The following is a 61,470-nucleotide window of genomic DNA, read 5'->3' as shown; positions in this document are numbered from 1 at the left end:
GTGCTTTTCAACCTGTGTGACGGTTCGCACTAGTGCGAATGAAAAAAATTTCAGTGCGAATGACCAAGGTGGTGCGAACAGTGCGAATGAAAATCCGGATCAAGTGCGAATGACGAAGGTGGTGCGAATGGTGCGAATGAAAATCCGGATCAAGTGCGAATGAAAATCGTGATTAATTGTTAACTTTTCTAACGTGGAATAATTCAAATAAACCTAATAGGAAATTTAAGATCAATGTAACATTTGTAGTTGCGACGCAATTGTAAAAACTTAATACGACGCATCACTAATCGTAGCTCTCATAAGCCGTATAGTGAAAAATTCATGCACTATATTTATTACGTAACCAAATGCCGGGTTCGGAAGCTGGTGTAGTGGCAGTATCGAGATCTCTACAATCTCTATAGTTGCAGACATACAGTAGGCCTATATCAGCCCGTCTGAGCCTGCGACAGGCTGGAAATATGACATCAAATTGACTTTCTGCTTTCTTTCGCTAGACAATCATCATATTTTCGTAATAACTGTTCGATTAGCGCGAGGCACGAGGATAGTAGTAAATACCATCGTTACAGACTCCCATTTGCAAGTTACTGTAACGCAAATTTTTACCCCTTCAAGGGTTATTGAAGTATGGACCGCAAAGGGTATAATTTTGGGTCGACACGGTGCCAGAGCTATCTGTTAATATGTATGTAATATTTATTGAATTTATTGCAAAAAATCCTGCAATCGTTTTTACATATCCAAGATCACTTTGTTGGGTACTGTAGCCAATAAGCGAGACACGCATTAAATATGGCTTTATCATGAGAATTCATGATCAGATTTTTCCGACTGTTTTTTCTTGAAAACATGGTCGAAGGCCATTGGGATGAACTAGTGCAGGAGTGTGCAACGAGCGAGTCCAGGTCTATGAGACTCATTCATTTCGAGGCCAACCCCTTCTGCGTCGGGGCACATGAAGACGTAAAGTTTTGGCGAACAAACCGCTGATAAAATGCGGCGTCAAAAACATAAGCGGTGACAAACCTCGGTTTAAAAATGACCGATGCTGGATGGTCAAACCTTTCGAGGTGAATTGGGTATGCTCCGTTGTCGGCACGGAATAGTCCCGTTCTTGCAATCTGAGTAGACCGTATAGTACAATAACTGCGATACGCAGAGGAATTTAATTCGCCCTATAATCTGGAATAGCGTGCGTCAGACATGTTTTGTAGAGCTGTGTTGGGTAGAACTGTGGTGTGCGCGTTCTGTATGTCATACATGCCCGTAAAATCGTAGCATACAACTGGAATAATAAAAATAAATTCCTTTTCATGGGTGAGGCTCGGGTCGCGAGATGCCACAAAAACTCAGATTTTGGTGGTAGTCCAAAAGCTGCTTTACCGTTATTAAACTGTCATGAATTCTCAAGTTAGATAGGGTAGACAGCGTAGATAGAGTAGATAAAGTAGAGTAGAACACAAAGTATCGTGAGTTATTTGCTCTTCTCATAAACTTGCGAGACAGAAGTTGGAGCAACGTATCATCAGGTAACGAGCTCTAATGTGCCTACACTCTCCTTGATCGTTTTACACCTTATGTTTCAAAGACATAACGAAAAAGCCTCAACACAAACAATGTGTGTTTTTCATTCTTTCGGCAAACTGGAGCCTCGCGGGACCTTTGTGTCAGCTCTCGAAAACGATTTCTGCCAGCAAACATTTTTCACTCGCGAAAAATACGCTATATTTTGGATAGCAGTGCAGAACAGATTTTAAGACCTGGCCATCCAAGTACTAGTAGACGTTCTTGTACAAATTCCCAACAACATAGTTTGGCCGAGAAGGGTTTTAGTGAAATAATTGAAAGCAAAACGAGCGAAAAAAATTGCCTTTTTAATGAGACACTTGATAGCTTAAGCTACATAGTAGCCAATTTGTTGCACATCTTAACAGCATATTGTTAAGTAGGCCTATCTTCATCTTCTTTTCGTATAACAATTTTCGATTAGTTTGTGCGAATGAAATTTACTTTACAAAAAAAGTGCGAACGGAGCTCAAAAAGGTTGAAAAGCACTGATACAGATCATAATACCACTTATAATGATAACAATTCAAAATGGTTGCTGACACGTTTGGATCACAGCCTTCATTACCCAATCGATGGTTAGAAATCATGAGTGACTTTAAATTAATATCCAATATAGGGTCACCATATTTGGGAAATCTAAAAAGAGGACACTTTTTCAAAATTTTCAGACTTGTAACATACCGGAGGTAAATCCTGAAAAAAATAGAACGCGCACACCACAATTCTACTCAACACAACTCTCCAAAAATGTCTGACGCACGCGATTTCAAATTAGGGTGAATTAGGTTCCTCTGCGTGTCGCAGTTTTACTAGCCTATACTGTCTACTCAGTTTGCAAGAAGGAGACTATTCCGTGACGACAACAGAGCATATCCATTATCCAATTATCCTTATCGAAAGGTTTGGCCAAGTTTTTTCCACGCTTATGTTTTGACACCGCATTTTATCAGCGTTTGTTTCCCAAAACTTCACGTCTTCACTCTTCATGTGCCCCGACGAAGAAGAGGCTGGCCTCGAAATGAATGAGTCTCATATGCCTGAGCTCGCTCGTTGCACACCCTTACACAAATTCATTCCAACGGTCTTCGACCATGTTTTTCAGAAAAACCAGTCGGACAAATCTTATCATGAATTCCCATGATAAAGCAATCTTTTCTGCGTGTCTCGCTTATATTGGCTACAGTACCCAGCACAATGACCTTAGATATAGGGGAGATGTGGTACCGATGGATCACTGGGACCGAAAATAGGCTACTTTGAAAATTCTCTATGATAATTCCATGATTACTTTCCGTGAACTTGTCTACAATTGCATGCTGGCAAAATCTTTCTTCCCATACAAAAAAAATTCGACGTGCGCGAGCTATGGTGTCTCTCACAGATGTTTTTTGTTTTGGGGGGTGTAAACTAAATTTAGATCGACATATACATTTTTCTTTGTAACCTTCAACACGAACGAACCAGCAATAATTTTTATTGTGAAGTGTAGGGCTTGTATCAGGCTATATATAATGACACATATTATTTTTTTCAGTTTCTTCCTTGAGTGGAATTTTTTTCGATTCATGTATAAAATTCGTAGGTTGGGGACCGATGATACAGTAGCCAAATCAAGCAAAATAATCAAGCATACTAACCATGAAACAAATGAAACATGCCTACGTACAGAACATCATTATGTAATAATTGCATATGATGTTTTATCGCTATAACGAGGTATTTGGAAGTCACACTGTCGTTTTTCGGGCAATATGTATGTAGGCCTACCCCCAAATTTATAAGTTCGAGCCTAAATCGAAACGTGATTTTATGACAACATTTGAGTGGATATTTATTATATTTTTGACGGTTGCGAGTTGCGACCAAACATTCTTCTTTGGCTTGCTGTAGCTTAGATTATAATACTGAGCAAGAAAAGTTGTCACATTGAGTTTTTAGGGTATATGTGTCATAGGTCCCCGGGTCGTGTGCCATTGGACCCACCGGGTGGGGACCGATGATATATTCGAGCAACAAAATTTGAACGTCCATAAATATTTTTTGAAAAGACGGATATTCATGTATATGTGCGCGATAGGTAGAGCTTGTATCAAAGTGCTGAGCCAGCAAAAGATCTGCTGTTTTCGGCTGAACATTTTGGGGCCAGCGATCATTTTCCAATTTTTGATCCATCGGTACCACATCTCCCCTATAGAAACTATCACAGGATTTCTTGCAATAATGTCAACAAATATTACATAGCAGCCTACATATTACCAGATAGCTCTGGCACCGCGTCGAGGTAAAATTATACCCTTGGCGGTCAATACTTTAATAACCCATGGAGGGGTAAAAATTTGCGTTACAGTACCTTGTAAGTGTGAGTCTCTAATTATGGTATTTATTATTATCCTCGTGCATCGCGCTAATCGAACAGTTATTACGAAAACATGATGATTGTTTAGCGAAAGAAAGCAGAAAGTCAACTTGACGTCATTTTTCCAGCCTGTCGCAGGGCCAGACATACTGTGTGTCTGCCATTACACCAGCTTCCAAACCAGACTTCCGTAATAATTATAGTGCAAAAATACTAATTCGCCACGGCTTGTAAGAGCTACGATTAGCGGTTCGTCGTAAGTTGAACAAGTTTTTACAATTGCGTCACAACCACAAAGGTTACACTGCCCTTTAATTTTCTATTAGGTTTATTTGAATTATTCCACGTCAGAAAAATTAACAATTATTCACGATTTACATTCGCGCAAGTGCGAACCGTCACACAGGTTGAAAAGCACTGGTTTATATATTAGTAAATCTCTCTCCAAAGGAGTCAGTGCCTCACCAACCATGAACCTTACTGTTTCTTACCAATTTTCACAGATATGAGCCCACGTTAGTCAGTGCTGCCCACTCTGCCTTGGACCTGGCCGCAAATCTGAGCTCACTTATTCACATTTTATCCCTACCAAATCGATTTGCGGATTTACCATCTTCTCCGGCAGGAAAACCTAACCCATCGAATTCACATCAGGACAAATGAGTCGATAGTATGGAAACATAAAAGCCATCAATTCACATACACACACACAGTAGTAAAAAGCCAGAAGATTGCAAGTGCTGTACGGAAATATAAGAAGCAATACTATAAAGGTTGAGACAGGAAAACAAGAAGGCCAAAACACAAAAGACTAAACCAGTCAGACAGAACATCCCATGCCTGTATCACCTACTAGCTAGATTCAAAGATGACAACAGTACAGAACAAGTCAATCGAGTATGGAACATGCGGATCAAGCACACCCGCAAGACACAGAGCATCTCAATAACCGTTTAATCACAGCAATGAAAGCCCAAGTTATGCTAAGCGGCTTATTTGGTGAAAGTCCACAAGACTGAAAATTGCCCTATTACAAATCAAGGATACCCGGCAACGCCTAAAGGAAAGTTTTGCTACTCAACGGAGTAGATGGGCAATGGTTGAAGACTAACCGTGTGTACTACACGGGACTGGTTTACCGTCAGGTATAAAACTGACAGGCGTCAGCTCTAAAATCGGAAAATATTACACCGGTAAATATGAAAGATAATACCACATTCAGTGCACTTGTTAAAGACCCGAACTTTCCGAAGTCAACATTAAAACCAAATTAGAATTCCAACTTCAACTATAGTTGAGAAGTCTGTGTGAATTTTGGAGTTTTCTCCAGAGATCTGAACTTGCCAATTTAATGCTTATGCTCATCTAATCTTGTTATTGAACTGTGGAGCTTGCCGCAAATTTCAGCACACAACGATAAGAGTATCTCGATGATTGACATGCGGGTGTGTATGGATTGTAACGCGACAATCAACGCCTTTCCGAGTTTGACAGGTCGAACATATTGATCGAGTCACAATCTCCGTCGTTACTCCTGGACGGGGTTAAGTTGCATAGTCTTTTCTGCGGGAACACTTTCTTGTTGGGCGGGGTTTGAGCGTCCCGGGACGGGGTTACAGAACATGTTGGTGGCGAATTGCTCGTATCATCGCATCTAATGTCGCTTAAGGTGCAATCGAGCAGGTCTTCGTCGGAACTGGTGCTACCTCGGGGCCGGGCGGGCACCGTGAAGGATTGGCCGTTTTCTGCTACAGAGTCGGTGTTGCTAGATGACGATTCTTAAAAGAGAAAAACGTGAGACAATGCGTGACATAATTAGAGGCAACTAGTAGAGAATCGGGATTGTTGATATACAATGTTCTTTCCAATTCTCTACTAGTTGCTGACGATTACCCCTGACGAGTGTCAGCCGAAAATATTCGGGTTCATTTCAATATGAATTTCTGTACCTCCAAGAAGCTCTACAATTAGAGGCGGTCACATCCACGATTATTGTTTAGTAGAGAAGAAAGACACTCATGCCCTATAAAATTTAAAAAATTGCGACTTCATCAGAGCCAGAGAGAGGAGAGGGCTGGGTCCTGGGTGAAATCAAGGTCCTACTTGAGCGATCCGATTATGCATTGAGTGGAACGTTCGGCCATCCCTCACTTCAAGTCTCAAGAGTAAGCAATACCTTTCACGAGACCATGATTTTTTCAAATTTGTTCACACAACTACGACACAGCGTTATGAGAAAACACTTGGGTCGGTCACTGTTCTGCAGGAATAATTTAGCGTATACCCGGGCTGGGCAACCTGCAGGCGTAGAATGAAAATTGTGCGGCCGCGGACACGTAATTCAATTAGCATGTGGTGGCAGCCACCGACATGAAAATTCAATTTACGAATTGACTCCCGAACTTTTGAGGGATTAATTAATCTTCGAGATATCTAATTGAACTTAAAATTTTCTTCGCACCGACTTCCTTTTTCTATTTTAATATAGTAGCGCCCATTGCAATTGGAGCCCCAGAGTACGGATGCGAACAGCGGAGGAATATGATGCACGCCAAATAGAAATTTCAACTTGGAATCGTTTGCTCCTCACGCAGAAATTTCTGGTACGTTTAGGAGATATCTTACCACTATACCGACAATCCTGATGGGAGGTCAAGAAATAACAGCATGCAAGTAAGTGACTGTTAGCAATTGGCCCACCCGAATACGCACCATCATTGATAACTTGCCTTAAATTCTAGAAAACACCGCCTCCATTACCTCTACCAGTGAATCTGGTCACATTGGCTGAGAAAGGATAAGTATTTGATAGTAATATGTGAAACTACTAATATTAATGACGAAATTAAATCTTGGATCTGAAAAAATGTAACACATCTAGTAATTATTCATTACATGACCGCTAGTGATTTCGATGCGTATAGTAAGACGATATGAAATAGTAGATTAGTACGGAGTTCATCAGAAATGGAAAGTTTAACATGGGTATTTGGTGACCAGTTACTTCATTACGACTATGCCCTGGAATGCAGCCATAGGCTACACAAGTAATGCAGCCGTGAATAGTAAAAAGGTTGCACACCCCTGGCTTATACGATCGCATTTATCTTCTGAATGATACAGCATGAGATGGAATTGTCGAAAGTCAAAGTGTTCATTAGGGATCAAATATATTTCAGTGGAAATGGGCTTAAAATTTTGGTACTCGGCTCTCACTAATCAACATGTAAGTTGTAACTTGCAAAGAAAAAATCAACGGTGAACACAGTAAGCACAGAACATACGTATCGCACCAATACCTTGCTGGCTGTTCCTTCTCGAATCGGTCGTCATCTGGAGGTACGGATTGCGACGAAACCTTCGCAGCGGCGAGCCCGCAAATCTCCGTAACGCCCGTGAAAACACGAAAGAAAAACCAGACTCTTTTTGCGTAGTCATATGTTCGTTGACTGCCGTATTTTCATCCCCGGCTGAAGACAGGTCTGTGCTTTCAGGCGAGGCTGATGCGTCCCCTGCTGAGTCGCCAACACTTTTAGATTGGCCCGGGCTGGTTTCGTCCTCTAACGACACAGACTGGGAGTAAGAGGGCGGCGTCGGGTAGACACAGGCAAGGACATCTTCTTCCACGATACCGTCTTGGTACGGGGCAGGTACCATGACGGGCAGGATTCGTTTTTTCTTCGGCAGCGGTTTGGCTTGTTTGTCTGACCGGGATGATCGGCTGCGACCTGAAATTTCCGGCAATGGAACGGTATTACGAACAAGTACAAGCTTCGAAAATATCCTCGCTATGGAATCGGAGAGCTTACGCTCATTTTTCAGATGAGGAGTTTTCATTTTCTTCCGGCTATATTTTGGCAATGGGTATGTTTGAAACAATATGACAAACATAACCATGGCCATTGATAAGGGGCCTCAACTTCAAAAAGGTTGAGAACAACCAAGTTGCAACGTCTGTTTCGCGCGGCTCCGGCTCCTACGATGGTGGCCAGTGAATTCGTCTTTACACAAAATTTAGCCGCTAGTGTGTGCCGGATATCTATGTCTGTTGTAGGCCCAAGGATTTGTGACTCCTTATCAATAGAGCATTTGCATAATTCTGTCGGACTTTTAGGTCTCAGTTCATTCCTACATATTGAAAGTATGGTCTGGTCTTTATTTTGTACTAGTGTTACTGTTTTTACTTTTGCTGCTGTGCGTTTCGTTTTGTTATTTATTCTTTTGTTGAAGTGTTACTGACTGACAGCTACATAGTGTAATAAACACTGACCTGGAAGATTACGCATTTGTGCCAACTCACATTGTACAAATAAAGAAATCTGTCTGTCTGTCTCGATGAGTTTTGCATTTGAATTGTAATAGCTATTACTATTATTATGAAAGCGATGCAACAATATTGTGTTGACAACTTTGAAAATGAATGTTTCGCTAAACATGAACCTGAATTTTCATTGACACTCAAAGCATGTTTTTTATCGGATAATGGGAGTGAGTTAGGTTAGGCTAGGATCAGGGACTGGAAAGTGCCGAATCCAATGGTAACCCATATGACAAATTTGATTGTATAAGTGATACAAACTTATCTGACTTACTACGTAGTACATAGCAACCGTGACGGCCATGAAACAAAAAATCTTACTTGAGCTTCTGGAACTTTGGCCCCGGACAGTAGTCCTCGTCGATCGAGCACCTTCTGTCCCGGCCTGTGTGTTGCCCGTGCTTGCGGGTCGCGAAGCAGCAGAAGTTCCGCGCTGAGTCGGCATTCCGGCCCGCATAGACTCGAACAAAAACGAGCCCCAGCTTTGCAAAGTGCTGCCCCGGCGTTCTGGGACACTGTCTCGCGAAGCGTTTGTCGACGGTGGATTTTGTTGCGGCGCTTCCGTCGTAGACGGCGTGTTGGACTCGGCAGGTGGGGCCGAGCCGGATTGAGGTCCCTCCTCCCTGTTGGTGTTGGCCTGTGAATTTCAAATACTGGATTGATAACTAAGGCGATTCATTTTTTTGACCTAAACAAGAAAGATTTTGACCTAAAGATCAAAATTTAGGTGTTTTCGCACATGATGTTAAAATTGTACTACTTATCTTCAGTTTTGGTTGTAACTGTCTGTCCTAACAAAGTAGTTTGGCCTGAAAAAACGTTTGTGGCTCAAAAACTGAAAAATTTTTACAAGAAAAAACTGGTATTTTAACGAAATCTGGCCCTATGAAGAATTCCAGTAGTTAGGCTATATCACATATAATAGTAGAAATGGTTGAAATTTGTTCTAGTATGACGAAAGATACTTTCCTACATTCTAGGGTAGACACAGCAGCAGTTGTTGGCTGACAACCCTAAAGTTGTGCGTACACTGCTGGTGACACATCGTGTCGCTTCATTCTGACAATATTGTCCACATCACAATTATTCTTCATGCGGTTCTTGATATAAGAACTATGCAATGCCTAAGCAGTCTTGCTTCAGTTAGGATTTTGCGGTACATTGACCATAACACCATGTCAACCTATTTGCTTCGTTTGACCGTTTATGATTCACAATGAGCAGACAATGGGCTGTTTACAACGGTAGGCCTATAATGTAGGCTAGAAGCTGTAAAATATCAAATTCATCCATAGCTTTTATATAGGCCTACGCCAAGGCCATGGTTCATCGGCAGTGCAAACATCTACGATACAACCGAAATGCAGAGGCCAAAAAAATTTTGACTTTGTAAACAATTTTGACAAATTTTGGCCTAACGCTACAATTTTGACAAAATTTTGACAAATTTTGACATGTCAAAAAAAATCGCCCTACTGATAACGAATCAAAAAGAATAAACGTCGTTAAGTCCTACTTGAGTATAAGGCCTTGTTTTGCCTGAAAACTGTTGAAAAGCACAACCTATCTAATATCATAACCACTTAAATAATTGAAATGATTTGAATTTGATCCAAGCATAGGCTTACCGGAAACTACTCTCTAACTTTACAAAATTAAAAGTGTATGAACTAAGTAGTTCTGTATTGAAACTGTTTACATGTGGTAGCAGTAGAACTAAAACACTACCACACAAGTACTGACCCCTATGGGAAAAATCAACACTCAGCGTAACATGAAATTTTACACAAATTCATCCTTCACACCTGCGTAGTCTCTCTCGCGGGAGCGCTTCTTTGAAACGGATATCGCCTGCTGCGGCGTCTGCGATTACGCTGCGGCCTCGATTCCGAGTCGACACCGCTAACGGTCATGTCGTAGGTGGGTGGCGCTTGCCTTGCGAAGATTTGCTAGAAAACGAAGCGAACGTAATAAATATCCATCCGAAAGTCAGAATCGGGCATGAAAATATGGATTCAAAGATTTCAGATTAGATACGATTTTGTCTGAGTATGTCTAACCCACATTGAAATTTCACATAAATATTTTCATCACAACAGCCATTGCCAAAATACATATATTGAGAAGTAAAAGACTTCCGGGTTCTTCCTATAAAGACTTATCCTTGTTTCATTTCAAAGTGTCTGAATACACGTTTATTCAGTTGACTAAGCCTAGTTTATGGAACCAACTGTACAACTTACAAATCTCTAGTTTGCTTGGCTCGCATTGTCGTCCGTCGTTTTGACCTATAGAATTGCTATTACTGTACTGTATGCTTCAAAGTTTGTTGTCGCCATTGTTGCAATGTGAAATTCACGGTCTGTAATTCTGATTGCTACATCCTACTTTGCCATCTTCATTTTACTTTTGAATCCGTTCGAATCCATGTAGTATGCCGAAAACCCCAGAGTTTAAATATAGGCCAGGGGTGGGCACTGGGCAGCCTGCGGCCGTAGAGTGGAATTTGTGAGGCCTTAGGCACATAATTCAGTTAGAATGTGTTGGCGGCCGTTGACATGCAAATTGAAATTACGAATTCACTCCCGAATGTTTGAGAGATTTCAATTATTCTTGAAATTCAATACGACTTCATTTTTCGATTTTAATGCAGTATAGGGCCCTTTGCAATCAGAACCGGAATCGGAATTGTGTGCTCCTCATGAAAGACATTCGTTTCTGGTACATTTGGGCGATTACAATGTATTTTCTTTATCCCGACAATCCTGATGAGGGTCAAGAAATAACAGCGTGCAACAAAATAAGTAATAACAATTGGCCCACCCGAAGATGCGTTATCATCCATAACTTGCCCTAAATTTTCGAAAGCTCTCCCTCTATCAAGTCTACCGGTGAACATGGACAGTTTAACATAGGTATTTTGCGTCCAGTTAGTTCATCACGGCTATCAATGCGGCCGTCATTAGCAAAATGGTTGCCCACCTCTGATATTGGCCTATGTATTTTCACAATGGGTGGTGTGATGAAAGCGATCTTCAAGTTATGTACCACGGACAAGCTATATTAACTGTTAGAATTGCTGAACCAAAACCAGCATATGCTGATCACTCGCTTCAAGGACATCTAAAGCTCACAAATCCACGATACATCCGATTTTCAATCTTGTATCAATCTCCGATTTTATTGGGCACCACCTAGTCCACATTCAAAAGATAAAAGCCTTTTTCCCATAAAATCAGCACCCTGACTCACCCGTTCGACTCTGGTCAAAGGCGTCGTATGCAGTAGGCTCCTCCGGTTATGCGCAGTTCGTAACGAGTACAACTTACATGTGCATCCCATCGAGATGACCAGCAGTAAACTGCACACCAACGCGCCAACAATGGCAGCGGTGATAACGCGCCTGCTTGCGGGATCTGTGAAAAGGCGGCAAAACTGCGAGATGCGTCTTCGCAGCCAACTCAAAATGACCAGGCAAATGGGTCCAATTTTAAAAGAGATATCCTGTTACCGTGATACCGGGTTGTTTTTCCTACCGGAGCTAAGTGCCAATCCAGTATTGCACAAGTCAAAAGCTCATAAAAAACTCACAACTACACCCGGCTTCATCCGATCCATCCTTGCAATCCAATTCCTGATCGCAGAGCCATCTTTCAAAAATGCATCTATTCTCCGATTCGCACAATACGGTGCCGTGCCCACAGATGGCTGTTGAAGGAAACGCACCGAGGTAAATTTGAGCTTACAGATTTTTTCGACAGCGTGACAGCAAAGGAACCAACCACTGGCTGAGGAGTCGCACAATTTTTTTGTATCAGACACAGATCATAAACAAAACCATTGCAATACAGTAATGCTCATCAGTTTTCCATGATAGTAGCCTAGTTAAAGTAGTCTAGTTATATAGTTATATACTAGGCTACTGCTTCTAGAAATCGTTAATCGAGAAACAAGAATACGAAATCACAATTCCCTTTTTGACGTCACTGAAAGGCTGAAATTTTTCCATACCCAAGTCTATTTGGCTTGGTGTGACCTGGAAACAGTTAGGTGGCCGGAATTGATACCAGAAATTTAAAACTGGGTTTTCGCACGGAAAATAAGCCTCTTGAGACATAAACACGACAGATTCAAACATAGATTTGGATTGAAAAATTTCTGTCGGTTTACGATGTTTTTTTTTTCAACCTGGATTTGGATTTACATGCTGAATTTTGAACATTCTCCGATTATCACACGACTATCAAGTAAATTAGAGTCGTTGTTGGATTCGGGGGGCATGGTTAAAAAAATCATAAATCGAAACGCAAAAACAGTCCCCACCGCAGTTGTCCTCGTCGTTTCCATTTATCGACTGGAGGCAGTCCTTCTGGCCGTTACATCGCTGCTCGCTAGCAAAGCATTGAGAGCCGTACTTTTGTGTGCCGCACCAAAACTCAGTGGCGGCGCAGTGATCTGCGAGAAGAACGCGATGCATTACTACAGAACAGTAACAGTGGGTCTCAACCAATGTTCCTTCTAATTTTTGACGAGTCTGCGCACACTCACCAACTCACTGCGCAAAACCCTGGATAACAGTACGTAACGACTAAAAAGAAGGTCATCACTTGGAATTTTTTGTGCGCAACTTAGATTTTTTGTGCGCAGAGATCGTGTCAGCACTGCGCATTTGCGCACGTGCGCAGCTTAGAGGGAACATTGGTCTCAACCATGATTGTAATGTAAAAATGGAAAGTGGCTAAATTTCACTCGAGTGAATTTGTGTGTTGACTCGACTGGTAATCGAGTCATTGAATACGACTTGACCAAGTCACATGACTTGACCAAGTCACATGACTCGAGACTTTCTAGATGACTTGTGTATCAGGACCAACACTTGGAAAAAAGGGCCTTCTATCTGTTTGAATAAGCAACAGAGTGAGAAAAATGAGTAGCCTATATCACGAAGTGAAGCTTTCGATATCACCCAAGAGTTTCACAGTTAAGCGGGTTGTACCTGACTTGAAATCAATAATGAACAGTGGGCTCTGAGTCGAGTCTCAACACTATTGACTCGGAGGTGTGAAAATGACTCGACTTGACTCGACTTAAAAATTGACTTGTGACTTGGAACCTTGCCACTTCACTCGGGAACCAGTGTTGCAAATTACCACTAATTCTACCACAATTGCACGCGATGAATCGCCTTCACGGTCCAATCACCACGAATTGGTTGCACAATAAACATATCTCACCACATCCCAGTTCGTCGATTGCGGTTGTACACTGTACCACGCCGTCACACAGTTCCGAATCCTTGTAGCAGGATTCCCCGTCTCCGCAGGATTTCGTACCGGGCAGACACACCCCTTCAGGAATAATAACAATTAGAGGCGGTGAGCAGATAAAGAGCATGCAGAGGGTTGTTTAAAAAATAACATTTTCTTCAAATTTTGCTGGCTATTCTTTAAAAATTGATAGGTTGGCTAAAAACTCTGCACATTAAATTTGGCTCAATTTCAACCTGTAGAGTTGGAAAATTTTGAATATATTATAAAATTTCAAAAAAAATAGAATTTCAATTAATTACTGTCAATCCAATGAAATTATCAGGTTGTCTAAACAAACGCTACACACCGAATTTAGCTCAATTCCAACCAGCAGAAGTGAAGTTATTGGAGTACAAAATTCTGGACTCGAAAAAATCGTAGCCTAATAAATGTAGGGAATTTTTAGATTATTTATTATGGGTCTAGCCACCGTAAACACTTTTCATTTCAAAACTTAAATTTGAACCACAATAACTTCACTTCTATTGCTTGGAATCGAGCTCAATTTGCTATGCGTCGTTTTAGTACAAAACTCAGCAATTCCTTTTCGGACAATTCATTTTCGAACAGCGCTAGTGTTCACTGTAGCCATTATTGCTACTCAGGTAGAAGTAGCAGAAATACCGTAAATTTCGACCCAACTACAAATTGAAATAGAGAGAGGCCTGAAAAGTATTCATTTAATTTAAAAAAGTAGTGTTGGTCAATTCGTCGCGTAGTTTTAGCACTGAATCGGAGCAGACTTCAAACTACTGGATCTTCAGAAAGTGTAACTAGAACTAGAACTATTCACTTTTCAAAATCCGGAACTAGAAGTGCCGGTAGTCCAAAAATCCGAAGTTAGTACACCGTCAACTAACTCAATTGGTACTTTCCACATGTTTGAATTGCCTAATGCAAGCAAGCCAAGACTATTAAAAAACGACATCACACCATGAAAAAGTAAGTACTTTTGCTTCAATAATTGTCAAGTAAAAGTGGAAAATGTTGAAAAGCGCATCTACTTGAGCCATTAGTGCATGTATGACAGCAAATCCTACTAGAGTCCTCCGAAAAAGTAGAAGTAATTCCAGTAGCCTACTTCATCACTAACCCCCTCTGAGCATAATATTCCATGTGTGTTCCAACTTCAATCCTACCATGAGGGCATAGGATTGACAAATAGGCTATTTCAAGCCAGAAAATAGTTATGATTGTCTTCATACTGCATTCTCGATGAAATCTGACCTCAAAAGATATCCCAACGCCAATGCCAATAAAGATAACGTACACCTAGTGGAAATGCGTAATGTTGAGGAGGTTAGCAGCAATGTAGAATTTTCAGAACCAGGGCTGTGCAAAACCCAAGTATCAGTGACGATTTTACTGAGTATGTGTATGATATGCTTACACAAATATGAAATATCTGCGTATCCCCACAATCGTACATAGAAAACACACTTGATCAGTTCAATATGATAATATGCTATTGCGCACAATAAACATTGCCTTGCTATCTAAATCTTATTCGCTTGATGCATGCGAGGATAGAGAAACAGCTACACTTTGGTAAAAATAACACAAAATGGAATACTGTACCTTTCAACTTGACAGTAGAATTAAAAGCAACATAGGAATATGTGCTAAGCACTATAATCATCCTTCCGCTGTGTGCGTAAATGTGTTCCCCAGTATGATTTTCAAGCGCAACACCGTAGATGTATCTACAAATGAACGTAAACAATGATTAAGATCAATAACTCATTGGACTCGTCAGTTTAGTGCAAATGCAAGTCAACATATCTTGAGCTATCAAGTAATTCAAGTTTTATAGCACAAAATCATGGTAATTTTTGCAGAATCAACATCAGTAGGCCACACTTTAAAGGTTTTCGAGACGGCCCCCTTGACAGCAGCTAAAAAAAAATTCGTCCCCCTCTCTTATCGCAAAAAAGAACTTCATAAACAGCTATCGGAGTGTTTGCAACAAAACCGTATAGTATCTTTAAATGGAAGGATATAACTGCTTTGGGAAGCCAAGCTATAATGGGAAGCCAGTGACAAGTCCAAAAGTATTAACATATTACAAGTTGCAACGTAGTAGGTCCAGACTGCACTAGCAATTCCTACTTACAGAATAACACCGTTTCATATGCCATCGAATATGAAGTTTGAATTATATTCTCTATCACAATTCATATACATATAAAACATGAAAGTTTTGTACTGTGATATCCCAATATAAGTAGCCCATTTTTCAATTCAAAATGCCTTTTTGTTTTACATTTGCTTTACTACATGAAGTAGCGGTGCTCTGAAAGTTTTCATGCCGAATACTTGAATTGAGAATGAACGTGAAACAAGGTGCGGCAAGCTACAAACGTACTGAGATGTCAATTTTCTGTATGTCATCTACTATCGGGGCTACAATGCAATCAATCTTTACATAGTGATTCGAAAATCTTGAAAATGTTGCAGATTTCAAATACGGTTTTTGCCAGAACTAGGTAATGTAATCCAGAACCATACCAGCGTAGATATCACTATGGCCACGCAAAACCTGAATCCCCTGAATATTCGCATGAAGAAACCATGCTATGACTGTGGCTTTGTCGTTATTGCAGAAGTTATTACGCAAGCAATAGTTCAGCACCAGCTATCAATGATAGGCATAATGGTGTTAATTAATTCAAAGACATGGGCTACTGTATCAAAATCGATATAGAATTATAGAATTATCGTAGCTCTATTTAGAAGATATTGCTATGAATTATTTTAACAAGCCTTAACGGCACTAGATCAATAAAGACAACTGCTTAGACACTCAAATCCCACAAAATTCAGTCAACCTTTAGTAGTCGAAGACATTGCTCCAGCCAATGGAAGTGATATGAATCAGTTTTTGTGAGTGATAGATCATTTCAAAGTGAGATCACTTAAAGCTGCCTCACTTAGGTTCAACATACCGAACATCTTGTGCTAGAAGTTAACTTTTCCTCAAGCCAACAAAATCTCTTCAAATTCATTGCAAGGAGTTACCTTTTGATTGGATGGGCGTAATCTCCATCATAAATTACAAGCTCGAGTTTCTGGTAATCTGGGGTAACCAGGTTAAATTCGAGTGTTGCTTCGTGGTGGGGGGCGGCTGAAACGTTCCACGTCCACTGGAAGCATCTTGAAGGAGTGTATGAAATGAAAACGTACGATTCCACAACGATCTCTTTGTGACAGTGTTCCCCTGAAAAGTAAACGATTGTGAGCGATAGGCTCACTGGCAAAAGAAATATAGACAATAGAGCAGGGTTGTGAAGCCTGCGACCAGCAAAAAAATTATGTATTGTGTGATCCCTGAAATGGGTTTCTACATTAGCTTATTTCCTGATAAGTTTGAGCCGAGGTTGGGTGGGCCAAGAAAAGGGACACCCCTTAAAATTTGGTTGCAAACCTCTTATATAGAGAATTAGGAAGGATTTCTAAAAGATTCTTTGGAAGAAAGTGGAACAACATTTGCTTTATTTTATTGAAATGCTGTCCTGTCAAAACGGAACATAATCATTTCCAATATCGAAATGGAAAGTAACTTAACTAGGATCAGTAATCGGATAACGTCATTTTGTGTAGCTCAGTGGTTCCCAACCTTTTTTGACCCATCGCCCTCTTTTCCAGGTCAACACCGATCATCGCCCCCCAAATTTTGTGTACCGAAAATTGGGCATACAAACTGTAATCACCGGCGGGTTGACTAAAAAAAAAAAAAAAGGTCAAATTTTCGGCTCGATGTCTAATTTGACACACTTTTGTAACTAAATTTCCGTGGGTTGACTAAAAAATTTAAAAAAATAAATAAAAAAGTCAGCCGTTTTGACGCGTCATCGCCCCCCTATCGCCCCCTTCGCTATTTTCGCCCCCCGTCGCCCCCTTTGTCCATTTTCGCCCCCCTGTCGCCCTCTTCGTCATTTTCGCCCCCCTGGACCGCCAAATCGCCCCCTGGGGGGGCGATATCGCCCACGTTGGGAACCACTGGTGTAGCTCAACTCCCCTAAAAATTGTCAAGCAAAACACGTAATTGAAGTGTACAATGGAATATTTATTAACACTGAAATAAACCCGAATATTTTCGGCTGACACTCGTCAGGGGTAATCATCAGAGACTAGTACAGAATTGGAAAGAACGTTGTATATAAACAGTCGTATCACCAAATATGACGTCACTGGCATGAAATTTCGAATAATCGGGGCGAAGAGATCGCTTAAGCTCAATGTACCAATTTTAGATGGTACTCGAGTAGACATCAAGGCACCCAACACAAGTTTGAATGACCTCTTGCGATATCTGACATGGCAGAATCCATGGCCTGGCCTTTGCCTGTTCTGAATCAAGCTTTAGGGAATGAGTCAAGGCGGGTGAGCTTTTCTCCTAGCGAGATGCGCGTGTACCAGTAAATCTAGGGTCATGGTGCGCGCTACTGCAAACGATGTGACAGTTCTTCCCACATGCCCACAATCATCGTGTCACTTATATTCATAGACTACATTACTTTGTGGGAGTGCAGGAAGAGCGTCTTTAGGTGTTGCAGGGAGCAGAAAGTTGTAAAAATCACAGTTGTAAACTTACTCACAGAAGTGGTTTTACCTGGTCACACATGGCTGTTAAGAATAGCAGAAACTCTGTACAGTGTACATTACTAGAAATGATATCATACCAGCTGGCTTTCTTGTTTACCACACACAAGGCATAGACTTAGTCCAGGAATACCACCACTGCGATAAACATATAAAATCCCTGAAACAACCCTTGATTTAATCATGGAAATAGGAAGTCATCCAAGTTCTGCAAACACACACCTTTTCTTATTATGATCAGGAAATGAAAAGACCTCTGCATTTATGTACTGATGGGGATCGTCAGTCGTGATAAAGATTAGGACATTCTAATTCAAATGATGTGCATCTTGCCCAAATCCATATTGCGAGTATCGAGTGTTAAATATGAGATCTTGGCAATCGGTGATTCAGTGGAATGGATAACCCATTGCCTCCAGGATAATGCCGAATGAATTTAACTGCATGAGATGATAATGATATGACAATATTTGGTTGTGGTAAAGTTGACACACTACTTCACATGGATATCCTAGTTCAAGAAACACTGTAAAACCTCGCTTGAGGTAGGTTACATTGCCAGGACTGAATAAGATAACACACAAGGATATCTATCAAAGAGAATTCTTTTTAAAGTTAATCTGACAAACAGACATCAGGCCAGAACAGTAGACTATGACTACAGAGAGAAAGACTGATTGAGTCATGATTTTCTGAACTGATGACAGATGCATTAATCAAATGATTCAGTTTTAGGTCACAGTGCTAATGTTAATCTAGATGAAGTAGAGGTAATATCGCAGATTTATTGAGCTACTCAATTACACTTTTAACTAGAAGTAATAAATGATATCTCGGAAACGTATTCACTAGGCTATTCAAACAGGGTTTGATAGCATGTAATGTTAACTACATATTGAGACCATGTGTAAAAGCCTGGCTGATCATAGATACAACATTATTAACGATTTACATAGACCCTCAGCTCATGAATTCATACTAAATAGCAATCTGTTAATAGCATACACATTCGAATGATCTCCATGCACACAACATATCTAATACAGATCAGGTTCAAATCATGTTCAAATATGAAAGTACAGGGTGTTCCACTAAAACAGGTATTCAAAAAAGAAGAACTTTAACAGTGTACTTTTGTGCAATTTACAACACTATACGGTATATATTTCTTGTATTATGTTGTTTAGAAAACAGATCTTGTGCTGCTATCAAATACAATGAAAACTCTAATAGCAGCTAACTCAACGGATTACATTGTTAATGCTGTTGATGTAAATGGTTTTCAATATAAACACGTAAAAAACTAAATACCCGTCTGGAAGAGTCCCTCTATTCTTGGAGTACCCTCAACTGAACTGAAACCAACTCACGGGAATTACAAAATTATCATCAGGCCTCATTCACATCAGCACTTGACTCAGTCTCTAGTAAACCCAAAAAAAATCTCACAGAAGGTCAGCTCTGGACCAAGACATGCAACCCTGATAGTAGGCCTGAATCAAAATAAAATTTTCAATTACCTGACTCCAAATGATGAGAATGTCAATGATGATGGTTTTAAACACGGCAAATTTCTATGCGATTCCATTACAAACTTTCAATTTGAAATTGCAACTACGAATCTGCTCACGATTGGTGCAGGCTATCGCAATCTTGTACTGGTAGTGTTCTTATCTGATGAAATCATAATCAACGGATACTGATGATGTTCGACGGCGCGATGATATTTTCGTACTCGGTCAAGCATGAAGTCTGATGAATTGTATCAGTTCACAAATTCCCAAATATCATCTCGAAATATAATCAACTTCCAAGAAACGAACACCCGATATGACTTTCATGATATGTCATGTTTGTGTGAGTGTAAGAAATACATAACCGTATTTTATCATCCTGTCATCGGGATTTATTCCGTTATAAATCTATATTCTATCCATCAGTCTCAAATCTCAACATAAAATTATGATATATATCAGTTTCAGCCCAGTTTATTATTTACAATGTTCATCTAATCAATACAGCTCACTCGACAAGCTTGCGCTACAAGGAAAGGAAGACTGCATCGAAACGACTAGAGTAGTCTTTGAAATTAGACACCCAACTGGCGGGCCTAGACCATGTTAATAAAAGACATATAGCCTACACTGGAATCTGAATGAAAAGAAATAGAAAGAACGTAAAAGAACAAGGAGCAAAAATGAGATGGCTTGTCATTTCTTGTCAATTGATAGCAATAGGCAATAGCATATACCAGTATAGCCGGTATACTATGGCAGTATAGCCGGTATACTATGGCAGTACTGACCACCGTGGTCAAAAGAAATTTCAATGACTCACCTGGTGTCTCATCATATAGTCCCTCTGGTACATTTACATGGACTTGTGCATATCCTGTATTTCCTGAGGAAAAGAGAATATGTTCACACAATCGAAATCGACAAAATTTCAACTCTGTTATATGGTTTAGTATCATAGGGGATCTCATAAAATAGGGTATTCAGTTCGATTTATTAGCAGTTTTTATCAGTTCAATACACCACAAAAAATGCGATACAATGAACAGATATATAGGAAAGTGTCGAAACGATTCGGAGTATTCTCACCTTGCGATATTAATGCCCAGCATATTCCAATTATTAGATGAGGTATGGTCAAGGCTAAATTCCGCATTCCGTTCTTTATCCTAGGCCCGTAAATTCATACTACGAAAGTAGGCCTAGATACTTTATTCTCGGTTTCAGCTGATTCTGGTTCCTGTTGACGTTCATCGACAAGGAGTTCTGACGTCACGTCACACTCAGCTGTCAGCTCTTTGAAGGAAATAACCGGACACGAAATTGCACATTCTATCCGGACATTGAGGGATTTCACTGAGTAAAAAGTGCAAACTATCATATATCATACATATACATCATCATCATCATTGGTTTATTAGCAATTTTATCAGTTCAATACACCACAAAAAATGCGATACAATGAAAAGACAGGAAGATGTCGAAGCGACAAGGAGTAGTCTATGGAATCTGACACCCACCTTGGCCTAGGCGATGTAAAGAGGAGGCATGCACACTGAATGAAAGTAAAGAAGATAGTATGGAAAAAGAATGCGACAAGAAATAGGGCGGCATGTCATGGGAAGCGAGATCGATAGGTCAGTCGTGGTCCGGTAATCTTGAGGATGGACTGTATTTATTTAGTAGTAATTGTTTGTATTTCGACTTGAATGTGGACATGCTCGTCGACTGTCTGATGGCCGGCGGGATTCTGTTCCACACATCAGGTCCGGCATATTTGATGGAGCGATGATCTACAGCGGGTGCAATATAAGGCAGCGTAATGATTACATCTACAATGATTAGTAACACCACAGTAACTAATATATGATCCGTGTAACTTACACACAGCGGTTCGTATTGTCGTTTTTGCCTATGTGATTAATATCATCGACCTAATTAACATTTTTACAGTCAGACCATAGCAATTTACAACGTAGCTACGTTATAAATTGCTATGGTCAGACTGTTTAGAGCAGCGGTTCTCAACCTTTTTTGACACGCGCCCCCCTTGGCGATGGTCAACAAAATCGCGCCCCCCCTGACCCCCCTCACATTTATCATCATGTCAAAAAGAGCACATCATCTAATACAGATGGGCAACCTTCTTGCTAATCATGGCCGCATTTCGATTACTTATGTAGCCTAAGGCCGCATTCCCGGGCATAGCCGCAATGAACGATCTGGACGCAAAATACCTATGGTAAACTGTCCATATCCATTCCCGGTGAACTCCGGACTATTCTACTTTTCACAACGGCCTATTCTGCGCACCGAAATCGCGAGTGGCAATGTTATGAATAGTTGCTGGGAGTGCATATTGTCGCGCGGTGCGCGAAAATTTTTCAGAGCCGTGAATGAATTGTTATTATTCCTGTTCCAAGTAAGGGCGCTACTGCATTGAAATCGAAAAATGAAGTCTTGTTGAATTGCGCGGTTCGTGAAGAAAATTTCAAGATTAAATAAAATCTCTCGAAAATTCGGGAGTGAATTCGTAATTGCAATTTGCATGTCTATGGTCGCCAACACATACTAATTGAATTAGGCGTCGAAGGCCGCACAAATTCCCTTATACGGCCGCATGCGGCCGTACGGGCTGTCCACCCTTGATCTAATAGCATACATGTGGTATATATCTTCCGCCAATTTTGAATCCGCATTCCAGTTCTTTAGTCTTTTACATTGCTGTCAAACTTCCCCAAACTTGTTTGAAAATAACAAAAAAACATTGAAACGGACATCAATTAATTTCAAGGTAGGTTGCACTGAGACTAATCCTGATGCTAGTAGCGACTGCAGAGAGCACGGCGTCGTTCTGTCCTGCCATGCTAAATTTGATCAGTTTTGGAAATGAATTAAATTGTGTTGATTTATAGCCAAATTGAGGGCGAAACCGGGCAACCTATATTGCATCTAAGTATGTCTTAGGCAGTGCAGTTCGGTATCAACAACAGCCATCTAGCGCACAGAGATTTCGGCTACTGCCAAAGCTATAAGTAATTATTGACTTGCACGTAGGAATTTCTCTAAATCTTCAAAGAATATCAGAAATTTGCTCAAATGAAGTTGAAGTCATCCTATACTACGTTGAGCGCGACTGCTGGAGTTTGAGTTTGGCAAGCTTTCTAGAATACGAATTAAGTTCAATCTTTAATAATCGTCTCTTCAGAATGTTTGTGAAATACATGTTTAGTCACAATTTATACAGACATTGACAAAATTGACAAAAATTTCTCGCGCCCCCCCTGAGAGCCTCCCGCGCCCCCCCCCCAGGTTGAGAACCCCTGGTTTAGAGAGAGAGTCTTTATTTTAATCCGACTAAAATACATAACAAACGGCAGTGATGGTGGTACAGAAAATATGCATGCACAGTATTCGGTATTAGATAGGAATGATCGATAAGACCGTGAAGGTCATCTGATCACACCAGAAGAGCCAAGTGTAGGGTAGAGTGGGGCAACGCGCCAACCCTAAGCGGGAAACGTCATAATATCCACCAAACTAGTCGAAACGGATTGAATTTCGGAATTTGAGCGCAAGATATCGTCCCCATTCTACTAATATCGTCTCGAAAGTCCAAGTAAAAATTATCATATGTAAAATTATCATTTATATCTATGTCCATCAATTTGACCTTTTGCTACATGGGTGGGGCAAAACGCACCCATTGGCTTTTTACCCCGTTATACCTTACTGAATACCGCATGCCACCCAGTAAACGATGAATATTTAATCGCTATACAGACCTATACATGCTTCTCCACCTCATCATCGCGTACCGGATCTTTTGAAAACAAATTTCATCTAGAAATGCCAACTGATTATGATAAGTCATAAACAAAGTCGGAAGTTCTTGAAATGTATCTTTCTTAGTCAGAGGGATAGCCTATATTAACCAGTTGAATCGTTATTTTGATAGAAATGGGGTTTCTCGAGAAGACGTCATTGATGAACCCATATAAACGGCAACTGAATCCATATTTACTATACTTTGAAGGGTGGGGCGTTTTACCCCTGGGGTGAGGTAGGCGTTTTAGCCTCGAAGTCGCCTTTGTTTGTGGATCAGCTACCAGGTGGTTATTGTGTAAATTCGCCTTTGGACTGTGGCTTAAATCCAAGTACGCGTAGTGAAATCATAAATAGGACCGGCAAGCTCTCTGTAGTATCCGTTAATTGCCCTATAATAGATTTAAAAAAACCTACTTGATCACCACTTATCGTTACACTAACACTGTTGCCCAACCTCGCCCAGACATTGCTTCATTCATCATTTGCTACCATCGTTTAATTTTTCTTCCATTTTATTTTTTTTAACTACTGTAACATTTTTTACAGCCAAACTGTTTAGAGTCAAGTGTAGGCTACCTGTTTGATGCTGGTGTGATTAGACTAGATGATTATCGATCATTCCTATTTAATACCGGATACTGTGCATGCATATTTTCTGTACAACCACCACTGCCGTGTGCTATGTATTTTGGTTTGATGAAAATAAAGACTCTCTCTCTCTCTCATGACATTTCACTTCGTTGTAAAAGACTCTCTTTTGGTAAGAATATGTCTAAAAGTCATAAATTCTCATAAAATGTTACAAATATTCATTCGGGCGTCGAAAATCAAAGTGACAGTTTTGTTTGACCATTAGGCAACATTTGCGATACTGTAACGCATTCAACGCGCGCTTTGTTCTGTTATATTGATGGTGGGCGTCTTACCTCGCCTGGGCGTTTTACCCCACTCTACCCTTGTTTGATGCTGGTGTGATCAGACTAGATGACCTTCACGGTCTTATCGATCATTCTGTACCACCATCACTGCCGTGTGTTATGTATTTTGGTTGGATGAAAATACAGACTCTCTCTCTCTCTCTTTGTGCCTAATGGTGCCTAGAGTGAAACAGCAACATCGCTGCCGGATGGTTATAGTTATAGGGTTACTATACCATACGTTCTCCTTTAGGAGGATTTTGTCCTCATTTATCAGGTTTTTGTAAATGTCCTCCGAGGACGCCAAAATGTTCTCCTTTTTGGTAATTCCTCCTCATTTACGGCATTGATTCGAGTAAAAATGGGCATAAATGACGCCTAACAGGAAATTTGTGGTCCTAACGTAAGTGACGACCTTTTTTAGTGTAGGACTACGTAGTGCTCACCTTTACAAACCCACTTGTACAATTTAAATCGAATACGAACATAGTTTATGCGTTTATATTCTCGCGGATACGTAGATGGGTACAGTGTACTCTCGGCTACCATATCTATTTGTTTCAACTTATTCGATCCTCTATTTTGGCTATTTGATTCTAGATAAATGGCCAATTAATCTGTATTTCATACAGTTAGCAAAATGCAGGCTAATGACTTTGTATCATCACTTATACTTCGAAAATTAAATTTGACTTGAATCGTGACTCGACTCGAGTCAACTTCGAAAATCGATTGACTGGACTAGTCGAGTCAAAATGTGCAACGTCTCGAAGGTATAGTGACTTGATCGCAACACTGATTACATTGGCTCAAGCCAATGTGTGGCTCAAGCCAATGTGATGTATGTCAACTTCCAAGTCGGCCTACTGGTACTAGTAGTGATAGCCGATGTCACATTGTTTGATCTTATTGCTCTTCCTGGTGTCATTGTTTGGGGCTTCTGCGATCTTTTCATTCTCTTCCAATGTTTTCACGCACTGAGAGGCGTACAATATTGCTTATCCATTGCGACTGGATTGAATCTTGATCACCCTGCCCAGGACTAACTCAGGTGTATGAGTATGTGTAACCTTTTTGAGAAGCGTAGGATCCCTCTCGGGGGCACATGATTTCCTTTCAAGTATTATCACTTAGACGACTGGTCTTTGCACATTTGACCTGTACGCCACACTACGCCATTCTGCCGACGGGCAGCCTATGTATCTCAGCACCAATCAAGCAATGCCTGACTCTAGAGCAGTGTCTCCCAAACTTTTTTGAGCTACCGCCCCCCTGGACAACGAATGAAGTGCCACCGCCCTCCGACACCCCCTCACCACGCCTGATCATAAAGCGAAATTTGTTCTGCATTTAATACAGCTAATAATTAGACGAATGAAGCTGGTGTATCATTATCATCATTCTCGTCATATTGGGTTTGACTTTTGATAGGAACAATATCAGTCTAAAATCTAAAGTGTTCACTTCATGTAGGCCTACTGGCAAGTCGGTTTCTGATGTGAGTCAGGGACTTGGTCACGGCGCTGAGAATACGTTCTATCAAATATGAGCGGGGAAGGGCAACGACGAAAAAGTCAACACGACTCTGTGAGAGTGTTTATTTTTTTATTCAATTGTGTATCCAGAATAACCAATCAACCAAAAGTTCAATATCTCCAATCAATCGAACTCAAACTTGTTCTACAGTACAGTTAGGGTTACCATATTTTGGGAATCTGTACAGTGGAAGCTTTTTCAAAATTTTCAGACTTACAATGCAGAAGTAAAATTCGAAAAAAATGATAAATTTTTTCCGAGTTAGTGGCTGGTTGACAAAATAAAATCATTTTTTTCTTGTCCAGGTCCCAAAAAATCCACCAGACCGTTACTCGAGCGCTGATTTCCTATATCTCAGTCCAATTTCCACGTACATTTAACCAAAATTTTCAAAAAATAGGACAAATTCTCAAAAAAGAGGACGAATCCTCCTAAAATAAGACCATAACCCTAACTACAATGTAATCAGCTGCTCAAGCATTTCATGCCTGGAAACTACACAGAATTTGATTATTCGGTGAAGAATTCATAATTGGAATATATCCTGGAACCAAATCACCATCCTAGTGTAATTTTGTGAGATGATTGATTCATGTTTCTCCATCAAAATCAGGTATTCGAGCTGGACCGGTAGCTTAAAGCATGCTTGAGAATTGGAACAGTTGTTGTGTCGCAAAATTTCGGTGAATTATCACTGACTTGTCAGCGAATACGGACAGTGCTATGTTCACCTTTATCATTACTACGAACGGATAGATTCCAACCTAAAATCTTGAGAAATACGACCGTCAAGTATAGGAGCGACGTTGTTTCTCGCAACCAGAACGCCGTGTGGAATGCCACGGTGACAGCGCTGTGAAAAATCCACGATCGTTTGAAACAGATAATAAAATCACGCAAGACAGTTTCTCATAAAAAGCCATCACATCTTGCAGTGAGCAATAACTGCTCAAATATACTTCGTAGTTCTCACAGCAGCACACAATGAACCACGCCTTTCGGGGATGCTGTCGACTGCGAAATTAGTCTATTGATGAGCAGGAATAACATTTGTCAAGTAACAATGGACTGTTCCGGTACAGCTCAATAAATAGACCGACGACCCTAAATTGCCCTTACTGAATCTATTTTGCATTTTTACTGCGAATCTATCTGCTTTAATAATCAATCGTTTCAACACTATATGCAGCAGTTGCCTTCTAAACCTACACCGCACGTATTTGCTCTCAGCGGCCCCCTACCGCCCAATTTTCTAGCCAGCGCCCCCCAATCGCCCATGTCATTGCCAGCGCCCCCTTCACGCTCGCGAACGCCCACAGGGGGGCGCTGGCGCCCACTTTGGGAACTACTGCTCTAGAGTCTAGACCAGCGGTTCTCAACCGGGGGTCCGCGAAGCAATTTCAGGGGGTCCGCGAGACCTCTAAATTTTTTAAATAGTTGATAACCTAATTTTTATTTTATTTTTTAATTTGAGAAAGCATGAGCAGTTTCGCACCACAACTGCTAAAACCTCACGAATCATATCATCATAATAATCGTCTGACATGAACTATCGTAGTGTGGAAATTCATTTTCATTGCCAATTTTCCTATAACCTGCTGATACAAGCATAACACTGTTTAGATACGTTTGATTGGGGTTTTTGGATAAAATAAAAATATGGAGAAAGTAACGTCACTCAGGTGACTTCGTAATGTCTGCAAAACCTTCTCGATTTGAAGTTGTCAGTCTCATCAAATTAGTGAACAGTCATTTGAAATGAAAATTTCCGAAGTATTTCAGTATTTTTTCCCAATGTAGGGATTGGAACCTCGCCACGAAATCCGTTTTATCCTGAGATATACATAACCACTATTTGAACAGCTTATTGGAGGTACAGAACTTAAAATACAATTGAATAGTATACCCATGTTGAAATGAACCGTCATAAATCGGACAATGATATACCTACTTTTAAAGCTCGGCTATCAGATTTGGCGCATTCTTATTGCGGATGCCCTAACGACAAAGCTGATTTTTGACGACAAACAAAGAGTGTTTCGTTGCTATCAAAGTGTTACGCTCCAATCCTGAAATTCATATCACCAGTGATATTGGTATGCATTCCTGCCTTGTTAATGTTCAATTGTTCATGGTCGAAAATGTTTGCTCGTAAATATATACGTAAACCCGAACAGAACAAATCGTTTCATGACAGTCTTTCGCAGGTTGGAAAACTTGGGTCCATTCTTTGCTCATCAAATATATCTATACTTTTACATTTGGATTTTACTTTGACGGTAGAAACTCTTTGCTGCCAGATCAAAATGCCGTCGCGGGCCGAATCCGGCCCGCGGTCCGTATGTTGTCTGTCCCTGCGCTAGATGCTGAGCGTGATATGTTCATAAAATATATGTTTCCTCATTTTGGTGCCATGAATGTTGCGCGTTCACACCAATAGTATCGTCGGAAGCGAAGCGTCATGCGTTAATATTGCATTAGCCTCAATCCATCTTTGCGGAAATGGTTTTCGGCACTCCTCGTTCATATCAAAACGAAGACGCGGATTTTCAAGACACGACCCCGTACTCCAAGAAATACAGCAGCAAAATTTGCTTTGACATAATAAAAGTCTAACAATCACAACATAAATAGGATGATGTTATTTTCAGGAAAAATCATTAGTTTGCTGTTTATCACAAGCCTAAAGTTCATATTTGCACAAAACTGATGAAGGTTGCACCATAATAGAGCTAAAATTGAACTAAAACTTTAGGGGGTCCGCAAGGGTCCGTGACGGTCAAAAGGGGTCCGCGAAGTCAAAAAGGTCGAGAACCACTGGTCTAGACTAATCAGTTTAAAGTGGACTACATAACCTCGAAAATCACTAATATCATAAACAGGCTATGTTAGCATGCATGACTCAGCTAATAAATGAAGTAAAAACTACTCTCCACACAGCGAGATCATAAAAGAAGTCAACTAGGCAATATCGAAGTACTTTTAATCAGATGCAAAGACGCATTGCATAGCACAGAAGTTATAGAGATCTGTCATGGTGTTCTTCGTTGCACCACAAGGTCTTAAAAGTTACTGATAAATATGAAGTCACAAAGAAATCTACATAGAGACACTTTTTCAAAATTTTCAGACTTACAGTAGTGGAGTAATATCGGGAAATATTTTCCAACTTTGTGGCTGGTTGACTAAACAAAAAGGTCAGCTCTCCTGCTCGCAGTCGAATTTAAACCTATATTTAACCACAATTTCCAAAAAAGAGGACAAATTCTCGAAAAGTGGACATTTGCGTGTCCTCCGAGGACAATTTCAAAAAAGTCAAAAAAGAGGACGTATGGTAACCCTAGCATAGCAAGTCGGCCACAGTAACATACAATAACCAAATGCACAATTTGCACCGATTATAGTGAAGCATTTGGACATCAAAAATCAACAGTCATACATAAAATCTTGCAGTGTATGTATCGCCATCAACATGGCATGCTCCTTGATCGACTCCACACTTGCTGGAATGGCACTCATACCAGCATATGACGTAAGGTGCACTATCCAAAGCTCCTTATCATGTTGTCGTCGCTACTGAAAACAAGGTCGAAAATCACAATTAATTCACTATTAAATGCCATGGTCAAGAGGCATGCTCTTAACACTCAATTAGGCCACAACAATATTTTGAATCGTCACAGCTTGTTCAAAGCTCTCTTACTCCAGTTGAAATCAACTAAAACGACAGGCTAGTCTAGATTAACCAATGGTTCCACGATAGATAAATATATAGAGACATAAATAGGCTACATTTGAAAAGTGGCATTTCCTGCCTTGATGCCAACACACATCACTTCCGACATAAACATATCTGTGGGTTCTGTTCCAGTCTGGACATCAGTTCCTTGAAACTCAGTCCGGTCTCGCAGCAGATTTGATCGGTGCTGTACATCCCGGTGCAAAACCTATAGAGCTCCTGAGTAGAAAATATAGGCGACGATACCTTTCGCGTTCAAATGTACTCCGAACAATACGCACTCACGTCGTCCGAGCAGTCCATTCGGCGATTCAACAGCGGGTAAATATGTATCCTGCGTATCAACTTGTGAATCAGTCCAAACTGGATCAGCCTTCTGCGAAATATAATCAAAATATGTAGTAAGACAGATTGAAATTCGAATATCAGGTGCAGTGAAAAATTGAGAACCTTCATCATTTGATTATAGTATAAGCTTGGACTCAAGTAGGCTACTCGACAGGGGTGGTCAAAGTAGTAAGCGTCGCTATTCAAGTAGAAGTAGAAGTAATGCCGAAAATTTCCACTCAATTGCAAGCGGAAGTAGCAATTTCCAGGACAAAAAACTGGAAAAACTACTTCGAGTGAGATAGTCCTCAATAAAAAAGTGTCAAAAAGTAGACTTGGTAGAGGTGCCGCATACTCTTGCAGCTAACTGCAGATGACTGCATTCGAAATTACATCGAAAAAAGACCGCTAACACAAAAAAACACAAGAACAATCTTCGAAAATATATTCAGTTACCAAGATACAGAACAATTGCAGGATGGTTCTTCCAACAATTTCACTCATAATATCGATGTAAACATATCCCAAACAACTTTCTAGGCCTACTGCTTCAAATTTAAACTGCCAGCTAGTAATTTTGCCTAAAAACTGTGAGGTGGAAGCGTAAGCTGTCAAAACATAGTCACTCGTTGACTCATAAAAGTAGTGCAAGCAGGCGAACCCTACTAAATCACCCCGAAAAAAAGAGTTAAGTCGTTACTGCCACTGACCACATTTGGTATATAATATTTTTCGTTGATGAAAAAATCTTGGCGCGCAGGGCATATATTTTTGTTATGTGATAAAATTCAACTCTCACAGCACGACTCAAACTTAATACAATGGATACCCAAACAGAACGGTGCTCAAACTATCGACATGTGATGCAAGACCGTTACAGTAAAATATTTCAATTTTCATCTACAGTCGTGAAATTTCTATCATGGCTAAGCCTACGCATATGTTACCTAGGACGATGAGCACAACGGGTCAAGTCAAGTATCAATTTTAATGAATTAAGTCGAATTGAGTTTTCCTCCATGCCAATAAGGAGTAATAACGATCACAAGTGGGAACCTCTGAGCTTCAACGGACTACTGTGCCCAAAGCCCTAGTTATAACCTAAACACTTCATACAATACAATTCTATTGATACATCTGCATCGTTTTTGTGACTGAATTCGTCCAAACCAATGTGGCATTTCTCGATACTATGGCTAGAGCAGTGGTTCCCAACCGGATGAGGGGGGGGGAGGCGTGAAAGCATCTGAAGGGGGTGCGAAGAAGCGATCAACTGAAAAATTTTTGATTTACCTCCGATTCACGCGTGCTTCTCTATAATATAGACCGATTTTCATATTTTTTAATTCTCTCATCAACAGTCATAACCTTCCATGCCATCAAACAATCTGTTGAGGTTGCTAGCATCCCAGTTGGATTTTGTGATATGATAAGGGGGGCGCGAAATTTTTCACTATAATAAAGGGGGCCGTCTCTAAAAAAAGGTTGGGCACCACCGGGCTAGACTAAAGCCACCCGCAGCGCAGCTGGTTACCTTTCGTTAATCTGTCCCAGTTCCTTTTGCAGTCGATAACACAACGACTCCACAGTAACGCCCGGCGTCAGTCCGCAGAATATCTTCAAAATCACATGCAAACTCGGACTCTTATACCCAGGCCTTGTCACGTATTTGATACATTGATCTTGTAGGAATTTGTCTTTCATGAATCTGCCAGAAGATCGCTGATAATAATCAAATCGGACTCGTTGAAATACAAAAAAGATGAACGGCAGAGGTTATCGATGTGGCTCTGTCAACGGGCCAGCGTAAAATTGTGCTAGCAATCAGAGGTGGTCCTTAACGAAGTACTTCTATGCTTTCACAGAATTCAAGTAGGTATTGCGTGATTGCAGTACTACATATTCAAGAGGTTATGTTTGTAGACTATTTCCCCTTCTGCTTTAGTTTTCGGCAGAACTACTTATTTGTAACACTAACACTTCGTATGTTGGAAAGTAGTATTTACATAAATATTTGGCATAATTACCCATGTATCACAGGAACTAAACATTATTTTTGAGCATTGCGCCAATTTATTAAGTCATTACGCATCCATCAAAAACTGAACCCTGCAAATTCAAAATACACAAGCTCAGATTAACTGCTGAAAGTTTGCATCGACTCGACCAAGTCTAGTTCTGGAAACTACTCAACAAATTTTCAAACTGTATTCTCCACATTCACTTGAAATAGTTTTGAAATGTCTTGAAAATGGCTATTTCTTGTAATCTAGTAAAAATTCACGGTGTTACGACTACTTCTACTTGAGAAGGTACGAGGTTGAATCTGACCAACTGTGCTGGAAATACACAAATGCTAGCAATTATCTTGATAAAGACATTACCATTACCGGAATCCTAAAATAAATATTGCAGTCCACCAAAATAATACCTCAGATGTATACGAGCGATGGTGGTTAAAGCTCGTTCACTCACTGGTTGATAGACTCGGCTTACTTTGGTAAATTAGGTGTCGTTGTGTAGGTGTTAGAATATTGGAAGATGGATATCAATTCGACGACGCCATAAAACACCAGATCTCGAATGCAGAGTCTTGTCAGGCCCGGATCGACGTCAGCGAATGCTGCGATTTTTTGCACGTGCCGAAATCCGTCAATGTAAGGGAGAATCTGAAAGGTAGCGGATTTTAGCCGATATTCCTACGCTACTTTTGTTTCTACAGTCAAGTCGAAAGGTATGGTGTTCTATTTCGTTATTTCATGGGACGAGGTGCACCTGTTTCAGCCATGGAGGGGATAGCATAGATTGCAGGGCAGTAGGTTAAAGTTTTGTTCATCGTGGTCGATATCACAAGCATAGTATTGATCAGTTAATGGCATGTATATTCGGAACCCCATGTTTATTCTCACCCTTTCCGCAGTCAAATCGATGTTGTCAGTGGCTATGTCGTCAACTGATACCATCAGGATTGGCACGTCATGGTTTTTGACGTCTGGGGGCGTCGTAGTAGGAGGGAACACCTTCAAATACAATGTTGTAGTGACATCGACTTGAACCGAGCAACAGCCGTTCTTGTTCAATTCCAGGAACATCGATTTCAAGATGTCTGCAAAACGTTGAAACGTTTCATGAGTCAATCAAGTATGGCATTCCCTTATCACCGGTTCATCATTTCAAAACACCATGAGGATTACAATACATTGAAAAGAAGAGTCTGATGGCATAGTCAATTAATCACAAACTCACACCTTGACCTACACATACACATACACATACAACAACGAAATGGAAGAACGTGTTGAAAGGAATGCACACTTAATTGGAAACAGCCTACCGGTACATAGCAAATTTGAATGCAAAAAAGCTAATAGCGTTTTGAATACCGATAGATGTAATTTAGTAAACTTTTCTATGATTGTGATGATTTCAGTGCTAAAGGTAACATAAAACCTATAGATAGAGTGAATGAGAGTAATTTATTCACTATACACTTCTATACTTGTAAGGCGGTAGCATTGTGACGTGGGAGATAGCGTAGTGGTGGCGATAAGCAACCGCCGCCAGGGTTTGAATCAGTGGAGGTTGATCTGGGCTCATCTTTCCTCTCGGCGGTATTCTTACGCCAACAAAAAGCCCATAAAAAGACCCAATGAAAGAGCGCACTCACAAGGAATGGAAAGAGCCACGGAATATAGACTGACATCGATAAAAAACTGTGACATCCAGCACTAGGCCGAGGTGGATGCCAGTTGGAGATACCGCAACTGGTCATTCGGCATCCTTCCATCTGTTCATTACCCCGCATTGCACATTGTGTGTGTCTTGTTCAGATGAAAATATAATCTGACAACTATTGATCACACTTTTATTATTGGGATAAGTCAAAAGTGGATGGCGAACTCAGAAAATAAATTACGTTCCAAATTTCTGAATCAGTTGAAAATTTGGTTATTTTTCCCCTAATTATAGGACATTGGACACGCTTTTGACCTTGAACCGATATTTTGCAATTGAGAATAAAATGGACATATATTTGGCGTACGGACCGGAAAGTTGACGATAGGGTTACGGTAACCCTATCGTCAACTTTCCGGTTACCATAATGTCGTCCTTTTCAGGAAATCGACAATGTCCTCCGATAACACCTAAATTTCCACCTTTTTGGGAATTCGTCCTCCTTCATCGCTTTGAGAGCAAGGCTAGGCTAATGGACAGGCACAACTAAAAAACGGCATAAATGACGTGACTTCTACGTAGCGGATGTTCGGGGATGTCTTTTGGTAGTAGGACTGGAAAAATGACCTATTTTTAGTTAACAACACAGCCGTAAAAAGCTGGTCATTCGGGAGTCGAGTCGCAAAAACGTCTTTTTTTAGTCAACACAGCATAACTTCCCGTAAAAGTTCTAGAATCGGCAGTTTTCTACTTTGGTAATCCAACTTTCCGGAACCCAAAATGTGGCAACCCTAGTTAACTATGACCGGCGGTTTAGAACCAATGCGCTGGTACAAAATTCGAGATAAATCGAACGGTTACCGGGGATAAGTATTTTAGTGTCAGGCTGCGAAACAAACAATCTCGACTTCTCCAGCTCTGTCATATATTTCGAGAGATGCCGGATCATCGGAATGCACGGCGAGCTTTTGTGTTTGCAGTCCAAAACGAGTCCGAAGTTGAAAATGTAATTGTTCCTGCGGTAGTGAGCGCCTTCTATGCAGACGGCGCATCCGATCACCTTTTTCTCGCCGGTGTTTCTAAAATGAAGCGAGATATCTACTTGGCCAAGCGAGAGTTGGAATCTGGGTCAAGTACAGACTGCAATTTATCTTTTAACACGAGTTTAGCTCTACTAGGGGAACAAGATTTGCCATAATACAGGGTTGTAATGACTCGAGTCGCTTTTTCAAATGCGTGAAATGATTCGACTCGAGTCAATTCCGACTAGGATAGCCAAGACAGACATTTCATTGTAACTTCGAAGAATAGTAAAGTCATCACATCATTGGTATTTCATCTGTGAGTCCTGATACTTGGAAATTAGGGCTAGAAACTGGTAGGACTGAGGACAATTACGATATTATGAATGCGAGTCATTCTACATCACTCGAGCATAGTGGATTGAGTTCAAAACTGAACAGTGAACACGATGACTTGAACTCGGACTCGAGTCACAACACCATGACTCGGACTCGACCCTTTACTCACTGACTTGGACTTGACTCGGTGGGGACTTGAAAATGACTCAACTTGACTCGGAGTCAAAACTATAGAAATGAAATTGACTTGTGATGTGACTCGTGCCCCTGTGACTTGGTTAAAACCCTGTCATAACATAACGCAGTGGCGCATGAAGAGTTTTGAGGTTGAGACTCTTCCCCGTTTAAACCCCGTTCTTGTGAAATGACCATTCTATTTCCAAATATTTCTTAGCTCATTTGCAATTCAGGGATTGGTATTATCAGTGTTGCCAATTGGAGGAAAACAAATACTAGACTGTGACTCTACTGCCGATATTCGACTCGGTCAAGTAGGCCAGAGGTGGTTAAAGTAGTCAATATTGCTACCAAAGTAGAAGTAGTAACACCAATGTTAAATTTAACTTGAATATAGTAGAAGTATACATTTTCAACTTTCAAGCCACGAAGAAACTACCTCTAGTACAATTTTGGAAAAGTAAATTTGGTCGAGCTGTTGCATACCGTACTGTTAGCAGTAAATCGTATGTGGACTGCGTTTGAAACAGTAAGATGCATCTTTGCAACGCAAGATGACCGATGACTCCATAAATAGCGGAATTTTCGAAAATGTATTCTGCTACCACGATACAGGGGCTGATTTCGGTTGCACGACATAGGCGCATGCGACACAATGAGAAACGATAGTTGAACATGGGACACTTACGCATGCGTCACTTCGTCATGTGACTCCATACCCCAAAACTAACCCTTGCCACAAACATGACCCTGAAATTAACCAAAATATATATCCTAGCCTAGCCATAACCCTAATCCAACCCTGAATCACACCCTAATTCCCCTCTAACCCGTAATTTAACCCACATGCTCATATGTCCACGGTCTCCCAGTTAATATGATTACACCTACAAACCAATCCCAAAACTAATTTCTACTAAACAGTTGACAAGTACAAAAACAGCCCCTTTGGTAAGTGACTAAGTCAGCAAAGCTCTTAATAAAGCACTATAAAATTAAAGTACTTTGTTACTGAACATCTCGGGCCACACTGACTTGCTGTGGAATAGAAACCCCTAAATGAGAAAAATCAGAATGACAGAGAAGAAAACGAATGCATTTCCAACACACTTGGTGTACTGTACTTTGTAGGCTACTCACACAGTTGTCAATTTCTCACGCAACTCCGGTTTTGGAATTACATTATTGACTACTTGATCGAAGAGCCCATTCTGATGCTGGAAATAGCCTTCTGGGTACTGCAATACAAATTTCCGTGTCTAGTATAAGGAAATGTTATGAATCGTAGGCGTAGCATAATAATAATAGTAATGCAATAAAGTTTTGCACCTCATAAGTAATCTTTGGTCCTTTGTCAGGATCAAACTCGCTGAAGAACATGCATTCGATTGGATGCCGCCTTATGTAAGATTCCAGTGAGCTGTTCATTATGCTAACTATTGTGCACCACAGACTATTAAGTTAAATTAGGTTTATTCAATATATATAGCCTAGCGATCTGCGAAATTAAATAACATCAAGATTTGTCTATGAAAATTTTGAAACACCTCAGTATACATATATAAGAACCGTGAATGTGTCTAACCAGCAAGTATTTAATCTCAGAAATACTCAAAATTCTGGGCCAAAAGAATTCGTCAAACAGCAAAAGATTTTTTAATCTCACAAAACCTCGTTAATTGCTTTCAGAAACAAACCCAATTTATCCCAACATCAAGGAGCTGATTTTCAGCAGCAGTTAGGAAATAGCTTTAATATCATAGATTCGTCGGAAACAGCATAGAAGAAATGGATAAGAAAACAAACGTTTTGGAACGAAATGTGGTGATCTCGGAGGCTGAACTAAATTCACAGCGACCGATAAAAATTCATAACGTCAGACACACATATTACTCAAAGTATTTAAGAGAAATATGATTGTAACTCCAACAGGAATATATATATATATATATATGTATTAAAATGGCACAGTATACTTGCTCCCCATATTATCTCCAATTACAAAAAGTACCAATGAACAATAACCCACCAAACCGAAAGACATTAAATGGGAATTTGCCGCGGTTCGACTAACACTTCATTGACAGCTACATGTCCAGGTTGCATTACCGCGTACAAAATCGCATTGGCCACGTCTTCGGGATTCAAAATCTTCCCGGTGCCGGCAGTACCATACTCCCTAGCCGCATCGTTATCGATCGTGTAGTTGACAATTTCAGTGGCGCAGTCGCCCGGTTGAATGCACGTGACTCTAATATTGTGATCCTTAACCTCGTGCCGAAGACCTTGCGATAGACCTTCGACGAAAAACTTTGTGCCTGAATACACTGCCAACCCGGGGAACCCTCTTCTACCCGCGTCTGACGACATGTTGACGATATGTCCGGTATTGCGACGTACCATACCCGGCAACACACAAGATATTCCATTGGTCACACCACGGCAGTTCACGTCAATCGTTCTATCCCAGTCTGACACCATTACGTTCTTCATATGCGTGTAGTACATTACGCCGGCATTATTGATCAAAATATCAATGGGCCCGACGTTATTCTCGATATCCTCAACGACAGATTGAAACTGCGTTAAATCGGTGACGTCGAGAGCGTATTGGTACGCAAGCCCGCCCGCAGCCATTATCTGATTCTTGATAGTTTGCAAACGTCCTTGCCTTCTCGCAGCCAAGCAGACTTTGACACCCGACTGCGCCAAGCTCTTAGCTGTGGCTTCTCCGATTCCACTAGATGCACCAGTTATTAGCGCGACCTTGTTGCTGACCAATGCATTCATAGACGACATATTTCTGCTAAGTGTCGAATAGTTTGTAGCTGCAGTACAATTTAATGAATAGTTCCTGAAAAAATAACCGAAAGTCAGAAATAAACGCGTGCAATTCGTCATTACGCTTCAATATATCAAATCCCAAATTGAGTTTCTCGACTCATACACAATCACTATTCAAGTTGTAGTACACATTTCATGCATGGTCAAATAGAAATTGATCTGCCTTCACCAAAAAAGTGTCAATCATGCATTCGATTTAATTCACCCATTCGGACGACTGACCCAATCTTGAAAATAGAAGTACAAAGAAGTTACAAATCCATGCAAAAAGCGGATATCAAATCTGATAAAATAAATCTTCCATTTGAAAGTACAAGGATTCTAGCACACACAATTCTTCAAAAATGTGTTGTTAGCGAGCAGAGCAGTCGTAATGTGTGTTGCGTCATTGGTAGAAAAACGCTACGCTGTCTGATTCAGGCATTTGGCCAAGCTTTACAGTACCGTATAAGGCTATTACGTATGCATGCCAAGCCCTGGAAGAATATCTTTCTTAAAGAGGACCGTATGCAAATCAGTTACCAACCTCAACATTGGTACCAACACCTAGCAATGAGCATCAAAAAATATGCAAAACAAAATCCACCGTTTCCACAAATCAATAAACAAGGTGAGCTTGGAGATATACTGCCAAGGAGCCTAAGCCCCTTAATCTCTGCAATTGTTTAAAAATAACACATTTCTGGCCAGGTAACTCAATTGCCTTTACATTGCTTATTGTAATAGTTACGACTGAGGTAATAGGTGGCAGGAAAAGCAGGAGTCAGTTCCATCATAAACAAGCCGGCCCTTGTTAAGTGGAGAATGACAATGGCATTTTGGAGGGGAGCCAGTCTTTCACCAGTAATTTGGAAAAGACATCTCATTTGGTTGGTGTCAATGGTCCAATTCCATGTGACAATTTTACTTCAATGTCATGAAATGCAAAATGAAGCATATCACGAGCTGTCGCTTTCTTCGATAACAGACTTCACCTCTGACTTTATAATCCTACCGAGCTCAGCATTCCAAAATGTCGATTCATCGAGATCGCCTTCAAAAAATTCATGTAACCAAACCAAAACGGATTGATGGACATGTGGCCTTCGATAACCCGGAATACCACGTGGGTAGACGTTGATACAGGAATGCAGTAAGCACACCGCAGATCTGATGATAGTTTTTCGCTTTTCATCAACTCCACTCTTAGTCTTCCATAATTGCAATTGAGAATATAAAAGCGAATCGACACCGATATATATCTCCGAAAAGCAAGAATGTTCGATCAGTAATACTTGATGGTTCGCAATCAAATTCGATAAAAAATACAATGCCTCAGTCATCAGCTGACTCCAACAGCCGTCATCCCGACATGTTTGCGCCCCTATCACATCGGTAACATGGCATAAAACACTAGGACAATCATTTCCAGACTTGACTAAATCAACAGCGAAATCCGGACATGATGAAACGGCAGAATTTAAAAGAGTAATTGCGCTACTTTCAACTTCAATATTGGAGTGCGTCAAGAGAGGAAGCAACGTTCGAAGCCGAATGACTTGCTTGAAACTATCGTGGACACAGTTATCGGAACGGCCTGCGTGAATTTTGAGTACTTTTAAAAGAAGAATGATTATTACGTCCTCCCTAGCAGAGTTGAATTTCCATCGTGCGATGTCACATAGTCTGCAAATAACCGCCAATAAGTCACAGTTTTCTTTCAACTGTAGGGTATCCGGTAGATGCTCACAAATCGCGATTAACAAATGCAAAGCGGACAAAGCATTTTTGATAACAATGCCTGCACTTGCAACTATGGGTGCTGATTTTTCATGTTTAATTGCAGTGGATAGATCACTACGTGCAGTGTGGTATGATGAGGTATTTTCGGGGGTAGCATGCGCTACGTTCAGCGCCGGTACATCTTGAACTGATGCAAATGCTTTTATATGATTACGTACTACGTCCAGCAGCCCGGAAGCATTATCTTGAAATGACGCGTGTCTTGAATTATCGAACAGTGCCATACACCTTGGATTTGATAATAGGTATCTCCTCAAATTTGAATCAAAATTTCTTGAAGACGTAGCGTTATCTGCGTGGTATTCCCCGGACTGTTGAGGTCGCTCTACATTGTCTGATAGCATTACATCACGATACCTAAAAACACTCGGACAATACTGGAGAATGCTTTGCCCGCAACCTTTTTTTAGTAGTACTCTTGACTGAAGGTGACAATTACGTGATCTGTGTGGCTTCAATGCATCACTACTGGCATCTGATGGATCATGGACTCGAGATGATGTCGAAACTTTCGCCATTTTCTCGAGAGGTGCATCTGTGAAAGTTGTGACACTCAAATGTTTTGCGGATGTCATTCTGGGACTTTCTGGCTTTATGAGTTTGATTTTTTTAGGGTTAGTCAATGAATTTATTGTCGCCTGTGTACAGTTCCATCCGTCTTCGGATAAACCATTGCCAGAATTTACCGAGGTCTTTTTAGGACTCCGAGATTTCAAAGTAGAATTCTGCTGCTCCAAAGTCTTTACTTTTGATTTCAAATTTCGTATCAAGTTCTGCGACTCTTGGAGTTCCGCTTGTTTGAATTGAAAGTCGTCCTTAAATTTCTCCATTTTGGTTTGCATTTCTTTTTCCCGCTCGGAATTTTGCTGATGTTGGTTATGTTGCAATTCGACCGTTTTCATTCGTTCTTGGTGGACTTGCTTCTCGGCATTTGATAGCCTGTCGCGAAGCACTAATGTCTCTCCATTCTTACGATTGAATGAAATTTGCAAATCACTTATTTTCTTCTCATAAATCGACAATTTACTTTTCAAGTCTGAGATTAGCTTTGTATCACTGGTTCCAGTTTTTTCAATAGTTTTAGGCTGAGGTTCATTGAACGTGAAGTTATTGCCTACGGCTTTAGAAGAGGTGCTTCTTTGGTTATTTTGCGCCGTGTGCCGCAGTTCCGCCTGAGACGCAATAAATTCCAATTCTTCGCCTGTTATATCATCAGCAAAAGGATCATCGTCATCAAATCCGTATCCGTTATCGTTGCTGGAAACTCGTGGTTTTTTGCTCGCTGGTATGCCATCTGGTTGGTTCTCACTCTTTCTAGTAGAACGTTGATAAGCACACATCCTTCCCTGCTAAATTAACCCGCTCACCAACAAACTTCGTTTCAAAACATGGTAGGCTGGCGCATTTGTTAGCAACAAACTAAATCAAGTGAGGCGAAACGACTTTAGACCATAAAATATTGTAGGGTAGGTGGATGGGAATCATACAGTGCAAAATTTGCACCATACGATAAACAAATAAAATCAGTGAAATTGCAAAACATATACACAGCGATTCACAAGACTGCACCCGATGACTAACCCGATAACCACTAACCATAGGCTATACACTAATTAACCAGTCTTTTTGGTGCAGCGTTGTCCATCGCTTATACAGTATGCAATAAGTACATTGTTCCAGTTTTTTCATGTTCCAGTTTGTTTTTCAATGTCGAATTTTATGGAGACCAATGATATATTTATATATATTTATATATATCAATGTTGACCGACCGGCTGCAAAAATCAACTTGTAGGGACATTCACTCAACTGTAACATAATAAGTTGCGCAACAGCCACAGAGAAAAACGAATTCATGATATAGATGTGTCTGACAGTGACAGTTTGAGTTATAGTCCTCATGTTGCCCGGAAGATGCGTCGTGGAGCTGTTGTACGACGTTGTGTCGCCTTATTCTTATGTTGGATTCGAAATCATGACTAGATGCAGTCGAGAATGGAGCAATATGGATCTAAAACTACGACCTGTCCTTGCTGGTGGCATTTTTAAAGGTTTGGGGATCGACCATACTAAATTCGTCAATACGAAATTCTCACCAACTTCCGAATCCCGTGCCAGGTCAGAATATGATAATCTTTACAATAAATCTACTTGAGACTGATGTAGAAACCGATAAAATCATAGGAAGAATCGCTGAGTGTGTTATGTTGAGTTTACCTGTCCACATTCAAGTCGAAATACAACCAATTTCTACCAAAGAAATACTAGTCCGCCCTCAAGATTACCTGAGCCAGACATGGGGTAATCGCGATTAGTAATCGTAATCGATTATGACGATTACAGCATTTTCAAGTAATCGTAATCGCAATCGATTACATTCGAAAAAATTCCGAAGTAATCGTAATCGACTACTTTCCACATCTAATCGATTTCTTCGTGAAAGAACGATTACTTTTTATTTGTACAAGGACTATGACGCATATGTCATAAACTGAACATTCGTGAACAATGAAGAGATATTATACCAGGCTCGTGATAGCACAAACGTCTGATTTTCAAATGCCATTGCTCATTATTACGTCAGAAGTAGCCAATTAGCTTTGCCAGTCATTGCGTAAGAAGTATCCACAGCAAATAGACATATTCGATGTACGTACATTAGTCTGATCGTAAGAACACCCGCCGTGTTGTACATCAGGTTATCAAAACGTTTCACACGCCAGTACCTCGCAGCAGGATAATTAATCACCACTCTGCCTAGTTTAAAATAGTAACTTGTGTATTGATGTTTGGTTATGCTTATATAGTTAAACGCAGTTTGAACGATGCTGCTTGGCGAGCAGTAGGCCTATGTAGTGCGTACGTACACCGGACAAAGATCTGAAATTTTGTACTCAAATGTCAAATAAAACATTACGGTTTCCACAACGAAGCATTGAAAATCTAATCGAGTCGTTTTTGCCGTTTCTTGTAACGGCAGCTTGCTCTAGCCGCTAGGCGCTCAGCAATCACGGATAGCATGGAGGAGAAAAAATACGGGGGCGCAGACTAGATGACCTCATGGGGCCGTATCGCAACTCCGTCGTCAAAGCATCTCGATGGTGCAGGCGAAAAAGAATATCATATCTCTCTCTCTCTCTGTATTTTGACTTGAATGTGGAAATGCTCGTCGACTGCCGTGCCGGATAGCCGGCGGGATACCGTTCCACACATCAGGTCCGGCATATTTGATAGAGCGATGATCTTTTCGGTCGATCATATGATATTTGGACGACGTGGACGTGCATGTGTTTTACTCGTGCGCTTTTGATTCAGAGGTGATGAAGTCATTGAAGTATTCGGGTCAACGACCGCAGTGAAACTGATACATAAACTTGGCGATTTCTAGTTTCCGCATATCTTCTATGTTTAGGACGCCGAATCTCTTCAGCAGCGACTTATTGGATGGGCAGCCAGGCCCCTTTGGGGCCGTAGCTATGATTCGGAGTACTTTATGCTGTAGTATCTGAAGTTTCTATTATTATAAAAGTAATTTGATTATATAGCTGGCACATGTACGTCTTATGCCCACCACATCGGTTAGCAACTTGATATTACAACGACATGCGATAACAAAACGATGATTAAGTCGAATGCAGAATTTTATGAATGAGAATCTTATTCTCCTATGTCTCTACTTGAAACGGGCGCCAATCCTCATTTCACAATTCTTTACTCAACATTGGGACCTGCCGTCATAGCCATGGGCTTATATATCATGTTAGCGTGGGCTGTAGCTAGAATCAGTACCAAAACAGTAACTCGTCCCCCAGTCCAAACGTTGGTCTTTGGCCCTCATAGGGTGATATTTTCAAGTTGAAGTCTGAATTTCGTCAATAATATTGGTAATCGCATTTTATTATTATTAAATTTTAATCCTCTCTCTGCCCCGATGTTCAGATTTACCTGTAGAGCTGGGGGCACGTAATTCATAATTATAACATCTGGTATCCTGTTTTACTTTGGTGTATGTTGTTAATTCGTGACCTCCGGTCTGTGATATAATCAAAAGATGTTGTTGTATCCCAAACGTAGCAGACTAAAAGAAAAACTTTCATGAGACGCAGACACAAATTGTCATGTCTTTAATGCTCTGTGGGTGCCCGGGTGGCATTTTCATTGTGGGCTCAGATTGGAAGGACCGTGGACTATTAGTCACGCCCACCCAGCGCGGCTATTGGCAATCGACACATACCGTAAGTTTCGGCCAAGGTCTTTCTTCAGTAGCACACTTCGTGACGTCGCGTCTTGGTCGAAACGGCATATGTCTTTTGCCGTGTCGTGGCACGGTATTGACTGGAACCTAAATTCCTTTTGCTATAAACTAGGGTTGCATTTAAAACAAAAATTTCAAATAAACATGTTTGAATCATGTTTTTTTAGCCATGACGTCACCAATGTGTATTGAAATTGACATTAAAAAATATAGGGTAAATATAGCTCCTTTGACGAAATATCTGTCGTATAACTGTTGAACCGACTATTTTGAGGGTTCCAACCATCCCATATCGATGTACGTCGGCTGAATCGGGTGGTTACTATCCGTATAGGCCCATTCAACATGTTTTTTGAAAAGTATTTACACAATTATGGCATAATTTTACAACCTAAAAAAACACATTTTTTTTTAAGTCTTTGTTCAAAACATGTTAAAACAAAGTGTTTTAAACAACCATTTGTTTTAAATGCAGCCCTACTATAAATAATGTAGGCTATGCTTTTTTTGTTGAGGGGAAGACGTATGCATTTCAAAATCAAGCTTATCTAGAGACAATTTTCTACTCAATTTAATCTCTCGAAAGTACTCAATAATTTATGTTGGTCTACGAGATACTTTGAGTCATCTTCGATCTCGCTCCTCACCCTATTTGGAAATTTGGGGTGCAGCAGTCAAGGACCTCGCAAGAATGCAAATCGTTGGGTGCGATAGAACGTCCTCTATAAAAATGGGCAATAGGTAGGCTCCATTATGACGCAACAAGCAAATGACGCATCTTTTTTAAATGAAGTTTGTTATCTCATTAGGCCTTTTCAGCGCAATCCATATATTGTCTTCCAATAAAAATTCTAACATGCAAAATAAATGTAATCGTGAGTAATCGTGATTACTTTTCCAATGTAATCGTAATCGACTACTTCCTGATTTTGCTGTAATCGTAATCGTGTCATTCGGAAGTAATCGTAATCGCAATCAATTACATTCATGAAGTAATCACCCCATGTCTGACCTGAGCACGACCTGACCTATCCATCTTGCCTCCTGTATCATGTCACCCCATTTTTTGTTTCTTGCTTTTTATTATACTATCTTCTTTTACTTTTCATTCAGCGTGCATGCCTATTCTTTACATCGCTTAGGCCCTAGGCCAAGGTGAATGTCTGATTTCAAAGACTACAGTAGCCTACTTCAAGTCATTTCAACACCTTCCTATCTTTTCATTGTATTGCATTTTTGTGGTGTATTGAACTGATGAAAATTGCTAATAAACCGAACTGAAGATTTAGAATTGTTTATGGGGATGTCCAACATAAAATATAACTGTAATAATAACTCATCGAGATTGCTGATATGCCAGTTAGCAATAATTTCAGATACAATCAGATGGAAATCAAACGATTCGCAACACACTACGATGTACCATTCAATCACCCAGCAGACTTCAAGTCATATCAAAGGAGAGGATCGCTCAGAGCGCAAAGATTGGTAAAAGCAGTACAGATAGATCATCCCGAAAGACTTGAAGACATCTCGAGATCGTTATCGCAACGAGTCTTTATAAACGATCTGGACATATACGAGGATGACAGCCTATTACAAGCCTGTACTAAAATTGGATTTTCACAACTCGAAAGTAGTAATCTCCTCAAACGTATATCTGATGAGGATGTAAAGACATCCTTGAAAAGCTCCACTGAAAAAGCTGTAAAGGAAGGCGTATTTGGGGTACCAACATATTTCCTTATAGACCGCACAGGAGAGAAGGAAATGTTCTTTGGCAGCGATCGAATTTTTATGATCGCGCATCGACTGGGTGAAAATTGGATGCCAAATACTAGATAGTGATCCGGCGACAGGTGTTCGTTAAGTAACTACTTTTACGTTTTCGGAGTGAAGGAGATTTGACTACTTGTACTACTTACTCGAGTGACTGTTTTTTTACTACCACAGATTTTTTGTAAAAACTTCTTATACTTTTTAAACATTGAATTTTGTAAAGAGAATGTAGTTTTGGGATCTGTTTCCATCATGTTTGTGACTTGAACTGTCAACTGCGCCTGTATGAAGCTAACTGAATATATTTTTGAAAGTTACAGCAATTTGAAGTTTCATTATTCATTTTGTGTTAGTCGCGAAGATGCACCCCGCGATGTCAACAGTAGCTATCATCAATCAAATGTAAAAATTATGTGGAGTGTAGAGCAAATCTACTTTTCAACTACTTTTCATTTCATAATTTTTTTCCACTTGAAGTAGTTTTGACAGGTTTTAAAGATGGCTACTTCTATTTATAATTGGGTAAAGTGAGTTCAAACTACTTAGGTCAAAATGCTTCTACTCTTATGGAGTGATAAAGTAAGTTCTGTGTGCTTGATACCCGCGTTGTTGATTTTGACTGCTACTACAACGATTTTTACAGCAACATTACGTGCCTTTTACATTTCAAAGTAGAAAGTGCTGTGTGGATGGATTTGCATTAATTTTATTTTATCATAACCAGGCGCCCAGGCGATTGAACTCCTGTTATCACAATAACAGAATCCGGAAAATTTCATCTAAATGTGGTGAGGTGTTCCTATGACTAACACAGAATGACTATCTTGCATTTTTAAGTGGACTGGGGATTGCCTAGTTGAAGTCTGTGATGATTCCTAATACCAATCTACCTCCTCACACTAGTTGGAGCAATCTATTTCCTAGTTCTTGTGATTATGAGAGACGCTTGTAATGTTTAAATACCTTGTTTATGAATTTGTGTGGTGTCTTGCAAGCGCAAGTAATGGCCACCCTCGGTCCTAGCAACAAGCAATGATCAGTTTATCACACACACGTCAAGCATGCTCTCAGCTCTGAGGAAATGTAGCGCTCAGAACAGCAGTTATACTATTGGTCTCCTGAATGCCTGAATCATAATTGACCGTGCATTCGTATTGAGTTGAGTGAATTTAAACTGGCAAAATTTCTATATCTTATCGCTGTCTTAACTTAACTGTGAGAGTCAATACGGATGCCAGGTGTATAATATATGTCGAAATCTTCGACTATGGTTTGTCCAGCTCAATATGTCGTGTTGAGCAGATGGCCTAGCTAGATAAGAGTTGATATCAAGAGGTCAAGTAAAATGATAAAGAGGGTTCAAAAAATTTCCACACTGAGTAACAGCTATACACTAATTACACATAAAGTAGTAGCCTGAGATTCACAGTCAACCGATGCTGTGATTTAGTTCCCAGAAACATGGTGGAGATTTGGACATTCAACCCATCAATTTCTGGCTATAATTACCACCATAGCAATTCTGCATGCATGGTATTTTTTATTATACTTACTCTGTCACTGACAACCAATTGTCTTCAGCTTCCAGTTACAGAGATATCCCAACACCAAGCTACACAACAGTGATATAGATCAAGGAATATATTCACTACACTTATATATAACAATAAATAACTTGCTACAAATGAAGCGTATCGACTAACTGACACAGTATAGTTACAGTATAAAAATGTCTTATTGGAGCATGAAGATTTTTGGCGTGTGTCACTCTCAAATCATCGAAGATGTAGGCCTGGGTGTTTCCATCCAGAAGAGTGTACTTCACACTAACCCAAGCAACTGGGTATCAGTTAGTGACATTTGATGAATTACAATGAATGGGATAGGTTTAGTATGAACACACAAAACTATATCAGAAAGAAAAATAACAGCTCAACAAAATTATTCATTACTAAAGCATCTTATAGCATCCTAACTGTACCATATCATCAAGCCCATAACAGCACTTACAATAAGCAATGGTGAGTACAAGGCACATCGAATGTGGAGTTAATTGCTCGGATTAGCCCAGTACATGGAAGTTTATGGAAAGGTTTGTTTTGTATCAAAGAGTGTAGTACGAACAGGACAGCGGTAGTCTGCAACAAAACAATATCGCAGGTGACCAGTTGTTATATATTCAAGAAGCAAGGGAAAGGTATATTCAAGAAGCAAGGGAAAGGTAATGAGATTTAGTAATTTCTAAACAACTGCTAATACAATTGCACCATTCAATTTCTGAACATTCTAAGTGTAGTGCTCAACCAACTCCAATTACGGCAGTAAGAATTATAGAGCCATACAACAGAAAGTGCTTGCGCTGGTATGAACATTTCTAACAGAATCACGTAGCATATAACAAATAATAATCACAGACAGATACCAAAAATTATTACAATTCACACCAATACGCAAAAATATTTCCAGCATAGCCTATGCTTATAACAAGGTTCATCAACGATTCCATACTGGTATAAGCAGCCTAGTAACATGATTATCTTGTAAAAGAAGGCGAAAAATACAAAACTCTAGCAGCTGTTATCAAAATAATGTGCCACATAATTACTGAAGTCCCTGTAAGGGCTTGTAAGATAAATAGAAATGTGAATGATATACAATACGCAAGTTTCATAAAAGGAGGAGATTGCTACGAAATAGGCATGTGGAAGTCCTTCAAATGATAAAAAAGACACAGCTACAAATACACAAATCAAGACAATACCGTCTCCTGTGCATGTAAAAGCAGAAAATGACTTTTTCCCTTGAAGATATGTCATATTAAGCAATAGTGCATACAGTATCATGATTCTACAAAAAAGTGTGCCCGACAAAGTTGATTGAAGTGATACTTGAAATCAATTCGAATGTTTGTATGCAGTCCCTATCTTCACTTTCACCTATGGCAATACTCTTGATGTAGGAGAGAGTATATTATTCCCATTGTTGTGCGTGAATACCGTCCCTTGAGAAACAGTTTTTCCAATTGCTTCAACCTGGAAGAGTTGAAGAGGACAATTTAAATAACCTAATTGCCGGTGTCTTCTTCTGCCAATCTACAGTTGATACTATATGATGGCTAGTAGTCATTGACTACATCAGAAGCGTCTTATGGGTTATTTCTAGGAAAAGTCTGGATAATTGCAGACAAATTGTCAATTAATTGGAAGCACATGGAAGAGTACCGCCTGTAGGAATTTGATGACAAATCAATTAGTGTCTATTGTTGTCTATCAATGACCTAGCATTAGCAACTTCAATCAAACTAAAGTATACATTGATACAATGTAGTGCAGATAATGAGAGTGAATCACTACATGCCTCCTTACATAGGCTATTAAAATTATTTTGATTATTGCTGAAATTGGATATCAGTTTATTGTTAGTAATGAGACAAATTAAATGAAAGTAGGCTACATTCTTATGTAGGGAATGTAATTTTGTAATGAGAGCAACATGAATTCACCACTGAAATTATGGCTGACCTATATGTTTAGTGAATTGCAACTCTGCAACGCGCAATCATCTTTACATTGAATTTGAAAGACCGTTTTCACCGCTAAAAATTGTTCAGCCATTGCTTATTAATGAGTGAATATTTGTTGATCCAAATATGCTCGAATTACAAGTGATTGATACTCTTCGTGCTGGTATCGATATTAATGGTCATTCACATACCAACGAATACCAACACTAGAAAGAAAAAAAAACACAAATCAATTTAATGTCCAATATGGCATTGGCTTTGAGCTTCAAGAAGTGTGTCAAAGCAAGGCATAATTGCAGAGAATGCAGTACGCACTGTAGGTGCTTGAGGTGGTCATCGGTCGATCGATTGCGGTATTATTTGAGCGCGAGCATACTTTTTGGCGTGATTTGAGTAACAAAATCGTTGCTGAGTAGAGAATCGCTACTCGACAGCAGAGGAATTGGTCTCCACCCTTAATTATTAACTCCAGACTCCAAGCCAAGCAAGCGTTATTTTATGAATATGAATTTTTGTTTGTTTGTTATAAATTGTTTTTTTAATATTTTTGTGGGATTTTCAAACGTCAATGGGAGCCGCGGTTTGGAATCACTGATGTAGACAAATTATGATGCAAGGTGTTATGTGAGCTGTAGACCTAGTCATCGCACTATCAGTCAAACTAACAAGGTGCAAAGATATTTAAAATAATAAAATTGGAAAATCTGATTATGAAACTCAATAACGTAACACCTACTTGAAATCCAATGCTCGTAAGCTCGGCGTGATCGAGTATTCCACGTCCGTCGAATATAAACGCCGGTTTCAGCATGCAATCGAATATTCTCTTATAGTCGAGCGTTTTAAACGCGTCCCACTCCGTACAAACAGCGATAGCGTGAGACTCTTTACATGCTTTGTAAGGATCCGTTTCTGTCGTCACAAGTTCTGCGACTGTTTCTTCCGAAGCTATGGTGGGGTGGCTCAAATCGCTGACGATTTGCCTTCTCGATACTTTCGGGTCGCAAATCGAGAGTTTGGCACCTTCGTCGAGCAAGTACTTTGCCACATAAATCGATGAAGATTCTCTTGTGTCACCCGTGTCTTTTTTGAAAGCGAATCCAAAAATAGTGATTCTTTTCCCGGCGACAGTGTTGAAAAGGCACCCGATTATACCGCTCGCGAATCTCTTCCTCTGATAATTGTTGATCTCGATAACCTGCTGCCAATACTGGGCCACTTTTGGCAGGTTCAAACACTCGCACAGGTACACCAAATTGAGGACGTCCTTCTGAAAGCAGCTACCACCAAATCCGACAGACGCTTTCAAAAACTTGTCGCCAATCCTCGAATCCATTCCGATAGCTCGCGCTACTTCATTGACATCAGCCCCAGTGGCTTCACAAACAGCGCTCATCGCATTGATGCTGCTTATGCGTTGTGCCAGGAACGCATTAGCAGCCAGCTTCGACAGCTCCGAAGACCACGTGTTCATCGTGATAATTTTCTCTCTCGGAACCCAATTTGCGTAGACATCGACTAGTTTCTGAATCGCGGCCCGACCTGCTTCGCTATCCTCCCCACCGATAAGCACACGGTCGGGATGGATCAGATCTTGTATAGCGGTTCCTTCCGCTAAAAACTCCGGATTGGATAACACTTGAAAATTGATATCAAGATTCATGTTGGAACTAAGTATTCTTTGAATACTGGCAGCGGCTTTGACAGGCACCGTGCTTTTTTCGATGACGATTTTGTCAGATTTTGCGACGGCAGCTATTCTCCTGGCACATGCTTCTACGTATTTCAAGTCGGCGGCCATGCCTTTTCCAACGCCGTACGTTTTTGTCGGGGTGTTGACGGATATGAAAATAAAATCAGCGTCATTGATTTCCTTATCGATGTCAGTGGAGAAGAAGAGATTTTTTCCACGTTGTGATTTCACAATGTCGTCCAGCTGAGGTTCGTAGATCGGCAGTTCATCGGAGTTCCATGCGGCAATCCTTTTGTCGTTAATGTCAACTATCGTCACAGTCACGTGCGGACACATTTTCGCGATTACGGAACATGTTGGACCGCCTACGTACCCAGCTCCGATGCAACAGATTTTAGCAGAAGCCATAATCTATTATATCGAGATAATTCAGAACTGGTAGGTACAAAATGTGTTTTTTATCAACTTGCGCCTGATTTTTAACACTTCTAAAGACAAGGAAGCAGTTGATGAAAGAATTTAAATAATAACAACACAAGAGAGTCGTTGATTGGCCCATAATTACTGATGAGTTCCTGTGTTTAGCATAGAGTCGCACCCTGCCAACTACGTCACTAATTTTGATCAAACACAGCAACTTTGCTACTGAAATCCGTTGATAGATGGGGTTGGCAAAGTTGGTGATCCATTGCCCTAGGCAAAATAGACAGCGGTTCGAGTCTCTCCTAAATCATATTTCAAGGTGTCAAAAGGTGTAGGAAATGTAGGAATATCATCTCTCGTGCAAAGTTGCAGCATATTTCCAAGTAGGAATATGGAAGTCACCGATCTTAAAGTTCTCAAAGCACATTAATTCTATATATATACTAGCCTACATATAGGGTTACCATATTTTGAGATCCGAAGAAGAGGACACTTTGCAAAAAATTCTGAAAGTTCCAGTACTGGCTAACAAAACTGGTGAATTTGAAAACGTTTCTACCAACAGTACAGTACTGTGTTGTCTAAAAAAAGTATCATTTTGATTGACTCCCGCATTACCCACTTTTCTGCAATTCTGCCTATGAGTCCACTTTTTGATGGGATTTCAATACTTTTTCTGAAAAAAATAGAGGACATTCAGGCGTGATCTGAGGACAATTACTATTTATAGTGAAAAAAGAGAACTCCAAGTTGTCTCGACACCTTCCTATCTTTTCATTGTATCGCAGTCTTGTGATGTTTTGAAACGATGAAAATATTAATAAACCTGATTGATTGATTGATCGTATGGTAACTGTGATACTACATCGACAACGAGTAACAGCGCCAACGGTAGAAATCCATTTACTAATCCTGCTGCTGCTACCGACTGCTGAATTAGTTACTACATTACTGATGCAACAGTGTTACAATAAAAAAAACTACGCTGATCGCTGATACTGACTAGTAAGGCTACTGAGACCACTGAGACGAAATAAGAAAGTAAACAGGAAATCAGATCCGAAGTGCCATTTCTCCTAACCTCAATGAAGCGTAACCACACCGGTGCCTTCCAGTCCTCCAGTGTGCTGTTATAATAGGCTTACCATACGTCCTCTTTTAAGAGGATTTGTCCTCTTTTTTGACTTTTTTGAAAGTGTCCACGGAGGACGCCCTTTTGTCCTCTTTTTTGAAAATTTAGGTCAGATTCAGAGCAAATTGCGAGTGATATGCCGCAAATTAGCGCAGAAGTGAAGATCCGGCGGGTATTTCGGAGTGAAAAACGGTGATTTTAGCTCTGAGCGAAAAGATGACCTTTTTTTAGTCATCCACCTGGCAACGTGGAGAGAAAAACGGTATTTTGAGCTCTGAGCGCCGAAGAGATGACCTTTTTTTTTTAGTCAACCGATCACAAAGTGGGAGAAATTCACCGGTTTTTGAGAATTCTTCTCCGGTTTTGCAAGTCTGAAATTTCTGAAAAAGTGTCTTCTTTTTAGATTTCCAAAATATGGTAAGCCTGTGTTATAATGTATGTAGTTTGTCATTCGAGGCGATGAGGTATTTTACATCTTCTTTCAGTCTTTCTTTACCGATTTATATAGCGATGCTATGATCAATTTTTATATTGGCTCTCTTTACGCCTTACATACCATTGGGTCTCCAACTCAAGATGATAAATATGCGATATACGAATATATTATTTACAAGCGTTCATTTATTTATATTTTAGCAGTTTAATACACCACAAAATCTCGTCAGAATGAAAACAAAATCTGAAAGATTGGAAACTTCGCACCTAGACTTACGTTTAGTTGGCTTGAAGAATCATTTTAGATTTACTGTCCGTCACAGCCATCGGCACTTCGTTGGAAGCTCAGGTGACACTGCGGCCAGCGTTTAAAGCTAACTTAAGTCAACTTCTACATGTCTAGTTGTATTACTAACAAAAACTAATCACCACCGTATATTTATAGATGACAGGTGCTAGTAGTACTGGTTTGCGCTGAAAACTTTAATTCCGCTGCTCTGGTTTGCGCTTGGTATTAGTTTGCCCTCTAGTTTACCGGACCACGACCTGGCATATCGATCTCGCCTTCCGTCACATCCACCTTTTCGTCACCCTGTCCTTTTATGTTATCTTCTTTTACTTTTCATCCAGTGTGCATGCCTGCTTTTTTTACATCGCCTAGGCCAGTTAGGTGTCTGATTTCGAAGACTACTCCGTCGTTTCGATACCTTCTTATCTTTCGTTGTATCGCAATCTTGCGGTGTTTTGAAAATATCACAGTGCTATAACCAGCTATGCTAAAACAATTCGCCTTGTTGTTGCTTGATAAAATATGCTACAACAAATTCGATGAGCCCTGCATAAGCCTATAACTGGACTGACTCCGTCAACTAGCTGACATTTCGTTTCGTATATTCCTTGGTTCGTTCATATATGCCGTGCTAAGGACTCTTCCCTCGTATTTTGTTTGAACATGGGGCGTTAACGTTATCCACATTACCAGATTTCATGCCTGTTTTACGTCAATTCTAATCTTTTCACTTCTACTTTTTCTAGCACTACAATATCCTTCGCGGCATGTGTAGGCCCACATCATGATGGAATAGATCTGTCCTGGAAATATCCTGAGATAGAAGATATTTAGCAAACACTGGACTTTTGGTTCATAAATCATTTTCATTTTCTGGTACATGAGAAACCCTTACCATTCGTGGTGACTAGATCGCCAAGCAACTTAATTCGTTATATTCGAGGTTCTTACGCAATAACCTGACATATTTGTGCTAAATTCAACACGCCGTTACGAGTCAGATATCTCGAAAAGAGTTGACCCCATACGTTACGGCAATGGGAAATGGTCACACATCGACGCCCCAAACGCTATTGAATTCACTTGCGACATGTTCGGAATTTCTATTATAGATTTGTTCAGAAACATTCACATGAAATGAACGCTTATCGAAATAGCATAAATACATAAATATGCAATAGGCCTACAATCGAATCATTATCATTTTTTTGTTATAATTTTTAATAAATCAATACACCACAAGATTGCGATTTAATGAAAAGATAGGAGGGTGCCGACTGCCGAAACGGCTTAGAATACAAATAAACGGGTAGAGTTTAGTCTTTTAGTCCGAGTAGTGAATACATCCTAAGGCATTTATTTATTCTTTGAATGCAATTAGTCGAAAACGAAAGCAACTAATAATAATGGCTGTAACGTTAGGTAGGGTTACCATGCGTCCTCCTTTAGGAGGATTTGCCCTCCATTTTCAGGTTTTTGAAAATGTCCTCGGATGACGCCTAAATGTCCTCCTTTTGGGAATTCGTCCTCCTTTACAGCTTTTAGAGCTAAGATAGTGGATAGATTCGAGTAAAAATGAGGATAAATGACGCTAAATAGGAAATCCGTGGTTCGAGCGAAAATGACGACCTTTTTTTTAGTCAACCAACATAAAGTGTGAAAGAAAAACTGTATTTCTGGAGTTGAGCCGAAAAGTTTACCGAAGTTTACCTGTTTTTAGTCAACTGATCACAAAGTCGGGAAAATATTTTTAGGGCTTGTACTCCAGTATTCTATGTTTGAATATTATGGAAAAGTGTCCTCCTTTCCCGATTCCAAAGTATGGTAACCCTAACGCTAGGTTGCTAAATATTATATATGATGAACCTAATGGCACACGCAAAGGGTTCGTATAGTATATTGACAAGCGCATTAAAGTAAAATTATGATGACGGTTCAGATGAACAGACCTTCGAGTTCTCTCCAGAACTGTAGCCTACTACAAAAGGGTCATAGATATAGACGCTTCATGAATATTTTGATAATAATATAAACTTGTAGCCAAAAAGACAGATAAAAAGATAGCTCATAAATGTAGCACCATGTTTAACGATCTAAACTCTCCATAACAATCCCTTGTATAGTAGCCTATATAATAGAAATAACTCATAAGATATTAACCATTTCTCTGACAATGTTGTAGTCTCCAATAGACTGCTCGATACTCCATGTACTGAATTCTTCGTGAAAGGAGAACAAGACTGCAGCATTATCGCGAGGGCTATCGGTTTTTAAAGAGAATTTGTATTGTAACTACCAGAAACGTTCAATGCTTTCGTGCTTTCAAAACCAGCACGCCATCTGGCAATAGTTGCGTATTGATTGTCTTTGCGTCAACCTCTGCTGGCAAATGGCATCTAAAGTCAAAAGGCGATTATAGTTAATTTCAAATTTTGACAAAGTATATGAGCTGGCAATATAGGCGAACTTCGGATGAAAATTTGGTCAGGGTCTCGGAAAATAAATTTGTTGACCATCACGTGATCCTTGTGGATCGTTGGGTTGTATTTTTCATCTGAACAAGTCACACACAATGTACAATGCGATAAGACACAATGCGATGTAATGAACAGATAGGAGGATATCGAATGACACTCAGTTGCGATCTTTTTAGACTGACATCCACCTCGGCCCTATTAAGTCATATAGCTACCAAAAAGTGTGATTCCCACACGCTATCCAAGCCCTAGGGATCCCGATATATGGGTCTTCAATACTGTGGCTATAGCCAGGAGAGTACACTCATAGCAAAATGAGTTTGAATTTCCACCCCTGTATCACCCTGATATATCGGTGTGAATGTACGTACACCCATCACACACGAAATTCGGTTAGGTTTATTACCATTTTTATCAGTTTAACACACCACAAAATTGCGATACAGAAACAGAACTACCGCGGACTTATGCCACGGTATAAATTGATTACAACATTTTAATCCAAATTGTGCATGCATAGGAACGTATAGGAAGGGATATGCACGTTGGCACATTGGATTTATGACCGCGATATAATTCTGAGTTAGGTTATGTTGTCGTGTACCACCCTTTCTGACCCTTTGGGTGTGAATACACACTCTTCGGTAAACGTGTAGTTCATAATTTCGCGTTTTGCTCAAGTTATTTTTCGTTAAAATGGTGAGTATAAATATATCCACATTGCTCGTATGCATAATAGTAGTGATCAAAATAAAACGAATTTAAAGAAATACTTGAGGATTTATTCTTTGAATTTCGCAAGAAGTTACGACTGCTTATATATATACAGGACCGTAACTGCCGCACCCCAAACTGCCCAATTGGGGTGGGCGATCTCGGAGGAGGATCGAATTCGTGAATTAACATAAATCAAAGAGATTATTTTGGAAATATATGCAAAAATTTATAGAAATAGGCAATTCGGCGTCGGCCATTACCGCACCACGATGCACCACGACATATGAAGCTATAGGCCATGTTACATATGACTCCGCGAAGTGTGCCAGAACGATCAACAGCGAGAAGACCTTGGCCGAAAAGGACTGCCCTTGTGATGACCGAAAACTTCGATAACACATATATATATGTTCAATTGTCCATAGGCGCCTAAATGGCTGGCGCAAAATGTCTCTCGACATAGTAGATAGGAGGTCACGAAATAGCATCATGTAACGAAGTCATTATACCAATGGGTATGCCCGAAGATATTTAAATATTATTTAGGGGACCTTCCATTTCCAATACACCTCACTCAGCTCTACCGGTAAATCTGATTACGTGAGCAGAGAGAGGATAAAAATTAATAGCAAGACATATGCAATTCCCGATCATATTGACGATTCAATCATGAGTAACAAAAATTTATTGCGCGTTTAGGCGACACAAGCTCACTCACTAAACGAACACCCAATGTAGATGATATGTAGCGACAAAAAGCGTATAGCCTGGCGACGGTCTGGGGGTCGAAGTTCGGTTTACCACCCCATGGCGGGCCAAGACCAACTTTTTTTTTTGGGGGGGGGTTGACGAAGTGCTGTTACGGTCCTGTATATATATATTAATGTATGTCGTAGATAGTTAAATGCAGTTGTTTTTGTTTCAGGCTTCTAATGCATGATACCACCACCCAGGGTTGTAACCAAGTCACAAGGCTCCGAGTCAGAAGTCAATCTCAATTTTATAGTTTTGACTCGAGTCAAGTCGATTCATTTTGAATTGACCACCGAGTCAAGTCCGAGTCCAAGTCACCGAGCAGAGGGTCGAGTCCGAGTCATGGTATTATGACTCGAGTCCGAGTCCAAGTCATTGTGTTGACTGCTCAGTTTCCAGTTAAAGTCTTGTTAAGCCCACTTTTTATAACGCTGTTTGGTGATATCGAATAGTTCGCATTTATAATTTACTAATTTTCCTCACTTTTAGTAGATTATGGTCGCATTTTCAATTACCAGTACCGATAGACGAAATCCCAATAGTGTGGTAACTTTACTATTCTTCGAAATTACAATGAAATGTAGCTCTTGGCCGTCTGAGTCTCGAGTCATATGACTTGGTTCGAGTCATGCGCAATGACTCGAGTCCAAGTCGAGTCAATACACAGATTGACTCGAGTCGAGTCGAGTCATTTCCGTATTTTGGGAAAATGACACGAGTCAAGTCGATTCATCAGAAAATCGTGACTCGAGTCTGACTCGAGTCGAGTCATGACTCGAGTCATTACAACCCTGCCACCACCTATCGACAAAGATCAAGGATCGTATCATCGAAATAAATTAGATTGCATTAAATGTTGTATAGGGCGCGAGAATCCAAAAGAATGTAATTGCGAGTCACCTTTCCAAATGCTATACCAACTTGATAGGCTTGGCCAGTGGTTCTGAACTGGATGCAATCACCTCTTAAAGTTGGAATCTAGAACTGTTATGGGGAATTTGACGATAAGATTGTAAAGGAAGGCATACGCGTGGGATCACCAAACTCTTCCATTTGTCCCGGCAGAAGAGTTAAGTATGATACTAGTTCGTCCATAATGTGTATCTCTTCTGCCCTAGTCGTACTATGATTTTCGCGCAATGTTGCCAGCAACAGTCGAAAGTGAGGACCTATTTCCATTGATAAATTTATTTACTAGACAACATTCCACCGAATAGTTCGTGGCGAATCGACGAATTTTTAGTACGACTCCAATCCTGTTTCTTTGGAATGGAATCAGGCTCCTATCGGACTACAGTCGTACTAGAAGAAGTATAAAAACGGCTCCACCCAATCCTGCACACTATGCTCGTTAGTAAATGTATGAATCCGGATCCCATCAAAAATTAAATTATCCGACCAATATCCCCCGAAATCCATGCCATGCACTAACACTGCATGTTAAATATTTGAGACGGACCTTCGAGCGGTACCTTACCAAAGTGTAATGCGGTCCGAATTCGAAATATTTCTAGAGCTTTAGAGAGCCATGGCTTTATTTTTAGTCAGCGGGTGCTTGGGCGGGAAAGATGATCTCGTTTAGTCACCGCGGGCTGCTTTTCCTTAGGGGCTCATTTCAACTCAAATATATTGGTCGTACGGGTCCACGAGATGAAAATGATGTGACACATCAACTCTCTTCGTCAGGTCCGAAATTATTTGGGGCAAAGGTCAATATATAAGCAAGAATAAAAGCCTGTAATTTATTTGTTGACTTACTTGTGCTTGAAACTTGCCAAAGGGACCTTTCCTCCTGGCGACCACCTCTCCGCAATAACTTCAAGGTCGTTGTTCACAGCTTTCACGATCACGTCTTCTGGTGCAAAGTCTTTCCCGATAGGCACGGAAATGGTCCATTGTTCCATCTTTGGTGACCGAAAATGACTTGTCACCGTTGCCATTATGGGTTATATGGATATTTTACTTTGGGAAAAATAATGTCGCTTTTAGGCCACCAACTCTATAGCTGATTGACTTAACTTCGCTACATAAGCTATAACACTCACGAATGGTATCGTTGTAGCTACGTCACCCTACAGCAGTGGTTATCAACCTTTTTGTATTCCCAGACCCCTTTTGGATCGTCACCGACCCCCGCGGACCCCTCAAGTTTTCGTTAAAAAATAGCTCAATTATCGTGCAACCGTCATCTGTCTTGTAGGCTAGTGATAAACAGCCACAAAATGACTTTTCTTAAATATAACGTCACACACTCACACCATATGTATAAATTGGGTACACTCTTGTTATATCGAAGCGAATTTTGCAGTTGTATTTTTTGTCTTGAAAATCCGCTCGATTTGATGTGAACAAGTGCCTAAAATCCATTTCCACAAAGATCGGTGGTGGCGAATAACGCGTAACGCTTCCGACGATAGCTTTTGGTGTGAGTTTTCAATGGACATATGAGGTCCAGCCTATAGTCATTTCCATCCATAGCATCGCATCTTGAAGTCATATCACAGGAGAAAATGAATTTCGTGGCGAGATGTCAATCCTTTCATTGGGATAGATTAGGAAAAACATTTCGGTATTTCTATTTCAAACGACTGTTTACTAATTTTTTGAGACTGTTAACTCCAAATCGTAAATGTTTTGCAAATATTTCGAAGACACCCTGTTTGACCTTGCTATATCCAACATTTCTTTTTCCACAATCCCCAACAAACATCAATATGTTTGCATCGGTAGGGTATTGGCAATTTCACAATTAAAACGAGTTCGCACAGTCGGATATTTCATCTTAGACGACCATTTTAATGATGTGAGTTTATCAATTATGAAGCGAAACTGTCTCATGCTTTCCTTAATGAAAAAAAACAGTTTAGGTTATCAATCATTTTATAAATTTAGAGGTTTCGCGGACCCCCGGAAAATGCTTCGCGGTTGAGAACCACTGTCCAAAAGTAATTCCGTGCCTTGATACCTTCCTAACCCGTTTTCCGCTCTTTCATTTCGTAAAATATAATCTCTATGTTTGTGTGAAATATAGCAATACAAAATTATAGACTCGAATTAAGAGATCAAAATATAGTGGAGATGTGTTGATATTTTCGATACGGACAGATTCAGATATCCGAGCCATCACAATCTTACTGTTATAATTTACCATACCGAATATATCCTTCGATAAACCCTGAAGGGATCCTTTCCTTATCTCTGCTATTTCTAATCACGATTTCAGTCACCACATTACGTACCAAATGGATTCCATGCCATCTTGTATTACCAATCCTTCTTCTCTACCTCACCGGTGATATATCAACTGTCTTCATCAAGTCCGACATTATTTGGGGTACAGAACCAGGCATCACAATCTTACTATAATATTTTACTATATAGTATGTCCTTATATAAATCCTGAAGGATCCTTTGCTTATCTCCGGTCACAACGGATATGTGGAAATAGTTTATCCTATTGCTCAACAGATTGCTTGTCGCTTGGCTATTTATATACCCCGTACCTTTCATGATACGTCCGGTAAGGAAGTTCGCGCTTCTCATGAACTTCGTATTTACTGATGAATCACAATAGTGCAGAATGGTGTTGTGCAAATCGTTCGAATTATATAGTTGCAGATAGAGTCACGGCATACTAGTCTGGTAGAATGCTGCAGTAAGAATAACTGCGCAGGTATATGAAATGTATTTTTAAAATAAAGTCAAAGTGAAACACCGTTCTCAAGGGAACGTCAATGGATGAACAGGCCTAATGCATAGTGAGGGGCGTGAGATGAATATCGCACGAAATCGTCATAAGCGGCATCACGGATCAGAATAGAAATTTCTTATAGGCATGCTGGGTTTGCCATGGTTTAATGTCGCAACCGGTAATTTTGTACAAACCCAGCCAATTATATTTATATATAAGGGGTTTGTCGATGTCATACTAACTGATTTAAAAACAACATGTGCTTAAACCGCGGCTGAATTAAGCCTTGTTATTAGGGATGGTGTGAACGTGAGGTTCACGTTCGCGTTCTGTGTGTGAACCTCGGAAATTTAGAGGTTCGTGTTCACAACAGAACCTTGGTAGGTTCTGCACTGTGAACCTTTTAGTAAATTGTAATTTTCACTCCATTATATGATCTTTGG

The 61,470-nt window shown here is 40.2% G+C and overlaps 7 protein-coding genes across 9 annotated transcripts; 1 reads left to right on the top strand and 6 right to left on the bottom strand.

Moving 5' to 3' along the window:
• Positions 1-4,602: 4,602 nt before the first annotated feature.
• On the bottom strand, positions 4,603-20,954 carry LOC145442487 (uncharacterized). The gene is made up of 12 exons (XM_080320407.1): positions 20,764-20,954; positions 20,498-20,560; positions 16,577-16,775; positions 15,137-15,261; positions 13,484-13,597; positions 12,573-12,704; positions 11,841-11,957; positions 11,502-11,665; positions 10,055-10,198; positions 8,571-8,886; positions 7,231-7,659; positions 4,603-5,709 (listed from the first exon to the last, which is right to left on the bottom strand). Exons 1-12 carry the CDS (start codon positions 20,828-20,830, stop codon positions 5,402-5,404), a joined length of 2,178 nt encoding a protein of 725 aa, XP_080176533.1. The 5' UTR covers positions 20,831-20,954; the 3' UTR covers positions 4,603-5,401.
• An 8,386-nt stretch (positions 20,955-29,340) lies between these two features.
• Positions 29,341-36,711, bottom strand: LOC145443635 (GATOR1 complex protein NPRL2-like). 3 transcript variants are annotated; one of them, XM_080321569.1, is made up of 9 exons: positions 36,564-36,711; positions 36,375-36,472; positions 34,558-34,775; positions 32,931-33,127; positions 32,518-32,690; positions 31,556-31,729; positions 29,980-30,070; positions 29,748-29,913; positions 29,341-29,528 (listed from the first exon to the last, which is right to left on the bottom strand). In XM_080321569.1, the coding sequence occupies exons 1-8, from the start codon at positions 36,660-36,662 to the stop codon at positions 29,788-29,790; spliced, it is 1,176 nt and encodes a 391-aa protein (XP_080177695.1). In that variant the 5' UTR covers positions 36,663-36,711; the 3' UTR covers positions 29,341-29,528; positions 29,748-29,787. The 3 variants fall into 3 exon arrangements, with proteins under 3 accessions (XP_080177695.1, XP_080177694.1, XP_080177696.1); XM_080321568.1 differs by having other exon boundaries at positions 29,787-29,913; XM_080321570.1 differs by having other exon boundaries at positions 29,787-29,913; positions 29,980-30,067.
• A 20-nt stretch (positions 36,712-36,731) lies between these two features.
• LOC145443636 (uncharacterized) lies at positions 36,732-38,973 on the bottom strand. The gene has a single exon (XM_080321572.1). It carries the CDS (start codon positions 38,133-38,135, stop codon positions 37,278-37,280), a length of 858 nt encoding a protein of 285 aa, XP_080177698.1. The 5' UTR covers positions 38,136-38,973; the 3' UTR covers positions 36,732-37,277.
• Positions 38,086-41,636, bottom strand: LOC145443633 (uncharacterized). Its single transcript, XM_080321566.1, has one exon. It carries the CDS (start codon positions 41,198-41,200, stop codon positions 39,017-39,019), a length of 2,184 nt encoding a protein of 727 aa, XP_080177692.1. The 5' UTR covers positions 41,201-41,636; the 3' UTR covers positions 38,086-39,016.
• Positions 41,637-41,654: 18 nt separating this feature from the next.
• LOC145443637 (glutathione S-transferase kappa 1-like) lies at positions 41,655-46,869 on the top strand. Its single transcript, XM_080321573.1, has 2 exons — positions 41,655-41,978; positions 45,492-46,869. Exons 1-2 carry the CDS (start codon positions 41,761-41,763, stop codon positions 45,958-45,960), a joined length of 687 nt encoding a protein of 228 aa, XP_080177699.1. The 5' UTR covers positions 41,655-41,760; the 3' UTR covers positions 45,961-46,869.
• A 1,278-nt stretch (positions 46,870-48,147) lies between these two features.
• On the bottom strand, positions 48,148-51,518 carry LOC145443634 (UDP-glucose 6-dehydrogenase-like). Its single transcript, XM_080321567.1, has 2 exons — positions 50,154-51,518; positions 48,148-48,926 (listed from the first exon to the last, which is right to left on the bottom strand). Exons 1-2 carry the CDS (start codon positions 51,516-51,518, stop codon positions 48,831-48,833), a joined length of 1,461 nt encoding a protein of 486 aa, XP_080177693.1. The 3' UTR covers positions 48,148-48,830.
• Positions 51,519-53,479: 1,961 nt separating this feature from the next.
• Positions 53,480-59,398, bottom strand: LOC145443638 (heat shock protein beta-7-like). Its single transcript, XM_080321574.1, has 2 exons — positions 59,095-59,398; positions 53,480-55,785 (listed from the first exon to the last, which is right to left on the bottom strand). Exons 1-2 carry the CDS (start codon positions 59,274-59,276, stop codon positions 55,695-55,697), a joined length of 273 nt encoding a protein of 90 aa, XP_080177700.1. The 5' UTR covers positions 59,277-59,398; the 3' UTR covers positions 53,480-55,694.
• Between the last annotated feature and the right edge of the window lie 2,072 nt (positions 59,399-61,470).

Source organism: Botryllus schlosseri, chromosome 7 (genome assembly GCF_051294905.1).
Source record: "Botryllus schlosseri isolate E-star chromosome 7, Bs_hap1, whole genome shotgun sequence".
Taxonomy (NCBI): Eukaryota; Metazoa; Chordata; class Ascidiacea; order Stolidobranchia; family Styelidae; genus Botryllus; species Botryllus schlosseri.
Note: the sequence above shows the minus strand (reverse complement) of the source record. Positions and strands in the feature narration are given on the sequence as shown.

Coding starts and splice junctions, on each gene's coding strand:
- LOC145443633 (XM_080321566.1), bottom strand. CDS start 41,200: ATGTGTGCTTATCAACGTTCTACTAGAAAGAGTGAGAACCAACCAGAT.
- LOC145443635 (XM_080321569.1), bottom strand. CDS start 36,662: ATGAACAGCTCACTGGAATCTTACATAAGGCGGCATCCAATCGAATGC. Junction 36,473..36,563: donor GACCAAAGATTACTTATGAG/GTGCAAAACTTT, acceptor TTTGTATTGCAG/TACCCAGAAGGCTATTTCCA. Junction 33,128..34,557: donor CACTAAAATACTTATCCCCG/GTAACCGTTCGA, acceptor AACGTTTTGCAG/ACATCTTGAAATCGATGTTC.
- LOC145443637 (XM_080321573.1), top strand. CDS start 41,761: ATGTTGCCCGGAAGATGCGTCGTGGAGCTGTTGTACGACGTTGTGTCG. Junction 41,979..45,491: donor ACTTCCGAATCCCGTGCCAG/GTCAGAATATGA, acceptor CAATAATTTCAG/ATACAATCAGATGGAAATCA.
- LOC145443638 (XM_080321574.1), bottom strand. CDS start 59,276: ATGGCAACGGTGACAAGTCATTTTCGGTCACCAAAGATGGAACAATGG. Junction 55,786..59,094: donor TTGGCAAGTTTCAAGCACAA/GTAAGTCAACAA, acceptor TTTTGACTTTAG/ATGCCATTTGCCAGCAGAGG.
- LOC145443634 (XM_080321567.1), bottom strand. CDS start 51,518: ATGGCTTCTGCTAAAATCTGTTGCATCGGAGCTGGGTACGTAGGCGGT. Junction 48,927..50,153: donor TTACGAGCATTGGATTTCAA/GTAGGTGTTACG, acceptor CAACTCTTCCAG/GTTGAAGCAATTGGAAAAAC.
- LOC145442487 (XM_080320407.1), bottom strand. CDS start 20,830: ATGCGGAATTTAGCCTTGACCATACCTCATCTAATAATTGGAATATGC. Junction 7,660..8,570: donor CCAAAGTTCCAGAAGCTCAA/GTAAGATTTTTT, acceptor CGGAAATTTCAG/GTCGCAGCCGATCATCCCGG. Junction 5,710..7,230: donor GAGAAGGAACAGCCAGCAAG/GTATTGGTGCGA, acceptor TTCTCTTTTAAG/AATCGTCATCTAGCAACACC.
- LOC145443636 (XM_080321572.1), bottom strand. CDS start 38,135: ATGACGAATTGCACGCGTTTATTTCTGACTTTCGGTTATTTTTTCAGG.